The 55,000-nt window shown below is 38.1% G+C and overlaps 2 protein-coding genes across 2 annotated transcripts in view; both read left to right on the top strand.

Annotated features, from left to right (window-relative positions):
• Nucleotides 1-3,788, top strand: part of si:dkey-237h12.3 (teneurin-3) — a 581,230-nt gene extending 577,442 nt beyond the window's left edge. Inside the window, 6 exon segments of the mRNA XM_062039678.1 lie at nt 2,541-2,556; nt 2,559-2,677; nt 2,680-2,991; nt 2,993-3,199; nt 3,201-3,234; nt 3,237-3,788. Of these exon segments, the coding sequence (XP_061895662.1) occupies nt 2,541-2,556; nt 2,559-2,677; nt 2,680-2,991; nt 2,993-3,199; nt 3,201-3,234; nt 3,237-3,295 (747 nt within the window). The 3' untranslated portion in view covers nt 3,296-3,788.
• A 20,444-nt stretch (nt 3,789-24,232) lies between these two features.
• On the top strand, nt 24,233-33,657 carry LOC133645180 (tryptophan 2,3-dioxygenase A-like). The gene is made up of 12 exons (XM_062040035.1): nt 24,233-24,366; nt 24,440-24,545; nt 24,635-24,725; nt 24,801-24,871; nt 25,126-25,253; nt 25,598-25,784; nt 25,861-25,968; nt 26,035-26,146; nt 26,223-26,280; nt 28,133-28,212; nt 28,477-28,567; nt 33,049-33,657. The coding sequence occupies exons 1-12, from the start codon at nt 24,332-24,334 to the stop codon at nt 33,200-33,202; spliced, it is 1,221 nt and encodes a 406-aa protein (XP_061896019.1). The 5' UTR covers nt 24,233-24,331; the 3' UTR covers nt 33,203-33,657.
• The last annotated feature ends 21,343 nt before the right edge of the window (nt 33,658-55,000 follow it).

The following is a 55,000-nucleotide window of genomic DNA, read 5'->3' as shown; positions in this document are numbered from 1 at the left end:
AGGTTAGAGCCACCGGCCTGTAGTCCTTCAACGTGCTGGGTCGCTTGCACTTGGGGATGGGGACCACGCATGAGGTTTTCCACAGTGTGGGGACTTTCTGCAGCCTAAGGCTCATGTTGAAGATGTGCTTTCGCACACCACACATCTGTGGGGCGCAGGCTTTGAGCACCCTGGGGCTCACACCGTCAGGACCCGCGGCCTTGCCTGTTTGTAGCTTATTTAGCTGTGCATTCACCTGTTCTGCAGACAGACACACTGGGGGGGTCTCAGGTTGTAGGGGGAGGGGAGGGTCATCAAGCTGAGGGTGAGGTGTTAAGTGGGGGGAGGTAGTCATTGGAGTTGGGGGGCTGTGAGGAGGGGAGGGGGGGGATGGATTGGTTCGCTGAAGTTGTTAGGGGGCCGGCTGGCATGTCTCGGGGGGGGGGGGGTTTGGTCAGGAGCTTGTCAGAGCCACTGTGTCAAACCTGTTAAAGAACTGGTTTAGTTCATTGGCCCTCTCTTTGTCTCTGTCCACCCCCCTACCCCCCGACGGTTTGAGGCCCGTGATGGTCTGCATACCTCGCCAAACCGCCTTCATGTTGTTGTCCTTCAGCTTCCCTTCCAGCTTACTCATGTAGTTCTCCTTGGCCTCCCTGAGTTTGGTCTTCAGCAGCCCCTGAACTATTTTCACCTCCTCCCTGTTACCAGCATTGAATGCCCTCTTCTTCTCATTCAGTAGGGCTTTGATGTCCTTGGTCACCCACGGCTTGTTGTTTGGGTAGCAGGTGACCGTCCTTGATGGGACATTTGAGTCAACACAGAAGTTGATATAGTCTGTGATGCACTCTGTGAGCCCGTCAATGTCCTCTCCATGAGGCTCCATGAGCACCTGCCAGTCAGTTACCTCAAAACAGCCCTGTAGTGTCTCTTGGACCCCTTCTGACCACCTTCTAACTGTATTTTTTGGTCACAGGCTGTCTTTGGACCAGAGGCACATAACAGGGGTTGAGGTAAACAAGGTTGTGGTCTGACCGGCCCAGCTCTGGTAGTGGTATGGAGCTATACGCATCCTTGATGTTTGCGTACAGCAGGTCCAGGATCTTATTTCCTCTGGTGTGGCAGCTGACATAAAGTTGGATAGTGATTTGTCCATAGTAACATGGTTAAAATCTCCCCAGATAAGGATGAGAGCTTTCGGGTGCTTGGTTTGTAGTCTGGCTATCGAGCTGTGGATGACGTCACTGGCAGCTGCAGCGTTAGCAGAGAGGGGGGGATGTATACTGCCATCACGATAACATGCAGAATCTCCCTGGGCAAATAATGTGGTCTGAGTCCTACAGCTAACATCTCTATATTCAGGTCACAGTGGCGCTCTTGTATTGTGATATGACCGGGATGACAATATTTCTTATTAATAAACAAAGCAAGCCCCCCTTCTTTCCGCTTGCCGTTGGTTCGGTCCCGGTCAGCGCGCACCGTTTGAAACCCGTTTATAGAGACGTTACTATCCGGAACATCGTTGTGCAGCCATGTCTGTGCAACCTACTAATAAAAGTCTCAATCAATCAATCAATCAAGTCTCAGTAAAACACATTAGGCTACACTCACGATATTCTTTCTGACTAGCGGCAAGCACCGACAACTCATCCATTTTATTTGCCAGAGACCGCACGTTACCCATGACGACGGAAGGAAGATATGGTTTCTATCTCCTTCTCTCCCTCCTCACTTCAGCCCCTCTTCTGTCTCGAGCGTCTTCCTTTCCCTCGACAGCCACAAGCACCTCCATAAGTTCTTTTTAGCTTATCCGGGATCTGGTTAGTTGTGCCGGGTACGTTAGCTGGATGCTAATAACTGGTGCCGCTAACAACTGTTCCCTGGTGTAGATGAAAGAGGCTCTCTCCTCTTGTTGTCCGTTTGAGCTCTTTAGTAGCGTCCCCACCGTCAGTAGGACGAACAAAACACTTCTAAACTGCTTTTTTAGAAGGGCACGACTTGATGAAAGTAAATGTAGACTAAATGTAAAAGTATAAAAAAGTACAAAACGAACAAAGACCAAAAACAAAAGACAAGGACGGAGCGAACTGCAGCAGCGGCCGTCTAGATCGACGGGTGTGCACATAAATGAAATATATATGGAGTATATTCCATGTATCGCCAGCCCTAGTTCAAGTGAAAGAAAAAGTACAGCCAGAATTTACGGTAACTGATATTTGGACGTTTGACAGTAAGAGTCGATCATTTCCCCCACTTGTACTCACAGAAACTTTTCCTCCTACATCTTTTTTGAAGCTGCTGTTATGCATTTCTTAGAATAACACTTTTAATTGGGAGCTGTTTGCATAATGAAGCGAGCAGTGTGCAGAACACATTGGCACGCCGCTCTTTTTTCCGCCTCTACAGACGTGAAACTGTCTTTTTACGTAAGGCGACTTGGGGCAAAAAAAAGTGTGGCATGAAAAGCGTCACGGGGGGATTGCACCTGCAAAACGCCTCCACGGGATCTAAGGAGGCGAGCGGAGTGGCGCCATGTTTACGTCTCACCGCACTCTCCCCTACAGTCCATCTCCGGGGTGCAGCAGAAGTCACCAGACAGGCGCAATCGCTCCTGTCCTTTGAGCGGCTGCCGGAGGTCCACCTCAGCCGAGGCCGCCGGGGCGAGAAGTCCTGGCTGTGGTTCTCCCGCCGCCATGTCGCCCCATCGGAAGGGCGGTGATGTTCGCCGTATATAAAGGCAGTGTGCACGCCCACACCCTCAACATGGCCGGCGAAGACTGCATCAAGGTGGCGACCATCCTCAACAACGCCTTCTACCTGGAGGACCTCCACTTCACCGTGGAAGGCCGCGACACGCACTACTTCGTCAAGCCGGGCCTGCCGGACGCCGACCTCGCCGCCTTGCACCTCACCAGCGGACACAAAACGCTGGAGAACGGCGTCAACGTGACAGTGGCCCAGTCCACCACGGTCGTGGACGGCCGCACGCGGCGCTTCGCTGACGTGGAGGTGGGGCGGCGCCGGCGCCCTCGCCCTCCACGTGCGGTACGGCGTCGCTGTGGACGAGGAGAAGGCGCGGTGGCGGAGCTCGCCGCCAGCGCGCCTGGCCGGAGCCTGGGCCGGGGAGCAGCAGCGGGTGCGGGACGGCGAGGAGGGCGGGCGCCCGTGGACCGAAGGCGAGAAGAGGCAGCTCCTGAGCGGCGGCAAGGTTCTGGGCTACGACGGGCTACTACGTGCTGTCCACGGAGCAGTACCCGGAGCTGCCGACAGCGCCAACAACATCCACTTTCTGCGGCAAAACGAAATCGGGAAAAGGTAACGAGAGGAGAGCTTGGCGAGCAGACTTTCAAACGTGTAAAGTGAGTGTTGCTGTTTTTTTTGTTTTTTTTTCAATAGGACTGAAAGGTGAGGACAAGCAATGCTGTGCATTGTGAGCCGAGGACTTTAGTCCTCTAGCACGAACTTTCCGGACTCTGCGCAGAGCCAAGGTTGTGTTTCGGGACCGTTTCGGGGTGACAGTCCGCTTATTTTGCGGTTTTCTCTTGTTTTGTTTTTTTTTCGTTCCCACCAAGCTTCATTACAAGTAATGTTCAGTAGGGAAGGGATTCACCTGGCCCCATTTCGGTGGGTCTCGCGTGAGAGGAAGAGGTTGTTGGTTGTATTTGTTCATTTGAAGGACAATGTGCAGTTACATTAAGAAGACGGCTGCACCAGATTTAGCACCGTGCTAATTTCCATCTGTAGTATTTTTATGGTGCTTCTAACAGCCACGATAAAATGACACAGATTGAAAATACACAACAATATTAAATTTACATATGATAACACTTTTAAATACAAGTACAATACATACACTATATTGCCAAAAGTATTTTTACCTGCCTTGACTCACATATGAACTTGAAGTGCCATCCCATTCCTAACCCATAGGGTTCAATATGATGTGGGTCCACCTTTTGCAGCTATTACAGCTTCAACTCTTCTGGGAAGGCTGTCCACAAGGTTGCTGAGTGTGTGTATAGGAATTTTCCACCATTCTTCCAAAAGTGGTGAGGTCACACACTGATGTTGGTGGAGAAGGCCTGGCTCTCAGTCTCCGTTTAATTCCTCCAAAGGTATTCTATCGGGTTCAGGTCAGGACTCTGTGCAGGCCAGTCAAGTTCACCACACCAGACTCTGTCATCCATGTCTTTATGGACCTTGCTTTGTGCTCTGGTGCACAGTCATGTTGGAAGAGGAAGGGGCCCGCTCCAAACTGTTCCCACAAAGTTGGGAGCACGGAATTGTCCAAATGTTTTGGTATCCTGGAGCATTCAAAGTTATTTTCACTGGAACTAAGGGGCCAAGCCCAACTCCTGGGAAAAACAACCCCACACCATAATTCCTCCTCCACCAAATTCACACTCGGCACAATGCAGTCCGAAATGTAGCGTTCTCCTGGCAACCTCCAAACCCAGACTGGTCCATTGGATTGCCAGATGGGAAAAGTCCAAAGAAGGCGTCTCCACTGCTCTAGAGTCCAGTGGCGACGTGCTTTTACACCACTGCATACCACGCTTTGCATTGGACTTGGTGATGTATGGCTTAGATGCAGCTGGAAACCCATTCCATGAAGCTCTCTGCGTACTGTACGTGGGCTATTGGAAGGTCACATGAAGTTTGGAGCTCTGTAGCAACTGACTGTGCAGAAAGTCTTTGCACTATGCGCTTCAGCATCCACTGACCCCTCTCTGTCAGTTTACGTGGCCTACCACTTGGTGGCTGAGTTGCTGTTGTTCCAAACTCTTCACTTACCTTATAATAAAGTTGACTTTGGAATATTTAGGAGCGAGGAAACTTCACGACTGGATTTGTTGCACAGGTGGCAACCTATGACAGTTTCACACGCTGGAAATCACTGAAAGCGGCGCCCATTCTTTCACAAATGTTTGTAGAAACAGTCTCCATGCCTAAGTGCTTGATTTTATAACCGGGCCAAGTGATTAGGACACCTGATTTGGATGGGTGGCCAAATACCTTTGGCAATATAGTGTATGTGAATTACAAATCAGTATATAGAGTGCTATTTTTTTAAAATCAAAGTCCACATACAGTGCAGTAGCCATCAGATGATACCCATAAGGGTATCATTCAATAGCCATATACCCCATTGATATTGCATACATAAAGTATGCGAGGTTTAAGATTGGAATGGTACTCTGGTATGGTAATCATTTTGCCATGCAGTCTGCATAGCAACTAACCCTGTGGACAAAGTTGGGATCACCCCAAAACACCTTTTAAGATAATCAACACTCTACTGCCACCCGGCGGCTGAAGATCCCAATTCGTCACGTTTCATGTGTCAGGTAAACCGTGACGAATGGGGCCGTAAGAATCCCTGTCCTACTTTAAAGTAGAGTGGAAAAACAAGTTGACTTTATGTGCTTATTTGTGTTTCGTTATCTCCATTAAATCATATTCGATTTGTATTTGTAGTCCGCAAAGTATGTGAAAACACCGTTTAAACGTTACAAAATGCCACAAATTCAGTCGGCCATTTTGAATATTCCGCTCCAAATACATATTTTCGGGGGTTGACGTCACGGTAGCAACCATATCATCAGATCAATCGTACCGGAAAGTACGCAAAAATTGGAAAGAGATGTGTTTAACATTCACAATCCCGATGTAGGACGAGAACACAAATGTTATGTATTCTAAATCGTAAACAAATAGCTAACAATTGAGTCAACAGATCGAGGATCCTATGTTGCACTCATTATGCTCTCTCTAAAAACATCCAGAAACCACCAACAATACTCCATTTACATGCCATGACGTGAAAATTAACCAAATATGAGTGGTGTTGTTATTATAAGTGCAAACGCAGACGGACTATTTTAGTGGCGCATTGATAGCAGTGAGCTAATGTTATTGTTGAAACACTGCTTCTGCTTCGTCTCAAACTTGCTAAAAGTAAATTCTAGATTATAAATAATGCATCTCTCACCCCACAAGACGCTTCCTCCAGGAACTTTTTTCGAACCCTCTGTGAGGATTATGATTGATTCTTCATCTAAACGGGATTATGTGGGCAAAGTGGAAATATTACAGTAAGTGTTTGATTTATTTTGGTTTTTTATTGTTTAGTTTGTATGTTTAGCATCTAGCAACGCTGCGAATGCTAGTGTCACAATAAAGCTGCATCCAATTAGCAGTCGGCTTCTAAAACTTATTACCGTATTTTTCGGAGTATAAGTCGCTCCGGAGTATAAATCGCACCGGCCGAAAATGGAAAGAAGGAAAAAAATCTATATAAGTCGCACTGGAGTATAAGTCGCATTTTTTGGGGAAATTTATTTGATAAAAGCCAACACCAAGAATATACATTTGAAAGGCAATTTAAAATAAATAAAGAATAGTGAACAACAGGCTGAATAAGTGTACGTTATATGAGGCATAAATAACCAACTGAGAACGTGCCTGGTATGTTAACGTAACATATTATGGTAAGAGTCATTCAAATAACTATAACATATAGAACATGCTATACGTTTACCAAGCATCGCTAAATCCCATGAAATCTTATACGTCTAGTCTCTTACGTGAATGAGCTAAATAATATTATTTGATATTTTACAGTAATGTGTTAACAAGTTCACACATAAGTCGCTCCTGAGTATAAGTCGCACCCCCGGCCAAACTATGAAAAAAAACTGCGACTTATAGTCCGAAAAATACGGTACTCATCCTCTTTGTATTCGGTCTCAAAAAATATAAGGTTCTGGATCATAATTTTTCCAAAAGTAATCGTTGTTGTTTCTCACAAAGTCTGCTTGATTAGCATTGTTGGTGATGGGGAAGGGATCTGTGGTTCCTCCTCTACATCACGGATCACGTTACTGGCTTCCTCCTTATCCCTCAAAATTTTTGATCTATTTATTCATGAACTTTGGAAGTCTTTTAGTGTCATAAATCAGATGTTTATGATAATAGTTTCAATATCGAGGCAACTTGTTTTTCCACTCTACTGCTACTTTAAGACCAGGAAATGTTTACATTGCGCACACTTCTACGGAAGCGCCGAGCACGTTCGGTCATAACCAGAAAGGCGAATGATTGTTTTTGACAAATCAATTTCCGACAGAGTAGAAACTCTCACCATAGAAAAAAAAAGAAATGTTTAAGAAAAAAAACAAAAAACGATGTATATGAAATTTCACACTGTAACCTTCGCCGTGTGTTTCTCTTTAAGATGCTTTGAAAAAGACAGTTTGTTCCATGTTTTAAATATCAAATGTTCATTGTGGAGAAAAGGGACTTGTCAGCCGCCCGCTTTTGTAAATGATGAAACTACCAGTAATTTATGTTTGTGTTTCTACATAACTAATAAAGGCCAGGTGATTTTGGATGGTGTCGCTTGAAGTCGGAGGTAAGTGATGATGACAGATCTGTAACGTGCATCCAGCCTGTTAGTGCCGCTCAATTTCATGCTTACGGAGCATAATGCCTCCTGACCCCCCCGGTAAATAATTCATCAGTGCAAATAATTCATGAGCCACAAAAACATGTTTCTCTGCCACGCCAACCAAATATAGCTCACGTTTTCTGCAGGTGGGACGTCTCCGTGCACAATGGAATGATACCTGCCTGCCCTTTGTGGAACTATGTTATAAGAGCCCCTGAGATATATATATATTTATTATTATTATGGACCTGCTTGCGACCCAACAGCACCCTTTAGTGCGAAAAATGAGCTACTGCAGGCTAATGTCAACAGAATGTTTAGTTTGAAGATCTCCAGCATGATGAGAGGCGTTTTTTAAAATACAGCTGCAAAAAAATATTTTATTTGTTTTACTACCATATAAAATAATAGAGTTTTTTTTGTATGTATTTTATTTTTTGTACTACCATTATTTTTTTCAAAACAAAACATTGTTTTGTGTACTTACATTATTTTAATATGATACAGGTAGTTGTCCTGTTACGGTGCATTTAAAAGACAAACGATATAAAACAGATGAATGTACTATAAGAAATATATAAATGGAGACAGTTTTTTTTACTGTAATTATTTATTGAAAAAAAAAAATTGTACAATTATGTAAAATTGCTGCTACAAAGTAGTAAAAAAACCCTCTATATTTATATATTTCTTATAGTGCATTGATCTGTTTTATATTGTTTGTCTTTTAAATGCACCATAACAGGACAGCTACCTGTATTTTATTTGTTGTACTACCATATAAATAAGAATATAGAGTTTTTTTGCATGAATTATTTTATTTTTTGTACTACCATTATTAAAAAAAATACTTTTTTGTGTACTTACATTATTTCTAATATCATAGTCACTGTAAATAGTATTTATTGAAAAAACAGCCCAATGTGAAAGGACAAAATATTGTACAATTATGTAAAATCATTGCTAAAAAGTAGTAAAAAAACCAGTCTATATATATATATTTATATATTTCTTATAGTACATTGATCTGTTTTATATTGTTTGTCTTTTAAATGAACCATAACAGTATTTTTTATCATGCTTCATGTTTAGTGGCTATAATTATATTCTATGCTATATTATTATAATTATTATTCTATTATATACTGCTAAAGAATATAATACTTGCCACTAAATATGGAGCATGATAAAAATAATGTTATGGTTCATTTAAAAGACAAACAATATAAAACAGATCAATGTACTATAAGAAATATATAAATATAGAGTTTTTTTTTTTTTACTGTAATTATTATTTCTTGAAAAAACAGGCCAATGTGAAAGGACAAAATATTGTACAATTATGTAAAATTGTTGCTCAAAAGTGGTAAAAAAACGGTCTATATTTATATATTTCTTATAGTACATTGATCTGTTTTATATTGTTTGTCTTTTAAATGCACCATAACAGGACAGCTACCTGTAATTTATTTGTTGTACTACCATATAAAATAAGAATATAGAGATTATTTTGTATGAATTATTTAATTTTTTTGTATTATCATTATTTAAAAAATATATTTTTGTGTACTTACATTATTTTTAATATGATAGTCACTGTAAATATGATTTCTTCCAAAAAAAAAAAGGCCATTGTGAAAGGACAAAATATTGTACAGTTATGTAAAATCATTGCTAAAAAGTAGTAAAAAAAAACAGTCTATATATATTTTTATATTTCTTATAGTACATTGATCTGTTTTATATTGTGTGTCTTTTAAATGAACCATAACAGTATTTTTTATCATGCTTCATGTTTAGTGGCAATTAGTCTGTTTTATAGCAGTATAGAATATAATAATAATTATAATAATATAGTATAGAACAGAATAACTGATATGAATACTGTTATGGTTCATTTAAAAGACAAACAATATAAAACAGATCAATGTACTATAAGAAATATATAAATACAGTTTTTTTTTGTTACTGTAATTATTTCTTGAAAAAAAAAAGGCCAATGTGGAAGGACAAAATATTGTACAATTATGTAAAATCATTGCTAAAAAGTTGTAAAAAAAAACAAACAATGTCTATATTTATATATTTCTTATAGTACATTTATCTGTTTTATATTGTTTGTCTTTTAAATGCACCATAACAGGACAGCTACCTGTAATTTTGTTTGTTGTACTACCATATAAAATAAGAATATAGAGGTTTTTCGTATTAATTATTTTATTTTTTTGTATTACCTTTATTTAAAAAAATATTTTTTTGCGCACTTACATTATTTTTAATTTGATAGTCACTGTAAATATTATTTCCTGAAAAAAAAAAAGGCCAATGTGAAAGGACACTATTGTACAATTATGTAAAATAATTGCTAAAAAGTAGTACAAAAAACAGTCTATATATATATATATATATATATATATATATATATATATATATATATATATATATATATATATATATATATATATATATATATATATATATATATATATATATATATATATATATATATATATGTTTCTTATAGTACATTGATCTGTTTTATATTGTTTGTCTTTTAAATGCACCATAATCATATAGTATAGAATAGAATAATAGCCACTAAACATGAAGCATGATTAAAAAAATACTGTTATGGTTCATTTAAAAGACAAACAATATAAAACAGATCAATGTATTATAACAAATATATAAATGCAGATTTTGTTTTTTTTTACTGTAATTATTATTTCTTGGAAAAAAAAAACAGGCCAATGTGAAAGGACAAAATATTGTACAATTATGTAAAATCATTGCTAAAAAGTAGTAAAAAAAAAAAAAGGCTATATTTATATTTATATATTTCTTATAGTACATTGATCTGTTTTATTATGTTTGTCTTTTAAATGCACCATAACAGGTCCTGTTATGGTGCATTATGGTGCTATTAGTCTGTTTTATAGCAGTATAGAATATAATAATAATATAGTATAGAACAGAATAACTGATATGAATACTGTTATGGTTCATTTAAAAGACAAACAATATAAAACAGATCAATGTACTATAAGAAATATATAAATACAGTTTTTTTTGTTACTGTAATTATTTCTTGAAGAAAAAAAAAGGCCAATGTGGAAGGACAAAATATTGTACAATTATGTAAAATCATTGCTAAAAAGTTGTAAAAAAAAAACAAACAATGTCTATATTTATATATTTCTTATAGTACATTTATCTGTTTTATATTGTTTGTCTTTTAAATGCACCATAACAGGACAGCTACCTGTAATTTTGTTTGTTGTACTACCATATAAAATAAGAATATAGAGGTTTTTTGTATTAATTATTTTATTTTTTTGTATTACCTTTATTTAAAAAAATATTTTTTTGTGCACTTACATTATTTTTAATTTGATAGTCACTGTAAATATTATTTCCTGAAAAAAAAAGGCCAATGTGAAAGGACACTATTGTACAATTATGTAAAATAATTGCTAAAAAGTAGTACAAAAAACAGTCTATATATATATATATATATATATATATATATATATATATATATATATATATATATATATATATATATATATATATATATATATATATATATATATATATATATATATATATATATATATATATATATATATATATATATATATATATATATGTGTGTGTGTGTTTCTTATAGTACATTGATCTGTTTTATATTGTTTGTCTTTTAAATGCACCATAATCATATAGTATAGAATAGAATAATAGCCACTAAACATGAAGCATGATTTAAAAAATACTGTTATGGTTCATTTAAAAGACAAACAATATAAAACAGATCAATGTATTATAACAAATATATAAATGCAGATTTATTTTTTTTTACTGTAATTATTATTTCTTGGAAAAAAACAGGCCAATGTGAAAGGACAAAATATTGTACAATTATGTAAAATCATTGCTAAAAAGTAGTAAAAAAAAAAAGGCTATATTTATATATTTCTTATAGTACATTGATCTGCTTTATTATGTTTGTCTTTTAAATGCACCATAACAGGTCCTGTATTTTTATCATGCTTCATGTTTAGTGGCAATTACTATTATTTAGCAGTATAGAATAGAATAATACTAATATAATAATTATATAGCACTATAGAATGGAATAATAATTGTATTAATATAATATTTCTATAGGAGTATAGCACAGAATAATAATTATAATAATAATAATTATATAGCACTATAGAATAGAATAATAATTATAATAATTATTCTACAGCAGTATATAATATAATAATAATTATACTAATAATATAAAAATTGTATAGTAGTATATAATAGAATAATTATATAATAATTCTATAGCATAAGACAATAGAATAATAATTATAATAATAATATAATAATTCTATAGCAGTATAGAATACAACAATAATTATAATAATATAATAATTCTATAGCAGTATAGAATAGAATAATTGCCACTAAACATGAAGCATGATTAAAAAAAAATACAGGTGCTGTTATGGTTCATTTAAAAGACAGACAATATAAAACAGATCAATGTACTATAAGAAATATATAAATATAATATAGACATTTTTTTTACTACTTTTTAGCAATTATTTTACATAATTGTACAACTTTTTTTGTTTCAAGAAATAATAATTACAGTGAATATCATATTAAAAATAATATAAGTACATAAAGTATTTTTTTTAAATAATGGTAGTACAAAAAATAATCTCTATATTCTTATTTTTTATATGGTATTGGTCAAATAAAGTAATACATTTAAATAAATACAAAAAACCTCTATACTTTTATGCATAGATATACAGAGAATCATACCTGTAATTATGCAGCATATTAAACTAATTTCATAATTTAAACAGATGGTGTGCTTACCTATATTCTTATTACATTTATACATGCGTACATAAACAAATGCAATATTGACCTACATTCTATTTATATTATCTACTGTATCTTTATACCTATGTATTGTTATTATAGATTGCATTATGTCATGCATATTAGATCATGTTATGTTAAGCTAAATAAATATAAACATTAACATGCATTAACAGAACATATTCATTCAAATATTCCGTACATTGCAATAAAGTAATCTTTGGAAAATAAAAAGCATCAGTCAAATATGCAAATATTCAATGTTTCTTAATACATCCTTATAAAATAAGTAACATGGTTTACTATTGTGCTGGAAATATAATATTCTGATTATACAACACGCGATGCCTTGTTGAGATAAAATAGGTTTTTTTGTTTTTTACATTGAATTTAAATCCTCCAAAGTAAACTCTTATTGACTTCCTGCATTATGAGAAGATTTCCTGTTTCATGTCAGACTTCAAACATGAATGGAAACCAATTGGGAGCACACAGGTCGCTGTTTACATCACTTTCCACGCCATTTTGACCCCTTCCCCCTGCTGTGTGTTTCCACGGCACGTCTATCTATAAACGTATATGTTTGGGTAATGATGAACAAAGGCATCCACAATGCTTCAAAGTTCTCATCAGCATCCCCTCAGGACCACCACCCTTCCTTGCAGCTCGTAATGGAACATACAACCCCCACCATCTGTGAAGTGACAGTGAACTTTCTCTGATGCTCCCTAATGGTACAGGTAAACACACACACACACACACACACATTATTGTATTTGTCACCTTCTTGAGACCTCCGACTAATGCCTACCTCTTTAGGACCACCCTTTCTAGATATATAAAAATGTGTATTTACAACATTAATAATATATACATACTTTGCAAATATAAAAAAGCTTGTTGTGAAAAATTAGTTGGAATTTCACAAGAAAAAGGTCACAATTTCACAAGTGAAACTTAGAATTTTGCCAGTATTGTAATAAAATTTGTGATTTTACTCGACGCAAGTCAAAAGTGTACAAGAAAAACTGAACATTTCTGCAATATTATGATAAAAGTTTCAATTTTACCCAATAACAGTCGCAGTTTTACGAGAAAAAGCTTAAAATGTTGGCAATTTTATGAAAAGAGTCGTCATTTTACTCGACAAAAGTCACAATTTTATGAGAAAACTTTAAAATGCTGGCAATGTAATAATAATCGGAATTTTACTTGGCAAAATTACGAAAAAAAATTCACTATTTTACAAGAACGACACAAACATTGGCAATATTGTGATAAAAGTCAGAATTTATATGAAAAATGTCACCATTTTGCATCATAAAGTTATAATTTTACATTAAAAAAGCAACAATTTTACGAGTAAATATTCCAATATTACAGAATCAGAAAGAATATAAGAAATTCTTCACATTGTGAGAAAAATACTGCTTTTAGTTCATTTATATTTTTTTGTTTGTAATTGGTTTTTAATCTTCATTATTTACTTCAAGTTATTACAATGTGTCTGTATATACATATTTATTTATTTTTTAATTAATTTTGGGGCGCATTTCAATTTCTTACACACACTTGTTATTCCATGTAATGACCAGAGGGGGAGCACTTCAAATTTTTACACACACTTGTTATTTCATATGTTGACCAGAAGGGAAAAACTTTTAAAACCCACGCACTGTCAATTTGAAAAATCCCTCTTTTTTGTGACCACCCTAATTTTAGTTTTTTGGTTTTTGTAATGTGCTTAAGGCCGATAACAAAGGAGTCCCGGACCACGGATGGCCCCTGTGCCGCACTTTGGGCAACCCAGCTGCAGAAGCTAACTGTCAATGGCCACCATAGTCTTAGTACCATAGTGTATTTATTCATGCTATGGTCACATATGGGACTAGGGGTTGTCTTACGTCAGCACCGGTAGTCGTAAAATCAGCTGTTCACATGGCGGGTTTCATCGGGGATGAATTGTTTGCTTGTTTTATCATATATTGCTGCCTTTGATTACTTTTGTATGCACATTAAATCAACAAAAAATCCTGACTTTGGAGCAATGTTCATAGACTCTAGTATGTGGCTCTCTATTAGATGCAATGGTTTTCCATATTGGGACCATGATTTCGGTCCTAACTTGTTCACTGGTCCTCTTATGGAACATACTTTTCCTTGTTGATGTCTCAAGAAGGGTATAAATACAAGAACACACACACACACACACACACACACACACACACACACACACACACACACACACACACACACACACACACACACACACACACACACACACACACACACAGGTTGAAACTGAAAAATCAAGCTTTGGCCTTGGTTCTGCTACCACAGGGCCGTCAAACTCATTTTAGCTCCGGGGCCGCTTGAAGGAAAATCTATTCCCTCGCAGGGCGGACTGGTAAAATCATGGCATGATCATTTAAGAATAAAGACAATCTCAAAAATGTATTTCCTTGTCTCACTTCAGCCAAAATAGAACAAGCACATTCTGAAAACGTACACACTACAAATAATCCTCTTGGCAAAACACTTCAAGTTAGTTGAAAATTGGTGCAGCTTCAAAAAGACCATGAAAAACTTAGACTTTGTCCAAGTACATTCACAAAGCCATTAAACTTCAAGCCTTTCCTGTTCAAAGTTCTCATGTTGGCAGTTCTTTAAAGGCATGTTTTGGGAAAAGCAACCGAGCGCTTCCTCAAACCGCCACATTGGTGACGTCCGCAACTGCCACAACACATTCATTGATCATCATTCAAATATTACAACTATTATATAATCAAAACAATTGTCAAAATCACACTATAATAGCCGAATTAAAGGTAACATAACTACAAACGTAACCAATGTGAACATGGTAGATCTAAGCATATAATAAAATAGAACTAACAAACCAGTGAAGTTGTCTCATTGTGTAAATGGTAAATAAAAACAGAATACAATGATTTGCAAACTTATATTCAATTGAATGGACTGCAAAGACAAGATATTTAATGTTCCAACTGGAAAACTTATTGTTTTGCAAATATTAGCTCATTTGGAATTTGATGCCTGCAACATGTTTCAAAAAAGACTGAGGAAGTTGAGGAATGCTCATCAAACCCCTTTTTGGAACATCCCACAGGTGAACAGGCTAATCGGGAACAAGTGGGTGCCATGATTGGGTATAAAATCAGCTTCCATGAAATGCTCAGTCATTCACAAACAAGGATGGGGCGAGGGTCACCACTTTGTCAACAAATGCCTGAACAAATTGTTTAAGAACAACATTTTTCAAAGAATTTAGGGATTTCACCATCTACGGTCTGTAATATCATCAAAAGGTTCAGAGAATCTGGAGAAATCACTGCACGTAAGCGATGATATTACAGACCTTCGATCCCTCAGGCGGTACTGCATCAAAAAGCGACATCAGTGTGTAAAGGATATCACCACATGGGCTCAGGAACACTTCAGAAAACCACTGTCAGTAACTACAGTTCATTGCTACATCTGTAAGTGCAAGATAAAACTGTACTATGCAAAGCCAAAGCCATTTATCAACAACACCCAGAAATGCCGCCGGCTTCACTGGGCCCGAGCTCATATAAGATGGACTGATGCAAAGTGGAAAAGTGTTCTGTGGTCTGACGAGTCCACATTTCAAATTGTTTTTGGAAACTGTGGACGTCGTGTTCTCTGGACCAAAGAGAAGAACCATCCGGATTGTTCTAGGCGCAAAGTGTAAAAGGCAGCATGTGTGATGGTATGGGGGTGTATTAGCGCCCAAGGCATGGGTAACTTACAAATCCAAATTTTTTTTTTTTTTTTTTCCGTTTTTTTTCTAAGTGTCTGATCGAGAGAAGGAAAAAGAGGTGATTTTTAGCCTCTCTCGATTTTGTACTTAGAAAAATCCAATTTTTTTTTTTTTTTTTTCTTTTTTTTTGAAGGCACCATTAATGCTGAAAGGTACATACAGGTTTTGGAGCAACATATGTTGTCATCCAAGCAACGTTATCATGGACGCCCCTGCTTATTTCAGCAAGACAATGCCAAGCCACGTGTTACAACAGTGTGGCTTCATAGTAAAAGAGTGTGGGTACTAGACTGGCCTGCCTGTAGTCCAGACCTGTCTCCCATTGAAAATGTGTGGCGCATTATGAAGCCTAAAATACCACAATAGAGAACCCCGGACTGTTCAACAACTTAAGCTGTACATCAAGCAAGAATGGGAAAGAATTCCACTTCAAAAATGTGTCTCCTCAGTTCCCAAATGTTTACAGAGTGTTGTTAAAAGGAAAGGCCATGTAACACAGTGGTAAAAATGCCCCAGTGCCAACTTTTTTGCAATGAGTTGCTGCCATTAAAATCTAAGTTAATGATAATTTGCAACAAAAAAAAAAAAAATTCTCAGTGTGAACATTAAATATCTTGTCTTTGCAGTCTATTCAATTGAATATAAGTTGAAAAGGATTTGCAAATCATTGTGTTCTGTTTTTTATTTACCATTTACACAACGTGACAACTTCACTGATTTTGGGTTTTGTATTTGAAAAAACCATAAGCGCAAATATCTAATACAAAAGTAAAAAAATACAAATAAAATAACATATTTAACAATTACCAGAGTCAATAATATTCACTTTTTTATTTTTTTTGTTAATATATATATATATTTTTAATTCAACATCAAAACTTGTTTCATCAGTTTGACTGTTTATTTTTTAAGTAGGAAACTCGCGGCCCTATAATTGATCTCCACTCGTCATTAGTAATGACATCAAACCTGTGTGATGTTTGATCCTTTGGAACAGAGATCGTTTCTTCAAACAACATCTTTGAAGTATCGATTTCGTCTGCACGTGAGTTTGTTTAGCACGTTTACTCTGATAACAAAACAGAGTTGCCATGAAAGCACACGAGGGATTAAAACATGCGAAGACTTGACAGCACATGCAATTCTGATCCACCATACTCGTGTGCAGGGGACTGCGTCCCACAAGAGGGGGGAATAAGGAGCCTCAATCTATTTAGCATGTCTGTCCTCATAAAATAATTATTTAGCACACTCAGTGTGATTAATCAAGAGAAAAGACTACAACTGTTCTGCGGCCGCTTTTTCGTGACTTTATTTATTACGTCTAGAAAGGACGTGCAAACTGTCGGTTGTGAATCGGGGCGATTTATAAAGAAATAAACAATGAATAATTTCTACAACTCTTATTTTTTTGTGATAGAGTGATTGGAGCACACACTTGTTTGTCACAAAAAACATTCATGAAGTTTGCCTCTTTTATGAATTTATTATGGGTCTACTGAAAATGTGAGCAAATCTGCTGGGTCAAAAGTATACATACAGCAACATACATGATCAATGTTGGTGATGTAGAAAAGTTACAATCAAATCAAATTAACTTCATGGCATGGCCTCTTAACTTCATGTGAGTGATTATGATTGACCACACCTGTTGACTTCTCTGAGCCCATTTAAATAGGGCTCATGAGATGTAGTCTTTAGACTCGGTTACAAACGCGACAATGGGAAAGTCAAAGGAACTCGGCAAATATCTGAAAAAAACGAATCATTGACTTGAACAAGTCAGGAAAGTCACTTGGAGCCATTTTAAAGCAGCTTAAGGTCCCAAGAGTGACTGTGCGGACAAATGTTTGTAAGTATAAAGTGCATGGCACAGTTTTGTCACTGCCACGATCAGGAAGAAAACGCAAGCTATCACCTGCTGCTGAGAGAAAACTGGTCAGGATGATCAAGAGTCAACCGAGAACCACCAAAAAGCAGGTCTGCAATGAATTGGAAGCTGCTGGAACACAGGTGTCAGTGTCCACAGTCAAGCGTGTTTTGAGGCTACCATGCAAGAAGGAAGCCCTTGCTCCAGAAGTGACACCTTAAGGCTCGTCTAAAGTTTGCTGCTGATCACATGGACGAAGGTAAGATTTTCTGGAGGAAAGTTATGTGGTCAGATGAAACAAAAATGGAGCTGTTTGGCCACAATACCCAGCAATATGTTTGGAGGAGAAAAGGTGAGGCCTTTAATCCCAGGAACCCCATGGTACCATCAAGCATGGTGGTTGTAGTATTATGCTGTGGGCCTGTTTTGCTGCCAATGGAACTGGTGCTTTACAGAGAGTAAATGGGACAATGAAAAAGGAGGATTACCTCTAAATTCTTCAGGACAAGCTAAAATCATCAGCCCGGAGGTTGGGTCTTGGGCGCAGTTGGGTGTTCCAACAGGACAATGACCCCAAACACACCTCAGAAGTGGTAAAGGAATGGATAAATCAGGCTAGAATGAAGGTTTTAGAATGGCCTTCCCAAAGTCCTGACTTCAACGTGTGGACAATGCTGAAGAAACAAGTCCATGTCAGAAAACCAACACATTTAGCTGAACTGCACCAATTTTGTCAAGAGGAGTGGTCAAAAAATCATCGAGAAGCTTGTGGATGTCTACCAAAAGCGCCTTATTGCAGTGAAACTTGCCAAGGGACATGTAAGCAAATATTAACATTGCTGTATGTATACTTTTGACCCAGCACATTTGCTCACATTTTCAGTAGACCCATAATAAATTCATAAAAGAAGCAAACTTCATGAATGTTTTTTGTGACCAACAAGTATGTGCTCCAATCACTCTATCACAAAAAAATAAGAGTTGTAGAAATGATTGGAAACTCAAGACAGCCATGACATTATGTTATTTACAAGTGTATGTAAACTTTTGACCATGACAGTATATAATCAATAATGCAAAATGTTAGGGGTGTCAAAAATGTTTACAGATTAACCGCAATTCTTATTTGAACGATTCATAATCGTTTAAAAAAAAAAAAATCGCCTTATTTGTAATTTACATTTTAAGCATTTTATTAAACAATACCAGTTTTCTTCCAAGTTATATAGAAATTAAACACATATGTTTATTTTATGGAGGAATGTAGTTAATCATAGAACTGGCACCCAATGTTATTACAAAGTATTGATTTTGAATTGAGAATATATTCTGAATCGAATGGTGTGGTACCCAAAGACTCACGGCCGTAGAAAATATGTACTGGACCAAAAATCACTCCATATTCTCTACTGATTGCCAGGGTTACCATATTTCTGAGTTATTGTGTAGAAATATGAGGAAACAATAACAAAAGTACACTTCATTCATTAACTGTGTTACGAAAAAGATCAGTAATAATAATACATAATGTTGAATATAGAGAACATACAAACATTTATTTATTGAATCAAAAATATTGAAATCCAATGATATGGTGCGATTGCCAACAGCTACAACTATGCACAAAGCAAACTACTTACACTATCGTTCAAAAGTTTGGGGTCACATTGAAATGTCCTTATTTTTGAAGGAAAAGCACTGTACTTTTCAATGAAGATAACTTTAAACTAGTCTTAACTTTAAAGAAATACACTCTATACATTGCTAATGTGGTAAATGACTATTCTAGCTGCAAATGTCTGCTTTTTGGTGCAATATCTACATAGGTGTATAGAGGCCCATTTCCAGCAACTATCACTCCAGTGTTCTAATGGTACAATGTGTTTGCTCACTGGCTCAGAAGGCTAATTGATGATTAGAAAACCCTTGTGCAATCATGTTCACACATCTGAAAACAGTTTAGCTCGTTACAGAAGCTACAAAACTGACCTTCCTTTGAGCAGATTGAGTTTCTGGAGCATCACATTTGTGGGGTCAATTAAACGCTCAAAATGGCCAGAAAAAGAGAACTTTCATCTGAAACTCGACAGTCTATTCTTGTTCTTAGAAATGAAGGCTATTCCACAAAATTGTTTGGGTGACCCCAAACTTTTGAATGGTAGTGTACGAACGAAGAACAATTTTTCTCAACAAAAGAGAAGAAATATAACCTCAGAAAATAATCTAATTTAAAACATTTGTACGCACGTACAACACTTAAAACCTTCAGTATATCAGTATGTGGAATTAAATGATTGATTGGATAATAAACAACGTACTGATATGGTCCAGTTTAAGAAACACTTCCATCCCAAAGTAATTACAATGTACAACAAAGAATAATCCTCATAAACATTTTAAACCTTATTAAAAATTAAATCACAATGTACTCAAGTATTTATTCACGAGAACCTATTTATTATTTATTTACTGTGTCTGTTGCAGATTAACTACAAACAAATGTGTTAGAAATTGCGATGAAACAAAAGTTAGTCACACACACACTAGTAGTGGTGAAATTAACCTTTTGCATTTGACCCATCCCCTTGTTCACCCCATGGGAGGTGAGGGGAGCAGTGAGCGGCAGCGTTGGCTATGCTCGGGAATCATTTTGGTGATTTAATCCCCAATTCCAACCCTTGATGCTGAGTGCCAAGCAGGGAGGTAATGGCTCCCATTTGTATAGTCTATGGTATGACTCGGGGTTTGAACTCACGACCTACCCATCTCAGGGTGGACACTCTAAATAAGCTCCTTTCGGACATGCCGTAATGAGAAATGTGATGCACCATATAGTAACTGTAAGCACATTTAACGTATAACGTATTGTCATAACCATAACCACTTAGTTGCAAGAAGGGTTGGTACCCATTGGTACCCAGTGGTACTTAGCTCTTCCCGTAATTTCCAAGGAGAATTTAGATACCACTTGCCAAATGTGAACGCGCAGAAGGTGTGCACAATTGTGACTCGGCTTAAACTGGTCGACACATTTGCTTCGTGGTGTGAGTACGCCCTGAGAGGCCTCGTTCAGTTCTTTTGTTTCCATGCTGCACTGATTCCTCCTCTAACCACAGGATAATGGTGTGTCAGCTCGACTTTGAGAAATTTGATTTGCAACCCTCGTATTTCAGGCGGAGCCAATAATTAGATTTTGTCTGATGGCGCGTTAACGCAATGAGTGACTCCCTCCTGGCGCCGAGCCACGGCCTGCAAAGAAACGGCCGGAGTTAATGCAGTTGCATCATTAAACTCCGCGGTCTCACCATCTATCCGGGATCATTAGCGCTCGTGTTTTTCGCCGAGGCCTCTCCAGCCGAGTCCCAGCAGCCTTTGTCCTCAGAAGATCAGAGGGATGATAACAAGAAGCTACTCCTGAACTGGGACACGCTATAAGCCATGGCGGCGGGTGGGAGGGGGTCTCACACAACCCACAATGCTTTGCAGAGCCTTGCGTGAGGCTGATGACATGCGGGCGACTCCGACCTGACCCGTGCTTGCCGCTGATAGGGCGCACGTGTGGTTTCTTCAAGGTCTATGAGTCAATGCGGGTCATTGATTAAAAGACATACTGTACACGTTTCGTTGTCCGGAGTCTATGCGGGTCATTGATTAAAAGACATACTGCACACGTTTCGTTGTCCGACAGCGTTTCCTCTTCCCGCGTATTTTGACCCTGAACTCTGTGACACCGTGCTGCTCGACACTCTGCGGTCCACTCAAGATAGAAAGCCTCTTTATTGACTCGTAAACTCTCACTCGCAGCTTTGCACAGAATCCACAACAAACTAACGGTGACAACACTGCACTCTGTGGAGTATGGCGCCTTGCTCAACGGTGCACCTTTCAAAATGTGCATTACAAAATAGGTGAACTTTCCCAGAAAAACAGGGAACAAACAGAGTTTAGTCTTTTTTTTTTTTGGTCGACAAACCGCCGTTGAATCAATAAAAACAAACTGGAAAACCAGGCCTTAGATCCCAATAATAACTAAGTCCTGAATCCAGACGATCACCCCCAACATGTCGTCACCTGCACTTTATCCTATATTTCAGTGTTTTTCCACCACTGTGCCGTGAAATCCAGTCTGGTGTGCCGTGGGAGATTATGTAATTTCATCTATCCATCCATCCATTCATCTTCTTCCGCTTATCCGAGGTGGGGTCGCGGGGGCAGCAGCCTAAGCAGGGAAGCCCAGACTTTCCTCTCTCCAGCCACTTCGTCCAGCTCTTCCCGGGGGATCCCGAGGCGTTCCCAGGCCAGCCGGGAGACATAGTCTTCCCAACGTGTCCTGGGTCTTCCTTGTGGCTTCCTTCCGGTCGGACGTGCCCTAAACACCTCCCTAAGGAGGCGTTCGGGTGGCCTCCTGACCAGATGCCCGAACCACCTCATCTGGCTCCTCTCCATGTGGAGGAGCAGCGGCTTTAGTTTGAGCTCCTCCCAGATGGCAGAGCTTCTCACCCTATCTCTAAGGGAGAGCCCCGCCACCCAGCGAAGGAAACACATTTTAGCCGCTTGTACCCGTGATCTTGTCCTTTCGGTCATAACCCAAAGCTCATGACCATAGGTGAGGATAGGAACGCAGATCGACCGGCAAATTGAGAGCTTTGCCTTCGGGCTCAGCTCCTTCTTCACCACAACGGATCGATACAGCGTCTACATTACTGAAGACGCCGCACCGATCCGCCTGTGGATCGCACAATCCACTCTTCCCTCACTCGTGAACAAGACTACGAGGTACTTGAACTCCTCCACTTGGGGCAAGATCTCCCCCCCAACCCGGAGATGGCACTTCACCCTTTTCCGGGCGAGAACCATGGACTCGGACTTGGAGGTGCTGATTCCCATCACAGTCGGTTCACACTCGGCTGCGAACCGATCCAGTGAGAGCTGAAGATCTTGGCCAGATGAAGTCATCAGGACCACATCATCTGCAAAAAGCAGAGACCTAATCCTGCAGCCACCAAACCAGATACCCTGACTGCGCCTAGAAATTCTGTCCATAAAAGTCAAGAACAGAATCGGCTCATTCCTTACAATTTCAATAGCCTATTGCCAAGCAGTCCTACGAATTGAACGTAGGTCTCTTCGGTCAAAGTCTGAATAATTAATATCGATATCAATATCAGATCGGGACACCTCTGACCCTAATCTAACCTGTAGCTGTAACCCATAACCTCAAAGCTAAACCTCAGCCCAATCATCATCTTGACCCGAACTTTAAGCCTCACTGCTCTGCACACCAAACCTTCCTCCTGCTTACAGCTTTTTGACCAATAAGAGAAGACACGGAATACGTTTCTTTCCAATGAAGTGACCAACTCCCGCTGGAAAAATCGATCCAGGTGGTTGTTTAGAGTGCGTCGGGACAAACACAGCAAACAACACGTTTGTCCCCCAGTTTTGAAGCCACTTTGTCCTGAAAGAATCCCAGACAAATCCCTTTCTGGGACGTTGTTCGCTCCAGTAAATCAAATATTAACCATAATGTTAATATTTACAAATAGGTCCACCAACCCAAATACTTTGACAAGGGTATCAGGGGAAAAGAGCCGTTTGCGCTCTTGTGGCATGTAAACAAAGTCAATGAAGAGATCGTTGGGCTAAATGAGGGGTCTCAGTTTTGCAGCACACTTTTTGTGGTCCTCTACCTAATCTTGTAGTGTGGACGTGGCCAATAACGAACTACAAACTGAGCAACACAAAGAGCAACTTGCATTAAGCAAGATGATGTGTTGCATGATTAATACCTCATACTATAGAAACTCTACATCCAGTGGCCCCCTGGTAATTTGCGTTGAAAACCCCTGGTATAAATAATGATGTTCTGTGATACATGATCTAAGAAGAGTTGCAAAGTTTCCCAATGACAACACTGACCTATGAGCAAGCCAAAAGGATGACATGCTGGTGCTTCAAAGCAAACAGTGGCGGACTGGACAACGCTGCTATTCTGAGGACTGATTGGATAGCATCTAAAAACGTTGCTCTACAAAATAATAATAGAACACATATTATTAACCTTTGCCACTCCTAGCACTGAAGTCACTGCCTTTTGCGCCATTGCTGTCATGATCCCATGACTGCTCTTTTAACGGCCCAAACAAAGTCCAGAAATGGTGGCGGTTCAAGGTAAACAGTACCTCGCCAACGACGGAGGCGTGACCGGATGATGACTTATGTCCTCGTGAGTGATTGGATGGTGGCAATATTTATAAACGAGCGTGTGTGGATTGTAGTGTGTTTTCCAGTTGAGAAGAAGAAGGAGAAGAAGAGCGAATCAAAGCTAGCCCCATTTGAACAAGTCATGAGCGGATGTCCTTACTTTCAGAAGAGGCATTTGTACGTGTCTGCTATCTCTTCAACTGTGCTTGTTCCTTGGCTGAATTGATTAAAAGTCTTCTCCACGCTGCAGGTTGTTTAAAAAACAGCCTCCAAAGCCTGAGGAAGAAGAAGATGCCTCTCAGGTTGGCATCAACAGGGCTAGTAAAGGCGGAATCATCTATGGAGAGTACCTCCAGGTAGAGACAAACCACCTGTCACTTCTTAACTCGGGATCATTTCTAAATTCTTTGTTTGTGTGGAATCTTCTTTGGGGCGCGGGGTTCAGCTGGACAAAATTCTGACGGCCCAGGTGCTGCAGAGTGAACTGAAGGGTAATAAAATCCACGACGAGCACCTCTTCATCGTCACTCATCAAGGTGAGGCGTCTTTGTCGGGGTACGTCTGTGCTTTGGAGCTTTTGAACGACATCTAAAAGTAGGATTTCATTTCAGCCTATGAACTGTGGTTCAAACAGATCTTGTTTGAACTGGATTCAGTCCGTGAGATCTTCGCGAGTGGACATGTGAGTGGATTGATCTGTGGGTTGTTTTCTCAATAAATTAAAATGTTTTTGTTCTCACCTGATGAACTAATGCAAACTGAGCTTGACTAATTGATCTTGAGACCCAAGTTTTGTTTCTAGATGTGTTTTAAACTCCTTAATTAGCTATTTGGTATAAGATGGCAACTATGATTTCAAATATTTATATTTTTTCAGACAGCTTTTGGCTTTAACTGCTAATAGTTGTGTTTTTTTTGCCTCGCTTTTTCGTACAGGTTCGAGATGAACGCTACATGCTCAAGGTCAACACTCGCATCCACAGAATCGTGATGATCTTCAGGCTGCTGGTGGACCAGTTTGCCGTATTGGAAACCATGACAGCCTTGGACTTTTTTGACTTTAGGTAAACTTAGGGATGTAATGATTACAGTTATTCATATCAATCAATTAATCAATCAATCAATCAAAGTTTATTTGTATAGCCTTAATCAAAAGTGCCTCAAAGGGCTTCACAAACCACAAGGACATCCCCTGATTCGGGCAAGAGCCAGAGAAAATAACGCGGTTAAAACTCCTGGCGGTTGATGGTGATACTGCTCATTTCCTGGAAACTAATTTCAGTGCATGTTTACGTACTTTTTGAGCATATTAAACAATACCGTGATCAAACAGTGACATGAAACGTTCCAACTATGGAAGATGTTCTGCGGAGGGGTTATTCATGTTGTTTTGTTTTTGGTTCTGTAGGGAATATTTGTCTCCGGCCTCCGGCTTCCAAAGCCTTCAGTTCCGGCTCGTGGAGAACAAAATCGGGGTTCCGGACAACCTGAGGGTGCCGTACAACAGGCAGCACTATCGGGACATCTTCAAGGGTGAAGACGGTGAGACGCTGCTCGCCACCGAAAAGGAAGCGACACTCTTAAAACTTGTGGAGGTAAACAAAAAAAAATAGTCAGAAGATGATTCAAAGTGTTGCCTTATGTGATGGAAGAATGTGTTCTTCATCAAAGGAATGGCTGGAGAGAACTCCTGGCCTGGAAATGGATGGCTTCAACTTCTGGGGAAGGCTGGAGACCAACATATTCGACAGGCTGAATAAGGAGGAAGAGAAGATCAAGGTAAGACCAGAGCAATGAAAAGCTTAGCAACAGAAAGTAAATTTTCAATGCCTTCTTCTTCCGTAGAAAATGTCCGACTGTGAGGACAAAGAGGAGATGATGGTGGAGCTGCTCGGACGGAAGGAGCTCTTCAGCTCCTTGTTTGACGTCAAGCGTCACGAGCACCTTCTCAGCAAAGGTCAGAACCTCAGAAACCTAGTAAAACAATCGATGTTGAAGACGTGGCTGACTGAGCTTATTCTTTCCCCAACAAGGTGAGAGGCGGCTGTCTCACAAAGCTCTGCAAGGTGCCCTCATGATCTACTTCTACAGGTAGCGCCATCATTCATCTGGTTTTCTCAGCTATAACTTTGTCAATCAAACACGATCCAGTACAAGAACTGTAGAAAAGATGATTTCTTTACAAAGATAACTGGGAATGTTTGTAGCAGACAACCAGGGCATCCTCAAGACCCGGGGTGCCCATATTCTTCGCCACCGCAAGGGCCAAATAACTTTAATCGAACAGCAGCACCATGAGGGAGTTTAACCCCATACCATAGTCGAGGTTGTCACGTTCTAAAGATGATTTACTAAATGTGAGTACTCGTTAGACGTGTCATCAATGAATGCGTGAGCTTTGGGAGGTCAGTATGAATGTGTAGGAATAAGCTAATGTTTGGCGGCCCATTTGAAACGAGTCGCTGAGAGCCCACCCCAGCTCCAGTATTTTTGATGTCTTCTAATAAAAAAGTGGATTAGGAACTAATAATCATATTCCTAGTAGAGAGGTTGGCCAATTCCTGAAGTATGTGGAAATTACAACCTCACACCTTTTGAGAATTTGTGTGTATTGCGGTAATTATAAAATTACATGTGGGAAATTACAGAAACAATGCTTTAAAAATGGTTTTACTTAAAGTTGTGTATCATATATAATATAATAAATGTATGTGGTTATATTTTAAGCAAAATTTGGTAGTGTTTTCACTTAAAGATAATGAGTTTAAATTTAATAAAAAATACTTGATTAAAGTTCATTGATAATACAAAAGTATATAATATTTTGTTTTATCCTATTTTCTTCGTTTTATTCCCAGAAAAAAACATGGTTGAGTCAACTAATTCAACATGATTTTTTTTTTTTTTTTGTCCTGTCCAGCTTCTCAGGCAAATCATATAGTTGATGTAGATGCCCATATCGGCTGTTCAGATTTACTTTACAAAAGAGAAGTGTAGGATACTTCTCTTATGTGCTCTCTAAAGGACTACATTTTTTTGTTGTTGTTGTTGAAATCTATGATTCGGTTTTCCAAATCCAAATCTACTTTATTTATTTACCACTATTAACTAACAAACAAACAGTTTCCAGAGTGCTCCAATCAGCTAAACAGACTCAATAACTCCACGGTGACGTTTTGGTGAATTTACGAAACTGAAACAACACAAAATGAATGCTGTTGAAAGTTAGCAATACTAACACAGACACTTGTAAACGTGTTAGCATGTTAGCTAATACATGACGATAGCGTGCAAAAATATGTATAAAAACACTCCTACAGACATCACACATGGGACGCTTCAGTAAGTAAGAATTGTTTTAGTTCTATTGTAAAACTTACAAATGTTGCTTGGAGTGATGAATGAAGAATCCATACGAGTAGAAACGCTATGGACGGCTATAAAAAACGAAACGGCACTTCTACTTCCGGGTTGAAAGCACCTGCAGTGAGCTAACCCGTCCAAAAGATGGCGTCAGAGCACATACAATAACACACCCTCAACATAAACGCAATAAAAAGTCATTCAATTAAAAGCATTTAAAACAATAGATAAAATAATAACATAAAATGATGACAAAAATAAAAAAATAAAAAACACCAAAAGACCACATGATTCAAGCAGATTTAAAAGCTTGAGACTTAAAATATATATTAGTTTTTTAACATTTTGACCCTTTCCTGTAGCGAAAAAAGGTAAGCAAAATGATGGTGATAAACAAACTGTTAACCACGACAAAAACAAACAAAAGTGAGCATTATCATTTTTAAAAATATGTTTTTTTTCCATGGAATGTATTGTATATCGTTAAATTGCCTAAGGTTGGGCTTCCCCAAAAGGTTGTTGCATCTCTCACATGTTTGAAACGTCAACGCTGACCTTGGACTGTGCTTTTTTTCAAAAGGGAGGAGCCGAGGTTCCAGGTTCCGTTCCAGCTGCTCACCTCCCTCATGGACATGGACGAGCTCATGACCAAATGGAGATGTACGTGTTGCACCACACGGGGAAACAATAAGTGCAGTAATTGGCCCTAGGGCGGGGGGGGGGACGGGGGGGACGGACTAAGAGAGAAGTTTGTTGGTGTAAAGTTAGTTCAGGGCCTTGGGAATCTTCCAACCTAATCCCACTCAATACATTTTTACTGACCCTGGTGTCACTTGAGTGAATTATTAATGGCCTCAATGCGACATCTCACCTTCCATTTGTGTGTTTGTGTGTGTGTGTGTGTGTTTTTTTGTCCGCCTGCAGACAACCATGTATGCATGGTGCACCGCATGATTGGCAGCAAGGCCGGCACTGGGGGGTCGTCTGGCTACCACTACCTGAGGTCCACAGTCAGGTATGTTTGCACCTCATCAAACCCAGCTATAATGAATGTGTGATATATTACCGTAATTTTCCGGACTACATGTATATAAGCCACACCCCACAGAAGTAAAATTGTGACAACCCGTCACAATTTTATTCCAAAAATGTCACTGTTTTACAAGAACAACAACAAAAATTGGCAATATTGTGATAGAAGTCAGATTTTCATATGGCAAATGTCACCATTTTGCATCAAAAAGTAATCATTTTACATTTAAAAAAAGTGATTATTTTACTAGAAAATATTGCAGTATGACAGAAACAGAAATAATAAGAGAATTTTAGAACAAAAAAGTCGACACATTGTGAAAAAAAACCTGCTTTTAGTTGTTTTTCTTACTTTTATTTTATAAAAAAAAAAGTTGAGTTGAGTTGAGTTGAGTTTGAGTTTATTTCGAACATGCAACATGATACATCACAATTTCCAGTTTCTCTTTTCAACATGTTCGAAAAGGAGTAGGAAGAAGCAGAGCTTATTTAATCCTACCCCTTTTCTTTACATAACAGTTGCAAAACTTTTTGTTCACTTCCTGTTCACAATTTTTTCACAATAAACTCCATAAGTAGTCACAATAAAAATAAATAAATAAATAATAGTAAGAATTTAATAATAATAATTGGTGAAGTAAGTCATATTTCATATGATGAGATAAGTAAGATTACTTTAAGAATGAATGAATGGATGGATGAAATAAATTGAGAATGTTTGTCATGGTTCTTCTTCTTTGTACTTTGTAAACACTTTAAGTTTGAAGAGTTTCTTGAAGTGGATCATATTAGTACATTGTTTGATTGCTTTGCTTAAACCATTCCATAATTTAATTCCACATACTGATATACTGATATATAAAGTTGTTCCATATATTAGCCGCAGATGTATACATTGTGAAATTAGTTATTTAAACAGAAATATTTTGTAAATGTTTATTTACATACCATAATTGTTTCCAAACGGTGTCTGTAACAGGGCAGTAAAACGGCTGATCAAACAAAACAGAAGCCATCATCATGGGCCCACTAGCTGCTCTCCAATCAGCTAAACAGACTCAATAACTGCTCAAAAAGGTTTATTATGTTTTCTTATTCATATACTCTTTCAAATGTTCTTGTAGTCAGACAATATTGTCGGTATATTAAATAGAATATTTACCTGACATTGACAGTCGAAACATGCCAGGTCAAGATCCCATCTAATACACTGACAATATTGTCTGATTACAAGAACATTTGAAAGAGTGGACTCAATAACTCCACGGTGACGTTTTGGTGGATTTACGAAACTGAAACAACACAAAATGAATGCCGTTGTAAGTTAGTAATACTAACACAGGACACTTGTAAACGTGTTAGCATGTTAGTTAACGTCATTGCATTACGATATCGCGCACATATGTGCATAAAAACACTCCTACTAGTGTCGTCCCGATACCGATATAGGCGAGGATTAGTGATTTAGAAGTAGCTAAAACACTGCAGACTGCGGATGGACTTTAGCCGCTAGCTAGCTATGTCTTAAAGCACCTCTTCCTGTGGGTGTTTCAGTGTTATAACTTCACCTTTATCTTTACTTTTTAAGCCAAAATGCGTCAGTTCTCCCTTTTCTGTGTACACGCTGTGTCTGCTTGTAAGTCCTCTGTGATTGTGCGCTGCCGAACATGCTCTTCTGCCCGTAAAACCAGCAATGACACGATGTGACAACGACGGGGTGGTGGTTGACCGGTACTTTTTAGAGGTGGTATAGTACCGAATATGATTCATTAGTATCGCGGTACTATACTAATACCGGTATACCGTACAACCCTTTTTTTTTGTCCTGTCCAGCTTCTCAGGCATATCATATAGTTCATGTAGATGCCCATACTTCTCTTGTTGCCTTATTTGTATTTGACTTTATTAAATGAATTTATATTATTATTTGGTGCCGCCGGGCCGGAGCAGGAGGGGATAGAAAGAAGAAAAAAAGGAAGACAGAGGGGGAAATTGTGGGGACAAGAGGAGGATAAGACAAAAACAACAACAACAACAACAAACACAACAATAACAACAACAACATTAGCAAATAGGATATGTAGAAATATGATGGTAAAAGTGATAGCAAAGAAGCAGTTAGTGAAATAAATAATACAGAAATGACAATGAGCATTATTACACTACAAATGGAGCAATACAAATAAATGAATAATAACAATAATTACCTCTAATATCAACAATACAGTTGTCCAAATGCAACAATACATACATGTCATGATATCGTACAACCAAGAGAACATACAAATCCTTTATTTATTGAATCAAAGATACTGAAATTCCACGACATAGTGCATTTGCAAACAGCTAAAATTATACACAAAGCAAACTATAACCTGCTAGCCAAGAATATACAACAATTCTTCTCAAAAAAAGAGGAGAAATATAATCTTAGAGAAAAATGTAATTTAAAACATGTGTATGCACGTACAACACGTAAGACCTTCAGTATATCAGTATGTGGAATTAAATGATGGAATGGATTAAGCAAAGCAATCAAACAATGTACTAATATGATCCACTTCAAGAAACTCTTCAAACTTAAAGTGTTTACAAAGTACAAAGAAGAAGAACCATGATAAACATTCTGAATTTACTTAATTCATCCATTCTTTCACTCTCAAAATAATCTTACTTATCTCACCATATGAAATATAACTTACTTCCCCAATTATTATTTATTTATTTATTTTTATTGTGATTACTTATGGAGTATATTGTGAATACATTGAGAACAGGAAGTGAACAAAAGGTTTAGCAACTGTTATGTAAAAGAAAATGGGTAGGATTAAATAAGCTCTGCTTCTTCCTACTCCTTTTCGAACATGTTGAAAAGAGAAACTGGAAATTGTGATGCATCATGTTGTATGCTTGCATGTTCGAAATAAACTCAAACTCAACTCAACTCAACCCTAACTCCTACAGACATCACACATGGGACGCTTTAGTAAGTCAGAATTGTTTTAGTTATATTGTAAAACTCGCAATCGTTGCTTGGAGTGATGAATGAAGAGTCCATACGAGTAGAAACGCTATGGACGGCTGGAAAATGGAATGGCACCTCTACACCTGCAGCGAGCTAACCCACGGGGCCATAGCACATACAATAAAACACCTTTTCACTGTACCGTATTTTCTGCACCATAAGCCGCACCTAAAAACCACAATTTTTCTCAAAAGCTGACAGTGCGGCTAATAACCCGGTGCGCCTTATATATGGATTAATATTAATATTTATTTTCATAAAGTTTAGGTCTCGCAACTACGGTAAACAGCCGCCATCTTTTTTCCCCGTAAAAGAGGAAGTGCTTCTTCTTCTACGGTAAGCAACCGCCCCCATAGAAGAGGAAGCGCTTCTTCTTCTACTGTAAGCAACCGCCAAGGTGAGCACCCGCCCCCGTAGAAGAAGAAGCGCGCGGATATTACGTTTCATTTCATTTGTGTGTTTCTGTAAAGACCACAAAATGTCTCCTACTAAGAGACACGCGTACAAGGTTCCACTGACTTTTGATATTCCTTTGAACCGCACTGTGGATACAACGGGAACACGTACGGTGAATATTCGCACCACAGGGAATGAGAAGTCGTCCTTCACCGTGGTTCTAGCTTGCCATGCTAACGGCCGGAAACTTCCACCCACGGTGATATTCAAAAGGAAGACCTTGCCAAAAGAGAACTTTCCAGCCGGCGTCATCATAAAAGCTAACTCCAAGGGATGGATGGATGAAGAAAAGATGAGCGAAGGGACCGGGTGACTTTTTTCACGCAGCTCCGTCCCTGTTGATCTACGACTGCATGCGCGTCCACATCACAGATGGTGTCAAAAAAAAAGTGAAGCACACCGAAGAAGAAGAATTCGAGGGATTTGTGGATGAGTAATAACTTCAGAAAGTGAGCTTTAAATGTTTATTTTGTGTGTTGTGTGACATTAACGTTCGAGCAATGTTGAGTTATTGATGTTGCTATTGCTCGGCACTATTTTGAGTGTTACTATTTTTGTGATTGCACATTTGCACATTACATTTTGGGAGTGAACAGAGTTGTTAGAACGCTGGTTTGTGATATATTATTAAAGTTTCACTGACCTATCTGACTGTTTTTTTGACATTCTCTTTAGTGTAGCGTAGGTGCGGCTAATAACACGGGGCGGCTAATAGGTAAACAAAGTTTTGAAATATGCCATTCATTGAAGGTGCGGCTTACAACACGGGGCGGCTTATGGTGCGGAATATACGGTATTTGCTTGTTATGTTTTTTTCCAACCATTTACATTATGGCCGTCAGTGAAGAAACAGTCTTATAAGCCGCAGGATTCGAAGTGTGGGAAAAAAAGGAGTATTATCATCGCATATTTTGCTGACAATCTGTGTCCTCTGTAGTGGATGTTTGCCGTCTTGTGCTTGACAGCATGTCTTTGTGCCGCAGTGATCGCTACAAGGTCTTCGTGGACCTCTTCAACCTGGCCACCTTCCTGGTGCCTCGCCACTGGGTGCCCAAGCTCAACCCCAGCGTGCACACCTTCCCGTACACGGCCGAGTGCTGCGACAGCTCCTACTGCAGCAGCGAGGACTCCGACTAGCACCCCCACCACCGTCCTCCGTGAAACTCGCCACGGCCCCGGCCACGCAAAAGTCCCTCGACGTGCACCGAGTACGACGTGGAAATGCGATTATTATTAACAACAACAATAATGTCGGCCTGCGTCTGAAACCGTTTGCACGGCGTGGAATTTAAAAAAAGTGTACATAATGTTGATAATGTCGACGCATCGGCCACAGCATTATAAGCTTATATATTTTTTTATATGTTACAAAAACATAATAATTGGACATGCAGGTGTACCTAATGTTGTGGCCGGTAACTGTAAGTGCTGTATAGGTGTTTTTAACGCAATGTACATATTTACCCGGTAATCTATGTAATCGTTGTACACCTTCATTTATAACCTTTTCTTATTTAACTATACATATTTGTTGTACATAAGTGTTGCTGTTTGTGTGCATTGTTAATGGCCTCATTAAAATGCAGCATGTATGTCCTTGTTGATTTGTTTTGATAATATAAACTGAGTACACACACACACACACACACACACACACACACACACACACACACACACACACACACACACACACACACACACACACACTCTTGTTGTAGTTGTTACTTTCTTGGGACCTCTGAAAAATGCCTCCCTCTTCAGGACCAGCCTTTCTAGATATATAAAGATTTGTATTTACAACATTAATAATATATACATACTGTGCAAATATTTAAAAAAGCTTGTCGTGAAAAATGAGTTGGAATTTCACAAGAAAAAGGTCACAATTTCACAAGAAAAACTTAGAATTTTGGCAGTATTGTAATAAAAGTCGTTTCACTCAACGCAAGTCAAAGTTTTACAGGAAAAACTGAACATTTGTTTATGTTTGCCAAAAGACACGTAATGAACATTATTGAAAGTATTGATCGGACACCGAGCGCTGCCCCAACTGCACTATTCCCTCCAAAAATTAAAAACAAGCAATTATGTTATTTACAGTGTAAAGATCTCAGTGCAATGTTGCGTTGTCCTCTTATGTAATATTCACAAGTCATGGCCAACGATGAGTCAAAAGAGTGTTCAATTCACAAGATGATTTTTCTGCATATTTTACACTGCAAGTGTGCTTGTCTCATGAGAAGGGGCGTGGCCTAAGGAGATCAACACCGATTTGCGTCAAACTCGGCAATAAACAATACACAAGAATATTGATTTATGAGGATTCGCCTCATGATATTCTTAGACAACTGCCTTTGCATTTCATTATATTTTTTTCATGTATACTTTAAAAAAATAAAAAATAAAAAAACATGTAGATTTCACAGGGAAAAAACAGCTCAGTTCCCAGAATTTCACTTTAAATATGGTGTGTTTTTTATTTTACTGGTATTACTGTAAATCGAAAAAAAATGGTGCTACTGTTTATTTTACAGTAAAAAAAAATGGCAGCTCAGTTGCCAGAATGTTATTGTCAAGTTACGGTAAAATAGAAAAAACGTATCACTGGTTGTTGTTGTTTTTTTAAAGTAAAACTGAGCTGCCATTTTTTTTTAACGATTGTTATTTTTTACAGTGTTTTACTGAAAATAGAAAAACGGCACCAGCGTTTTTTTTATGGTTGAAATCTGGCAAGTGAGATGCCTTTTTTTTTTTTACCGTAAAATCCAAAGTGTTTCTGTAAATGGAAAAATTGTTTCACAGTTTTTATTTTTACAGTAAAGTTCTGGCAACTGAGCTGCTAGTTTTTTTCCCCACCACATAATCAATGCAATTTTTACAGTGTACAATTTCATGGATCACTTGCTTTGAAATTATAAGTTAGGCAAATATTCAACTATTTATTTTTATTAAGAAAACAATATTAGGAATTATTAGTATTATACCAATTATTTATTAGATAATAACACAGTTTAAAAGGTATGCAATTTCATACAGAACATGCATTTTTTTTAATGTCCAAATAGAAAGATGGTATACATTTAGTAAGAAAATAGATCATATTTTATTGACCCGGGCCATATAAAATGACGTGGTGGGCCAGAGCTGGCCCCCGGGCCTTGAGTTTGAGACCTGTGTGTTATATGAAGCTGTGCACAAGTATTAAACAACTTCTTTCCCTCAGGTAAATTAATAAGATAGAAAAAAAACAGTTTTCTGGGGTGAACAAAACCTGTGTTAAAATTAAGCAATGCACATCACTGCCGCCTACAGGACTGGAGTGGAACAGTATTGCCTGGCATGTCGGAAAGAGTCAGTATTGGAAGACGTGCTAAAAAAATGGGTGTGTTTATGTCGAAATGGGTACAAATTTTGTTCTTCATATACAGATATATAGATAGTATGTATATATGTACAAAACCCAAAAGCAGTGAAGTTGGCACATTGTGTAAATGGTAAATAAAAAGAGAATACAATGATTTGCAAATCCTTTTCAACTTATATTCAATTGAATAGACTGCAAAGACAAGATATTTAATATTCAAACTGATAAACTTTATTTTTTTGCAAATATTAGCTCATTTGGAATTTGATGCCTGCAACATGTTTCAAAAAAGCTGGCACAAGTGGCAAAAAAGACTGAGAAAGCTGAGGAATGCTCATCAAAGACTTATTTGGAACATCCCACAGGTGAACAGGCTAATTGGGAACAGGTGGGTGCCATGATTGGGTATAAAAGCAGCTTCCATGAAATGCTCAGTCATTCACAAACAAGGATGGGGCGAGGGTCACCACTTTGTCAACAAATGCGTGAGCAAATTGTCCAACAGTTTAAGAACAACATTTCTCAACCAGCTATTGCAAGGAATTTAGGGATTTCACCAACTACGCTCCGTAATATCATCAAAAGATTCAGAGAATCTGGAGAAATCACTGCACGTAAGCCATGATATTACGGACCTTCCATGCCTCAGGCGGTACTGCATCAAAAACCAACATCAGTGTGTAAAGGATATCACAACATGGGCTCAGGAACACTTCAGAAAACCACTGTCAGTAACTACAGTTGGTCGCTACATCTGTAAGTGCAAGTTAAAACTCTGACATTGACATTGTTATCACCAGGAAAGATGAGGTCACCTACCTAGGTTCCATTCTAGAGGCTAACCTTTCCTGTGATAAAATAGCAACCAAGGTAATCAAAAAGATCAACCAACCAATGAGATTTCTCTATAGAATCTCCTCTCTGGTCAACAAAAGCACCTTGAGGATTCTAGCGGGAACTCTCGTTCAACCCTTTTTCGATTACGCATGCACCTCCTGGTACCCTAGCACCTCCAAAACCCTTAAATCTAAACTCCAAACATCCCAGAACAAGCTAGTCAGGTTACTTCTAGACCTCCACCCCAGATCCCACCTCACTCCTACCCACTTTTTCAAAGTGGGCTGGCTCAGGGTGGAGGACAGTGTAAAACAACTTGCACTGAGCCTAGTCTATAAAATCCGCTACACCTCCCTGATACCGAAGTACATGTCAAACTACTTCCTTAACGTAAATGACCGCCATAACCACAACACCAGGGGGTGCTCCACTAACCACGTTAAACCCAGATTCCGAACTAACAAAGGTCTTAACTCATTCTCTTTTTATGCCACATCCATATGGAATGCACTCCCAATAGGTGTAAAAGAAAGGGCATCTCTATCCTCCTTCAAAACCGCAATGAAAGTACACCTCCAGGCAACTTCAACCCTAAACTAACACCCTCCACGGATTGTTAATAATGAAATGTAAATAATCAAATGTAGATACTTTTTCTTATGCTTTCTGATCTCTCTCTCTCTCTCTCTCTCTCTCTCTCTCTCTCTCTCTCTCTCTCTCTCTCTCTCTCTCTCGCTCTCTCTCTCTCTCTCTCTCTCTCTCTCTCTCTCTCTCTCTCTCTCTGTCCACTACTTGCTGTACATACAGTATCCTACCAAGTCAGACCTACACTGTTTCAATGTCCATTTCTCTGTTCTCAATTGTTGATGACTGAAGTGATGATAACAACCAAACCTAACCCCCCCACTCCCCTCCACATCCCACAGCCCGGATTGTAAATAATGTAAATAATTCAATTCAATCTGATGATTATCTTGTGTGATGACTGTATTATGATGATAGTATATCTGATAGTATATATCTGTATCATGAATCAATTTAAGTGGACCCCAACTTAAACAAGTTGAAAAACTTATTCGGGTGTTACCATTTAGTGGTCAATTGTACGGAATATGTACTTCACTGTGCAACCTACTAATAAAAGTCTCAATCAATCAATCAATCAATCAATCAATCAATGTTTATTTATATAGCCCTAAATCACTAGTGTCTCAAAGGGCTGTACAAGCCACAACGACATCCTCGGTGTCGAGTGGGTCTGATATAATATTGTGAGAGTCCAACACATCAGCGAAAGTCCAGTCCATGGTGGGGCCAGCGGGAACCATCCCGAGTGGAGACGGGTCAGCAGCGTAGAGATGTCCCCATCTGATGGACAGGCTAGCGGTCCACCCCGGAGCAGAGTAGAAAAGAAAAGAAAAGAAACGGCAGATCAACTGGTCTAAAAAGGGAGTCTATTTAAAGGCTAGAGTATACAAATGAGTTTTAAGATGAGACTTAAATGCTTCTACTGAGGTAGCATCTCTAACTTTTACCGGGAGGGCATTCCATAGTATTGGAGCCCGAATAGAAAACGCTCTATAGCCCGCAGACTTTTTTTGGGCTCTGGGAATCACTAATAAGCCGGAGTTCTTTGAACGCAGATTTCTTGCCGGGACATATGGTACAATACAATCGTCAAGATAGGCAGGAGCTTGACCGTGTAGTATTTTATACGTAAGTAGTAAAACCTTAAAGTCGCATCTTAGGTGCACAGGAAGCCAGTGCAAGTGAGCCAGTATAGGCGTAATATGATCAAACTTTCTTGTTTTTGTCAAAAGTCTAGCAGCCGCATTTTGTACCATCTGTAATCTTTTAATGCTAGACATAGGGAGGCCCGAAAATAATACGTTACAACAACACCCAGAAAAACCGGGCTGTTTCTGGAAACTCTGGATGTCGTGACCAAAGAGGAAAAGAACCATCTGGACTGTTATAGGCGTGAAGTTGAAAAGCCAGCATGTGTGATGGTATGGGGGTGTATTAGTGCCCAAGACATGGGTAACTTACACATCTGTGAAGGCACCATTAATGCTGAAAGGTACATACAGGTTTTGGAGCAACATATGTTCATCCAAGCAACGTCTTTTTCATGGACGCCCCTGCTTATTTCAGCAAGACAATGCCAAGCCACGTGTTAAAACAGCGTGGCTTCATAGTAAAAGAGTGCGGGTACTAGACTGGCCTGCCTGTAGTCCAGACCTGTCTCCCATTGAAAATGTGTGGTGCATTATGAAGCCTAAAATACCACAACGGTGACCCTGGACCGTTGAACAACTTAAGCTGTACATCAAGCAAGAATGGGGAAGAATTCCACCTGAAAAGCTTCAAAAATGTGTCTCTTCAGTTCCTAAACGTTTACTGAGTGTTGTTAAAAGGAAAGGCCATGTAACACAGTGGTAAAAATGCCCCTGTGACAGATTTTTTGGTACTCCACATACGGTAAATATTTACAGACTTGTTTGGCGGACCACTAGATGGAGCCTGCGTACCACTAGTGTTACCGGTACCATATTTTGAGAATCCCTGATTTAGGTAAGGTTAGGTAAATGTTATTCTTTATGTTTACCCTTTGGCTCATTGTCCAGGCCAGCTAGTTTGATATTTTTGTTTAAAAAAAAGCATTTTTGCCAACTATTAATATATTTGCATGTAAAATATAAATACATTTTTAGTCCACCAGATGGCGGATGATCATTATGAAACACCAACACCTTATCAGAGCAGTTTCAATACAACCTCATTTACATATCACTTCGTTGCAGTGTTCAACTGGATTTTTACCAATTTAACTAATAAAATACAACTTTTGGGGGGGGTAGTTAGCCACAAAATTAGCGTAGCAGCTATAATATCATTAAAACAACTAAATCATCTATACAAAAATATGCAAATGTTTATTTTCGCTTTTGGTTATGTCGACGTGAGTGAGCATGAAGTGTGAGGGGCGTGTACTTAAACGTGTTGCACTGTGTGACATGAGGGTTACGTAAGTGCACCAACAACACTGGGAACAAACTTGTTGATTTGTCCTTTGCCAACCGATCAATAATCAGTATACTCAACCTTTACTCAGAAACATGCAGAGGTGACGTCAAGGCGGGTGATTTCAGAGACTGATGTGTCCTGCATGCTCAACAACATGCAGCATCGCTTATCAACTATTGTATATATATGTATACATCAGTGGCGTGCAGTCACTAGAGGCAGGGGAGGCGGGGCCTCACCTGCCATCATGGAAAGAAAAAAAATGTAAAAAGAAAAAAAAATTCATTAAATTGTTATATGTATCCAGTGATTATACTAAAGTTATTTTCCATTTAACTTCACCAGTTTTAGATTATTTTTATTTTCACATTTGCCGTTCAAATACTGAGAAGAGACAGCCAGTTGAGGCACGTCACTGCGTTGTGCCTCAACATGGATTGTGCGCAATGACTCGGCTAACTGCTGGCCTGCTTTGCAGTGAGACCGTATTGCTATATGAATTATATTATACATTTCCATAGTTTAGTTAGCTGAGGTATATAATGTACAGTGTATTTTGTCAACAACTGTATGTGTGTAACGTATTTCTTGTGCTGAGCGATCATAAAACTGCTGCGAAGACGCACTGTGAGAGGCTCGCCTCTTAACCCCGCCTCCTGGTGCCAAGCACCTCCGCCGCAGAATGCACCGCCCGACGGGAGCGCCACACCAACCAAAGCCCACACCCAAACCCTCCACATGCAAGACTGAATCCACCCAAAAAAAAGTCACTTAACAAGAAGCCAAAAAGTGCAAAAACAACAATGCTCGGACGACCGCAGGGACACAACATTAGGTACACCTGCAGACTGCAGCACGGATTTCATATTTCATTCATTCACAACTCCTCCAACACGAACACCACTGTTCCCGCACTTATAAGTAAAGGTAAGGCCATAATAACGTTTTTTTTTATTAAATGTGCTTTTTTGTGTGCTACAGTTTGTATGTGTAAAGTTAAAGTTAAGTTAAAGTACCAATGATTGTCACACACACACTAGGTGTGGTGAAATTTGTCCTCTGCATTTGACCCATCCCCTTGTTCACCCCCTGGGAGGTAAGGGGAGCAGTGGGCAGCAGCGGCGCCGCGCCCGGGAATAATTTTTGGTGATTTAACGCCCAATTCCAACCCTTGATGCTGAGTGCCAAGCAGGGAAGAATGCTGGTATGAGCTTTTAAACATAACCCGTTAACTGCTGCCAATCAAATGGTGAATAAGATACTCTTTAGGGTTCATATGTTTGTAAATCTGACTGTGATGAAGTCCGTGCCTCACCAGTCATGGACCTCACCGCACGTCACTGGTATACATGTGTATATATGTGTTATACATATACATGCATATACTGTATATGTATATATACACAGTATAAAGTATCTTCCACTCAAGAGATATGATCCCTCTGGGCTGGACCTTTTGAAAGACTGCTTGCGGGACATAAAGGAGTGGATGTCACAAAGCTTTCTGCAGCTCAATGACACCAAGAGTGACATTTTTCTGTTTGGCAACTCCACCTCGGTCAGTCAGATCAGAATTAATTTGGAAAGTTTGGCCACTCTTGAAAAACCCCACGTCAAAAACCTTGGGGTCATATTCAACCCAGACCTCAAGTTTGACAAGCAAGTGAAATCTGTGGTGAAATCCTGTTTTTTCCAACTACGCACAAGTTTTTCCTCTCCCCCAGTGACCTACGGAGGGTCGTGTTGATGCTCATCTTCTCTAGACTGGACTATTGCAATGCCCTCTATGCTGGGGTCACCGACAAGACCATCCGTAGCATGCAGCTAGTACAAAATGCAGCTGCCAGGCTGGTGACAGGCGCAAAAATGAGGGAACACATTTCTCCCATCCTCTCCTCCCTTCACTGGCTCCCAGTGAAGCGCAGAGTGAAATTAAAGATCGTCACGTACTGTATGTCTTCAAAGCGCTCAATGGTCTCGCCCCAGTTTACATCAAAGATCTCCTGGACCAACCCACCAGCTCCAGGCTTGGTCGTTGCCTTAGATCGGACAACCAGATGACCCTGAATGTCTCACGGTCAAACCTAGTGACAAAGGGAGACCGTGCTTTCTCAGTGATGGTACCTAGGCTATGGAATAAGCTCCCTCTGAATATTAAGTCCGCCACCACTCTGGACTATTTAAGAGCACAGCTTATAACTCACCTCTTTACCGCAGATTACTTTTGATTTATGTGTTCATTGTGAGTCTTAAATGTTTAGTTTAGATTTCTTTGTGTGTCTCAGTCTCCATTTCTGTTTTTTTTTTATTATCCACTCGGACTGTGCCCGGGGCTGATGTAACAGTTGGTTGGGGGACGCATAATAAATTAAAATTACATAACATAACATATACATACATAAATATGTATATACATATATGTATGTACAGGTATATGTATATATACATAAACAGGTATATGTATATATATGTATACACACACACACACATATATATATATATATATATATATATATATATATATATATATATATATATATATATATATATATATATATACACACACACACTACCGTTCAAAAGTTTGGGGTCACCCAAACAATTTTGTGGAATATCCTTCATTTTTAAGAACAAGAATAGACTGTCGAGTTTCAGATGAAAGTTCTCTTTTTCTGGCCATTTTGAGCGTTTAATTGACCCCACAAATGTGATGCTCCAGAAACTCAATCTGCTCAAAGGAAGGTCAGTTTTGTAGCTTCTGTAACGAGCTAAACTGTTTTCAGATGTGTGAACATGATTGCACAAGGGTTTTCTAATCATCACTTAGCCTTCTGAGCCAATGAGCAAACACATTGTACCATTAGAACACTGGAGTGATAGTTTCTGGAAATGGGCCTCTATACACCTATGTAGATATTGCACCAAAAACCAGACATTTGCAGCTAGAATAGTCATTTACCACATTAGCAATGTATAGAGTGTATTTCTTTCAAGTTAAGACTAGTTTAAAGTTATCTTCATTGAAAAGTACAGTGCTTTTCCTTCAAAAATAAGGACATTTCAATGTGACCCCAAACTTTTCAACGGTAGTATATATATATATATATATATATATATATATATATATATATATATATATATATATATATATATATATATATATATATATATATATATATATATAAACACGTACGACCTGCTACCGTCCCCTATAAATCTGAAAACCTGGTACGGAGAAGATCCCGCCTGTTCCCTGTGTCAAGTACCTGCATCTCTAAGGCATATCCTATCAGGGTGTACTATAAGTCTCACCCAAGGACGCTATACTTGGCGGCATAACCAAGTACTCAGAGAGCTTGCATCAACACTGGAACAGAGGCGAACCACCACAAACAATCTCCCACTAACACCAGCAGGAAAGGTCCACTTCACACAATTTGTACCAGCTGGCAAACATCAAGAGTGTCAAACAACACCAAATAATGCAAGCATCCTGCAGTCGGCTCGAGATTGGAAATTGGAAGTGGACCTTGATAAAAAGCTTGTGTTTCCCCCAGAAATAATGGCTACAACACTCCGGCCAGACATGGTCCTGTGGTCTCCAACAGCAAAACTGGCTTATGTCGTGGAACTGACAGTACCATGGGAAGAAGGGGTTGAAGAGGCTTACGAAAGGAAAAAAAACAAATATTCTGACCTGGCAGCTGAAGCATCCCAGAACGGCTGGAAGACCAGCATTTTCCCAGTAGAGGTGGGATGCAGGGGATTTATTGCCACATCTACCATCAGTCTGTTGAGAAAAATGGGGGTGAAAGGACGCTCCCTCCAACAGACTATCAAGTCCATGTCAAGAGCTGCCGAAAAAGCCAGCAACTGGCTCTGGATTAAGCGCAAGGACCCCAATTGGGCAGTAAAATGAGAGACAATGGTATGCGGTCAGGCTTAGGCCTGACTCAGGGAAAAGGACGACCCTGCCATGCAGAGTCCAACAGGATGAGGAGGGTATGGCATGGAGGGGGGTGTACCTGGGACGCTAGGTACATCGTTGAGCCCTCTGGAGACGTCGTGGGCTTCAATCAACGAAACGTCGATGAAGCAGGGTGCCCACCCGAAGACCCCAATGACATACTTACCCTCCCTTTCACCACTCCACACCGACTGCTACCGTCAAGATTGTTCCTACTTACCAAAGGGATTGAAACATCTAGTTCTATTTGCTTTACTGATATAAACACACACACACACCTATTATATATATGTATACACATATATATATACACACATGCATATGTATAAATGTATGTATGTGTGTGTGTATGCATATATATACATATATATGCATATATATGTATACATACATATATGTATATACATATACACACATATATATGTACAAACATACATGTATATATATACATACATATATAAGTACATACATATACATACATATATACGTATACACGTAAATACATATATACATATGTATGTATATACGTATATACATAAATATGTGTATATATATATAAATATATATATGTGTATATATATATAAATATATATATGTGTATATATATATATATAAATATATATATATATATATATATTTATATATATATATATATATATATATATATATATATATATATATATATATATATATATATATATATATATATATATATATATATATATATATATACATACACTTTACCAACCTTTATTTGTTTTAGTCTCAATTTTAAGTAAATGAACTCATTCGAGTGGAATACCTACTAATGAATTCATATAGAAAGTGGAAAATAAATCTAAATACATTCTGGAAATAATATACCTTAAACTGAAAAAAATAATGAATGAAAAAACTCTCATTTAAATTAATTACATTTAAGAAAAAATGCCTCATGGACCATTATGTTGATAATTTAAGGGGCAGGTAGGTAAGGCAGGAAGAAATGTTCAAATCAGTTAATTATATCTTAACATATATATTTTTTTTAAATAAAATAATAAAGTAATTTTTAAAAAAATACCTTAAACAACTTATGATGATTTAACATATCCAATTTAACCTTATAGGGCATAAATAATGTATTAAATATCACCAGGACTAAAAAGTTCTCAGAGAGTTAAATTGTATAACACAGGTTGTTTTAATATTATATTGTTTACTGTGCCTTTATAATTATAAACCTGTTTACTTTTGATTACGTTAAGTGCCGTTGAGTACTTTTTAAAAGCTTTATATACAGTAAATACAATTATTATTACCATTATATAAAACAATTTTAAATTTCTATTTGTTTCTATTTTTTTCTTGCTCAAATCCCTTGATCAACTTCAGTCCTGAATACAAATACCATTTTTTTTGTATTATTATTTATAATAAATATCTTATTTATGAAGTTATTCATTTTAAGGCTAGCAGATGGCGAAAGGTTTTGAAAATAAATGATAAATTATGAGTAAGTGTCTTTAAAAGCTGTATATACAGTAAATATTATTATTATTGTATAAAAACTGTTTGATTCATATTTGTTTCAATTTTTTTTCTTGCTCAAATCACTCAATCAACTTTTGTCCTGAATAAAAATACCAAATATAGATTTTTTGAAATGATTATTTAAAATTAATACCTTATTTTTAAAGTAAATTGTTTTAAGGCCAGAGAGGTAAGACAAGAATTAATTGTGTGTAAGTGTCGTTGAGTACTTTTTAAAAGCTCTAAATACAGTAAATAAAATGATATTGTTTTAAAAAACATTATTTAAAATGAATATCTTATTTATAAAGGTAATTATTTCAAGGCCCGTGAGGTATGGAAAGAATAAATTATGTGTAAAAGTACTTTTTAAATGCCCTATGTACAGTACATACAATTAATTATTATGTTGGATTTACTGTATATATTTTTCTATTTTTGCTCAAATCTCTCAATCGACTTCAACCCTGAATACAAATACCAAACACTTTTTTTAAATTCTATTTTTTTATAAATGTAATTACTTTAAGTCTATGGGGGTTAAGCAGTAATAAATGTTCTCCAAAAATCTATCAGTTAATTTACAAATAAAATTGACCAACAAATGTAAATATTGTGAACAAATTTTGGAATTGTGAAATAAATTTAAATGAGGCATGTAATTTACAAATCTATATATATATATATATATATATATATATATATATATATATATATATATATATATATATATATATATATATATATATATATATATATATATATATATATATATATGTTTTAAATCAAATTATCATCATAATGATCTGATGTATAATCAAAGATTGTTTTCTCTTCAATTTTACAGTTTGTAATATGTATATTTTTAATCGAGCAATTCATGAAATTATTTAATCCACCTATTAAGGCATTTCAGATAGAAGAACTACAAAAACTATATTAATGAATCAATGATATTCCAACAAGGCTCTCAACAAATGAACATAATCTTGATCAATAAAACAGACTTAATTGAGGCTCAGAACTAAACACTGAAGCGTAATTTCATTATGAAGACTTAATGAAATTTAAAAAACAATCAGTGTGTGTGTGTGTGTGTGTGTGTGTGTGCTTGTATTTCTACCCTTCTTGAGACATCAAGAAGGAAAAGTAGCTTCCATATGAGGACCGGTGAACAGGTGATGACATAAATCATGGTCCCAATAACATTGCATCTAATAGACAATGTCTCATTTGCACCCCTGCTGGTGACATCTATCAACATGAGGTTGGTCCCAAAAAGGAGGGATTTTTCAAATTGACTGTGTGTCGCTTTTAAAAGTGCTCCCCCTCTGGTCAACATATGAAATAACAAGTGTGTGTAAGACAGTGAAATGCGTCCCCCTTTGGCCAATATTAATTTAAAAAAAGTAATAAATATGTATATAGAGACATACTGTAATAACTTGAAGTAAATAATAAAGATTAGAAATGAATTACAAACAAAAAAAACTATCAACTTATGGCAGTCTTTTTCTCACAATGTGTCGACTTTTTTCTTATAAAATTGGGAACAATTTCTCATATTCTTTCTGTTTCTGTAATATTGCAATATTTTCTCGTAAAATTATTACTTTTTTATGTAACATTATTACTTTTCAATGCAAAGTGGTGATTTTTGTCATTAAAAATTCTGACTTTTATCACAATATTGCCAATTTTTGGGTTGTTCTTGTAAAATAGTGAAATTTTTTGAGTAAAATTATGACTCTTTTTTATAATTTTGCAGAGTAAAGTTCCGATTATTATTATAATATTGCCAACATTTTAAAGTTCTCTTATAAAATTGCGACTTTTGTCGAATAAAATTACGACTATTTTCATAAAATTGCCAACATTTTAAGCTTTTCTTGTAAAATTGCGACTGTTATTGAGTAAAATTCTAACTTGTATCATAACATTGCACAATTGTTTAGTTTTTCTTGTAAAATGTTGACTTGCGTTGAGTAAAATTACGACTTTTATTATAATACTGCTAGAATTCCAAGTTTTTCTAGTGAAATTGTGACCTTTTTCTTGTGAAATTCCAACTCATTTTTCACAACAAGCCTTTTTATATTTGCATAGTATGTATATATTATTAATGTTGTAAATACACATCTTTATATATCTAGAAAGGGTGGTCCTAAAGAGGGAGGCTTTTTTCGGAGGTCTCAAGAAGGTAACAAATACAAGAGTGTGTGTGTGTGTGTGTGTGTGTGTGTGTGTGTGTGTGTGTGTGTGTGTGTGTGTGTGTGTGTGTGTGTGTGTGTGTGTGTGTGGTAACTGTTGACACAGTCAACGTCACTATGTCCTTGAACGCTGCATGGATCCCCCCTCCCATAAATAGGGGGTGTTAATTTTTAAGCCTTTATTGCTTGGTGCATGCATGTGCAAAATAAGGGTCATTTACATGAAGTCGCAAGCAATAAGGTTCTTGACTGTGGCGCCCCCTGTAGCCCGGGAGAGGAAATTACACATTCCTCTCCGCCTCTCAGGTCACTCAGACTCTGACAGCAATTGGTCTTCATGCACAACAAGTAGTGTTGTCCCGATACCAATATTTTAGTACCGGTACCGGTACCAAAATGTATTTCGATACTTTTCGGTACTTTTCTAAATAAATGGGACCACAAAAAATTGCATTATTGGCTTTATTTTAACAAAAAATCTTAGGGTACATTAAACATATGTTTATTATTGCAATTTAGTCCTTAAATAGAATAGTGAACATACAAGACAACTTGTCTTTTATTAGTAAGTAAACAAACAAAGACTCCTAATTAGTCTGCTGACATATGCAGTAACATATTGTGTCATTTATCTACCTATTATTTTGTCTACATTATTAAGGACAAGTGGTAGAAAATGAATTATTAATCTCCTTGTTCATTTACTGTTAATATCTGCTTACTTTCTCTTTTAACATGTTTTATCTACACTTCTGTTAAAATGTAATAATCACTTATTCTTCTGTTGTTTGGATACTTTACATTAGCTTTGGATGATACCACAAATTTAGGTATCGGTACCGATACCAAGTAGTTACAGGATCATACATTGGTCATATTCAAAGTCCTCATGTGTCCAGGGACATATTTCCTGACTTTATAAACATAATATACATTTTTTAAAAATATTTTCTGATGCTAAAAAATGTTGATATAATCATAGTAGTATTGACTAGATACGCTCTAGTACTTGGTATCATTACAGTGGATGTTATGTGTAGATCCACCCATGGCATTTGTTTACATTCAGGGTGTTGTATCCTCCTACGGTGTGTAGTGAAGCATGTTTAGCTATTCCTCGTCCTGCAGTGATAATGATACTTGTAAGAAACTTACTTTATTCGTCTCCATGGAGGCGAGGATTAGTGATTAAGAAGTAGCTACAACACTGCAGACTGCGAATGGACGTTTGACGCTAGCTAGCTAGCCATGTCTTAAAGCACCTCTTCTTGAGGGTGTTTCAGTGTTATAACTTCACCTTTATCTTTACTTTTTAAGCCAAAATGCGGCCGTTCTCCCTTTTCTGTCTACACACTGTGTCTGCTTGTAAGTACTCCCTGATTGTGCGCTGCCGAACATGCTCCTCTGCTCGTAAAGCCAACAACGTCATGATGACGCGCCGTCATAGAACTGGTACTTTTTCAAACAGAGTATAGTAGCGTTTTTGATTCATTAGTACCGCGATACAACCCTATGCACAAGTTATAAAATATAATGTTCGTGCTCTCTGGTCCTGCTGATTCTTTATGAGTGTGAAGATGGCTGACGAGAACTAAGCTTCATGTCTAAGCTGAAGAACCTTCTGCAGATTTGGTGACATTTCCATCTAAATCCATAGGCGTCGATATGGAGCGACTCTAATCCCAGCCCAGAAAAAAAAAACACAGCATTGTTCCTCCTCTACCTTCTAGGATAAGGGAAATGGAGAGAGCCCTGCACTTTGACACCTCGCCATCTGAAGAGTTCGCCTCACACTTGCGAGACATAATGAAAGGAAAAAGTTAACCAGGCAAAACAAAAACCACGCTTTCCTTCCTTGGTGGAGCAACGCTTGACTGCATGTCTTCATTTTGTTTCTTTTGGGGTTTCTTTCACATATTCTTCTGCTAACTACTTCTTTTTTGTGTGTGTCGTAGTTACCTTATTTTCCGGATTATAAGGCGCACTGCCGATGAATGGTGTATTTGTTATCTTTCTATGTATATAAGGCGCACCGGATTATAGGGCGCATTAAAGGAGTCCTATTATTATGATTTTTTTCTAAATATAAAAGACTTCCTTGTGGTCTACATAACATGTAATGGTGGTTCTTTGGTCAAAATGTTGCATGGATGATGTTTTACAGATCATCTTCAAGCCGCTTTCTGACAGTCGCTTCAGGATGTGCCGTTTTGTAGGCGGTCTTATTTACGTGGCTCACCTTCGACAGCGTCTTCTCCCCGTCATCTTTGTTGTAGCGGTGTAGCGTGCAAGGAAGCTAGCTGTTTTAATGACATTCAGACTTTACTTCAATCAATAACGGAGCAGCATCTCCTCATCCGGATACAACAACAAGGCCGGTGTCCCGTGAAAAAACGTCCGACCGAGAACTCTCTAATAACTAAAGGTCCTTGGGTGAATAATGCAAAATCACTACACCGGTATGTTTTAGCGCTTTCATGGCGAGTTTACTGACAGATATAAGTAAGAACTTTACACTACTTTATATTAGAAATGGCAACAGTGGAGGATGAATGTCCCATAACAAGAAGATAGAGAAAAAGAAGGTGTTGGCACGGACAACATAGGCGGATGCGCGCAATTTTTCAGGACCTATGCAGATCCCAAATACAGATCAGCAGGTGGAAGGTAAGAAAAGTCGCTTTTGCATAATATTGCGAAACAAAATGCAGGATAATATGTCTTACCTCATACACACACCATAATAATACTACTATGTTTAATGCGCCGACAATCCATTCATAGCTTACCAAAGTCGTACTAAAACATCTTGATAGATTTTTGAGCGCCGTGTGTAATGTTCTATATTTTCAATGGAACATATAAAATGTTGGTGTTGTTTACTTGAGTAATATTGCCATCATAGTGCAGCCTCCACGTATCTCTTATGTTTGACTGCCATCTACTGGTCACACTTATCATTACACCATATACCAAATAAAATTGCTTCGAGGTGGGTAAGCTCAACCAAACTTATTCCTTACATTAGGCGCACCGGGTTATAAGGCGCACTGTCGAGTTTTGAGAAGAAAAAAAAAGATTTTAAGTGTGCCTTATCGTCCGGAAAATACGGTACAAAACCTAACCACGACACAAGACGTCATAAAACGGGACACCGTAACACAAAAGGTCATAATACAAAAGACCGTAACGCAAAACTTCATATCGCCACACAAAAGGCTGTACGTCACAAAACACCATAACACGAAACATCGTAACATGAAATGCCATAACATGAAACATTGTCACAAGAAAGTTAATATCACGAAAGCCCATAACACGAAACACCGTAAGGCCATAAGACAAAATATGGTAACACGAAAGGATATAAAACAAAATACCATAACACAAAAATAGCCATAACATGAAACACCGCAAGACAAAGTGCTGTAAGACAGAAGGCAATAAGATGAAACATCGTAACACAAAAGGGTTTAAAACAAAAAAACTTAACACGGAACGCCATGACACGAAAATGCCATTGCACAAATGACCATAAGACGGAAGGCTATAAGGCCGAAACAATGATCAAGCATATGTAATAGTGTGATGTTGTTGCTCTATATTATGAACTAGACAGGGTGTTATATTTTATTTCGAAGTATCGCTTTTGTTTTATGAAGAACCAGATGTCCGGTGCGGGAAGTGTCTTTGCTGTTTTTTCGGTTGTTTACTTCCTCTTGCTCCGGAATTTTGAGTGGAAGGTAATAGTTCTTCACTGCTTCGTGTTTCTTCATATTGTAAATATTCTTCCTAAACGTTCCTAGATACTTTAAAAGTTAACCCAATAATGTTGTGGGTACAATTGATGTGTTGTTTTAAGTATTTTTTATACACAATTTCGTTAATTAAGGAGTATGGTCGCATTTACGCATGGCATTTACACCACACAAGAGCAGATATCAGTCCGCCAGAAAGCTGAGACCTGTGTGTGTGTTTCGTGTTTCCAACACAGGTATGTGGATTTGTGCATTATTATTATTTTTTTGTGATAAAACGTTTTTGTTAATGTAATTTAATTTATTATTATTTTTATATGAATGAATGTTTGTTACTTCCTCTTGCTTCGGAATTTTGAGTGGACGGTTACCAATAAATAGTGAAACGACGGCATGGTGAAGTGTCTTTTATTTAAAAAACTACACAACGCAGTATAAGACTCACTACACATACATCTACAATGCGAAATCGCGTGACACGAAACACCAAAAACAAACAATGTAACATGAAAGATATTGACAGCATGTCCTAACACTAAACGCCAAAATACAAAAGGACATAACTCGGAACCGAATAACACAAAACGCTCTAACACAAAATGCCATAGCACAAGACCGTAACATGAAATGGCGTAACAACAAAAGGACAATGCAGAAAGTCGTAACATGATAGGCCGTAACACAAAACGCCATAATATGGAAGGCAATGAGACCAAACATTGTAACATGAAAGGTTTCGAAAATAAAAGACTATGATATAAAATGCCACAACACAAAACACGTAGCACGAAACACTACAATACAAAAATGCAGTAACACTGTAACACGAATAGTCATAACACGAAAGGCCACAACACAAAACATAACACAAAACAGCGTAACGTTAAATGGCGTAAAAACAAATGTACAATGCAGAACGTCGTAACATGAAACGTCACAAGAAGGAAGGCCATAAGACCAAACATTGTAACACAAAAGCTTTTATAAAAATAGACTATAACGCGAAATACCACGACACAAAACGGCATAACACAAAACACTATAATCCCAAAATGCTGTAATAGGATACACTGTAACACGAAAGGTCATAACACATAAGGCCAAAACACAAAGCGTAGTAACAAACCTAGTTACACGAAATGTCGTGACAACAAATCTACAGTGCCGAACGTCATGACACGAAACACCAAAATAAAACAATGTAACATGAAAGACAATAACAGCATGTCATAACACAAAACGCCATAATACGAAGGGCCATAACACACAAAATGCTGTAGCACAAAATGCCTTAGCAAAAACTCTGTAACATGAAATGACGCAACAACAAATGTACTATGCGGAAAGTCGGAACACGAAAGGCCGTAACACAAAATGCCATAAAACGGAAGGCCATCAGACCAAACATTGCAACGTGAAAGGTTTTGAAAAGAAAAGACTATGACACGAAACGCCACAACACGAAACGCCATAACACAAAAAGCCATAACAAAACATAACACAAAAACGCTGTAACACAAAACGTCCTAACACAAAATGCAGTAACAAAAATGTACAACAAGGAATGTCGTAGCTCGAAAGGTCATACATGAAAGACAATAACACAACACATCAGAACACACAAAACGCCATAATACATAGGGCCATGAAACGGAGTGACATAACATGAAACACCGTAATAAAAAGCACTGTAACATGAAATGGCATAACAACAAATGTACAATGAGAAAAATCGTAAAACGTAAGGCCGAAAAGCAAAATGTCGTAACACAAAAGGTCGTAACACGAAAGGTCGTAACACAAAAGATCATAACAGGAAACACTGTAACAAAAAATGGCACAACATCAAATGGACAATGCGGAAAGTCGTAACACGAAAGTCCATAACACAAAACCCCATAAGACGGAAGGCCATAATACAAAGGACCATAACACGAAGTGTCGTACCATGAAACACCGTAACACAAAGCACCGTAACATGAAATGGCATAACAACAAATGTACAATGAGAAACATCGTAAAAGGTAATGCTGAAACGCAAAACGTTGTAACGCAAAACGTTGTAACACAAAACGGCATAGCACAAAACGTCCTAACACAAAACGGCGTAAGACAAAATGCAGTAACAAAAATGTACTATGCGGAAAGTCGTAAGTGGAAAGGTCATACAATGAAACAATGTAACTTGAAACGGAGTGACGTAACAGGTAACCCCATAATAAAAAGCACGGTAACATGAAATGGCATAACAACAAATGCTCAATGAGAAACATCGTAAAACCTTAGGCCGGAATGTAAAATGTCGTAACACAAAGGTCATACCACGAAATATCGTAACACAAAACGCCATAAGATGGGAGGCCGTAATATAAAAGGACCATAACACAGAGTGTTGTAACATGAAACACTGTAACACAAAGCACCGTAACATAAAATGGCATAACAACAAATGTACAAGGCGGAAAGTCGTAACCCGAAAGTCCGTAACACAAAACCCCAAAGGACGGAAGGCCATAATACAAAAGGACCATAACACGGAGTGTCGTACCATGAAACACCGTAAAAAAAAGCACCCTAACGACAAATGTACAATGCTGAAAGTCGTAACATTAGAGACCGTAACACGAGTTGCCATACTACGAAACATCATACCACGGAGTGGCGTAACACGAAAAGTTATAACACAAAACGCTGCAACATAACACAAGGAACACCTGTATCATTAGAATAAAACCTGTGATAAAGATTTTAGGCAAACAAACAAAATATTTGTATCACAAACATGTATTAACAAAGTAAAAATTAAATAAAAACAACAATAGCAGTCAGACTGAAATCAATACCATCGCTATCTGGATCGAAGTGAAAACCTCTGATTAATTTTTATCCAAAACAACTGCATTTGTCTTGTCCTCCATTTCCAAAAATATCTCGCAAAGGACGAGCTAACGGGACAAGGACTTCCTTTTAATGCACGAGTGCTCCTGTGCTCTCGCCTCCCTGCTGGTCAAATAATTGCCCTCATTTATCTGGGAAAAGCGTCCTCATTATGAGACACACTGGTGTTAATAGACTAGCATGAGAAAGAAAACTGAAAAGAGCCTTCTTTTTAATCTCACACGGCATGGTTGTTTTTTGCTGCTATCTACTGGCTGAAACCTGATACTATAGGAAGCATTCTAAATAATGTCATTATGTAATGAATTAGACACACTTAACTCATGAACATCTGTAACACCAATTTAGAAATACAATTAACACGTTATGGCAATTTCCTTTTTGTTTTTATGACGTTTAACGTACCAGGAGAGGTAAAAAACAAAGTTTGCGGACAAATAGATATGATCAAAATAGTATCAATCTCATGGATATTCCTGAGAGATAATGAGGAAGTCAGTCACGTGATCGTGTGATGTCGCGCTAGGAACAAAAAAATCCCTTCCCCGTCAACAACAGTGCTAACCATGCAGACTTTGTAAGAGCCAACAATTACTTTTGGAAAAATTAAGATTCACAACCTTATATTTTTGAGCCCGAACACAAATAGTGGGCTTCATCCGTGACAACAACGACATGGACTACAGGGAGGAGGTGAAACATCTGGTGGACTGGTGCAGAACAAACAACCTGGTCCTGAACGTCGACAAGACCAAGGAGATCATTGTCGACTTCAGGAGGCACCAGTCCAGCCACGCTCCACTCTTCATCAACGACACAGCAGTGGAGATGGTAAGCAGCACCAAGTTCCTGGGGGTGCAGATAACTGACAATATGACCTGGTCCTGCACGCCGGAGCTCTTGTAAAAAGAGCTTGGCAGCGCATGCACTTTTTGCGTCGGATGAAAAGAGCCCAGCTTCCTCACCCAGTTCTACAGAGGCACTATAGAGGGCCTACTGACCAACTGCATCTCTGTCTGGACTGGAGCCTGCAGTGCCTCTCTCCAGGGAGTGGTGAGGACGGCGGAAAAGATCATCAGGACTCCTCTTCCTCCTATCCAGGAGATCGCAAAAAGCCGCTGCCTGACGAGGGCTCAGAAAATCTGCAGAGACTCGTCCCAACCCCACCAAGGACTGTTTTCACTGCTGGACTCTAGAAAGAGGTTCCGCAGCCTCCGTAGCAGAACCTCCAGGTTCTGTAAAAGCTTCTTCCCTCAGGCCATAAAACTCTTCAACGCATCATAATAATCCCCTCAATTCCACCCCAAAAACAGATTAACTCAATAAGACAATATAACATACATCCATAAACGTGGATGCATA

Source organism: Entelurus aequoreus, linkage group LG28 (assembly GCF_033978785.1).
Source record: "Entelurus aequoreus isolate RoL-2023_Sb linkage group LG28, RoL_Eaeq_v1.1, whole genome shotgun sequence".
In the NCBI taxonomy this organism is placed as follows: domain Eukaryota; kingdom Metazoa; phylum Chordata; class Actinopteri; order Syngnathiformes; family Syngnathidae; genus Entelurus; species Entelurus aequoreus.
The sequence above is the reverse complement of the archived record's forward strand: the minus strand, read 5'-3'. Positions and strand labels throughout refer to the sequence as shown.

What these genes read in the sequence shown, in the direction of transcription:
- LOC133645180 (XM_062040035.1), top strand. Translation starts at nt 24,332, where the DNA reads ATGAGCGGATGTCCTTACTTTCAGAAGAGGCATTT. An exon ending in CGAGCACCTTCTCAGCAAAG is followed by an intron (nt 26,147 to 26,222) that starts GTCAGAACCTCA and finishes TTCCCCAACAAG; the next exon opens with GTGAGAGGCGGCTGTCTCAC. An exon ending in TACCTGAGGTCCACAGTCAG is followed by an intron (nt 28,568 to 33,048) that starts GTATGTTTGCAC and finishes TTTGTGCCGCAG; the next exon opens with TGATCGCTACAAGGTCTTCG.